This window comes from Tachyglossus aculeatus, chromosome Y3 (assembly GCF_015852505.1).
Source record: "Tachyglossus aculeatus isolate mTacAcu1 chromosome Y3, mTacAcu1.pri, whole genome shotgun sequence".
Taxonomy (NCBI): domain Eukaryota; kingdom Metazoa; phylum Chordata; class Mammalia; order Monotremata; family Tachyglossidae; genus Tachyglossus; species Tachyglossus aculeatus.
The window spans coordinates 2,629,373-2,701,461 of NC_052095.1; the positions used below are offsets into that span (position 1 = coordinate 2,629,373).

General features: G+C 44.6%; 1 protein-coding gene across 1 annotated transcript; it reads left to right on the top strand.

Annotated features, from left to right (window-relative positions):
- Positions 1-13,391: 13,391 nt before the first annotated feature.
- Positions 13,392-47,739, top strand: LOC119946732 (elongation factor 2-like). Its single transcript, XM_038768151.1, has 15 exons — positions 13,392-13,464; positions 19,711-19,925; positions 20,644-20,825; positions 21,204-21,415; positions 22,404-22,582; positions 32,924-33,029; positions 33,258-33,371; positions 33,455-33,593; positions 33,850-34,045; positions 34,930-35,188; positions 35,871-35,978; positions 45,138-45,491; positions 46,032-46,214; positions 46,292-46,424; positions 47,118-47,739. Exons 1-15 carry the CDS (start codon positions 13,462-13,464, stop codon positions 47,309-47,311), a joined length of 2,577 nt encoding a protein of 858 aa, XP_038624079.1. The 5' UTR covers positions 13,392-13,461; the 3' UTR covers positions 47,312-47,739.
- Positions 47,740-72,089: the final 24,350 nt, after the last annotated feature.

A 72,089-nucleotide genomic window follows, 5' to 3' on the forward strand; every position in this document is an offset into this window, starting at 1 on the left:
AAGGTTGCAGATCCCAATGCAGGAGTGAGGGCATGAGTGCGGTACCCTGAAAGGAATGAAGAATACAAGACGGAGTGTGGTGGGAGAAGATAATAGATACATAGGAGGACAAGAAAGTCAATGATGACAAATTTCTGCTAGATGCAGAGAAGAATGGCCAACGACTCGAAGTTTTTGAGAAGAGGAGAGACAGAAGCAGCATGGCTCAGTGAAAAGAGCAACGATCTGGCCTCCTAATTCATTAACAAAATTCAATCCATCAGGTCCGACCTCCCCAAAGTCACTCCTCCCCTTTCTCCAACCTCCCGGCTCTCAACACTCTCTGCTACTCTCCCATCCTTCCCAGCAGTATCCTCAGAGGAGCTCTCCTCCCTCCTCTCCAGTGCTACTCCAGCCACCTGTGCTTCTGACCCCATTCCCTCTCATCTCATGAAATCTCTCGCTCCATCCGTTCTCCCCTCCTTAACTTCCATCTTCAACTGCTCACTCTCCACTGGTTCCTTCCCCTCTGCCTTCAAACATGCCCACGTCTCTCCCATCCTAAAAAAACCCTCTCTTGACCCCATCTCACCTTCTAGTTATCGCCCCATCTCCCTCCTACCATTCCTTTCCAAACTCCTTGAACGAGTTGTCTACATGTGCTGCCTCGAATTCCTCAACACCAACTCTCTCCTCGACCCCCTCCAGTCTGGCTTCTGTCCCCTACATTCCACGGAAACTGCCCTCTCAAAGGTCACCAATGACCTCCTGCTTGCCAAATCCAACGGCTCTTACTCGATCCTAATCCTCCTCGACCTCTCAGCTGCCTTCGACAATGTGGACCATCCCCTTCTCCTCAATACGCTATCCGACCTTGGCTTCACAGACTCTGTCCTCTCCTGGTTCTCCTCTTATCTCTCCGGTCATTCATTCTCAGTCTCTTTTGCAGGCACCTCCTCCCTCTCCCATCGCCTTACTGTGGGGGTTCCCCAAGGTTCAGTGCTTGGTCCCCTTCTGTTCTCGATCTACACTCACTCCCTTGGTGACCTCATTCACTCCCACGGCTTCAACTATCACCTCTACGCTGATGACACCCAGATCTACATATCTGCCCCTGCTCTCTCCCCCTCTCTCCAGGCTCGCATCTCCTCCTGCCTTCAGGACATTTCCATCTGGATGTCTGCCCGTCACCTAAAACTCAACATGTCCAAGACTGAACTCCTTGTCTTCCCTCCCAAACCCTGCCCTCTCCCTGACTTTCCCATCTCTGTTGACGGCACTACGATCCTTCCCATCTCACAAGCCCGCAAACTTGGTGTCATCCACGACTTCACTCTCTCATTCACCCCTCACATCCAAGCCGTCACCAAAACCTGCCGGTCTCAGCTCCGCAATATTGCCAAGATCCGCCCTTTCCTCTCCATCCAAACCGCTACCCTGCTCTTTCAAGTTCTCATCCTATCCCATCTGGACTACTGTATCAGCCTTCTCTCTGATCTCCCATCCTTATGTTTCTCCCCACTTCAATCCATACTTCATGCTGCTGCCCGGATTGTCTTTGTCCAGAAACGCTGTGGGCATGTTACTCCCCTCCTCAAAAATCTCCAGTCAGTCTGCGCATCAGGCAGAAACTCCTCACCCTTGGCTATAAGGCTCTCCATCACCATGCCCCCTCCTACCTCACCTCCCTTCTCTCCTTCTACAGCCCACCCCGCACCCTCCACTCCTCTGCCACTAATCTCCTCACTGTGCCTCGTTCTCGCCTGTCCCGCCATCGACCCCCGGCCCACGTCATCCCCCGGGCCTGGAATGCCCTCCCTCTGCCCATCCGCCAAGTTAGCTCTCTTCCTCCCTTCAAGACCCTACTGAGAGCTCACCTCCTCCAGGAGGCCTTCCAGACTGAGCCCCTTCCTTCCTCTCCCCCTCGTCCCCCTCTCCATCCCCCATCTTACCTCCTTCCCTTCCCCACTGCACCTGTATATATGTATATGTTTATACATATTTATTACTCTATTTATTTATTTATTTATTTTACTTTTACATATCTATTCTATTTATTTTATTTTGTTAGTATGTTTGGTTTTGTTCTCTGTCTCTCCCTTTTAGACTGTGAGCCCACTGTTGGGTAGGGACTGTCTCTATATGTTGCCAACTTGTACTTCCCAAGCGCTTAGTACAGTGCTCTGCACACAGTAAGCACTCAATAAATACGATTGATTGATTGATTGATTGATTGAAGAGAAAGAGGTTCACCAGGCCAGGCAGCCACTGAAATGGAAAGGGGCTTCACTTGGAGCCATTTCCAATGACAGATACAACCTTCCCCTGACATACAAAACACAGTACCACTCAATCCTAATTCAGTGTATTGGGGACCTACTAAACAGCTGCATCAATTTACTACTAATTTCTTTTTAGTCTAAATCATTTTCAAACAGCTGGAGACCACTGGGAAGAAGGGTCCAGCACAACCCATTATGAACAATACACCAAAACAATTTCTATATATTACACTCTCCAGCTTTCCATTAAATAACTGATTAGATTTACTCAAGTCTAAGCAGACTTTTTATTGGGAAGAACATGAGTCTTGATCATGTCATGTTTTTTGTAGTTCACCAAATCTGCTGACACCTTTGCACTTCCATTCTGTGTAACATTTCCATGTTTGTTTTTTTATACCTCCAGAACCCAGACACTATTACTTCTTCAATCAGGCATTTAGTCAATTATATTTACCAAATGCTTACTGTGTGCAGAGCACTGTACTAAGCAATTGCAAAGTACAATTCAGCGATATAGAGAGACAACCTCTGCCCACACCAGGCCTACAGTCTAGAAGGGAGAGACAGACATCAAAATAAGTAAACAGGTATCAATATAAATAAATAGAATTATAGATATATACACATCACAAGAAAAATATATACATATATACACATCTCGTCCCCTCCTACCTCACCTCCCTTCCCCTTCTACAGCCCAGCCCGCACCATTCGCTCCTCTGCGGCTAATCTCCTCACCGTGCCTCATTCTCTTTTAGACTGTGAGCCCAATGTTGGGTAGGGACTGTCTCTATGTGTTGCCAATTTGTACTTTCCAAGCACTTAGTACAGTGCTCTGCACATAATAAGCGTTCAATAAATACGATTGATGATGATTCTCGCTTGTCCCGCCGTCGACACCCCGGTCCATGTCATGCCCCGGCCTGGAATGCCCTCCCTCTGCACATCCACCAAGCTAGCTCTCTTCCTCCCTTCAAAGCCCTACTGAGAGCTTGCCTCCTCCAGGAGGCCTTCCCAGACTGAGCCCCTTCTTCCCTCTCCCCCTCCTCCCCCTCTGCCTTCGCCCTCCCCATCGTCCCTGCAATACCTCCTTCCCCTCCCCATAGCACCTGTATATATGTATATATGTTTGTACGTATTTATTACTCTATTTTACTTGTACATACTTATTCTATTAATTTTATTTTGTTAATGTTTTGTTTTGTTGCCTGTCTTCCCCTTCTAGAATGTGAGCCCGCTGTTGGGTAGGGACCGTCTCCATATGTTGCCAAATTGTACTTCCCAAGGACTTAGTACAGTGCTCTGCACACAGTAAGTGCTCAATAAATATGATTGAATGAATGAATGAATCAGAACAAGTAAACAGGCATCAATGTAAGTAAATAGAATCATAGATATGTACAAACATACACAAGTGCTGTGGGGTGGGGAGCGGTGGGAAGAGCAAAGGAAGTGAGTTGAGGTGATGTGGAAGGGGGAACTGAGGAAAAGGGGACTTAGTCTGGGAAGGCCTCTTGGAGGAGGTGAGCCTTCAGTAGGGCTTTGAAGAGGGGAAGAGTGACTGGTAGATTTGAGGAGGGAGGGCTTTTGGCTATGGGTATGGTTGGATATGTAGGATGAACGAGAGAGCAGAGTCAAGGATGACACCAAGTTTGCAGGCTTGTGAGATGGGAAGGATGGGTGTGTCGTCCACGGTAATGGGAAAGTTCAGGAGAGACTAGGGTTTGGGAGGGAAGATAAGGAGCTCTGTCTTGGATATGTTTAGTTTTAGGTGGCAGGACATCCATACAAAGATGTCCTGAAGGCAGTAGGAGATGTGAACTTGAAGGAGGGAGAGATCCAGCTCTTAGAACAGTGCTCTGCACATACTGAGCGCTTAACAAATGCCATCATTAGTATTCATCATCATCATACTTCACGCCGCTGCCCGGATTGTCTGTCCAGAAACGCTCTGGGCATGTTTCTCCCCTCCTCAAAAATCTCCAGTGGCTACCAATCAATCTGCGTATCAGGCAGAAACTCCTCACCCTGGGCTTCAAGGCTGTCCATCACCTCGCCCCCTCCTACCTCACCTCCCTTCTTTCCTTCTACAGCCCAGCCCGCACCCTCCGCTGCTCTGCCACTAATCTCCCCACCGAGCCTCGTCCTCACCTGTCCCGCCGTCGACCCCCGACCCACGTCATCCCCCTAGCCTGGAACGCCCTCCCTCCGTACATCCGCCAAGCTAGCTCTCGTCCTCCCTTCAAGGCCCTACTGAGAGCTCACCTCCTCCAGGAGGCCCTCCAACACTGAGTCCCCTCCTTCCTTTCCCCTTTCTCCCCCTCCCCTCTGCCTTACCTCTTTCCCTTCCCCACAGCACCTGTATATATGTATATGTTTGTACATATTTCTTACTCTATTTATTTATTCATTTTATTTGTACATATTTATTCTATTTATTTTACTTTGTTAATATGTTTTGTTTTGTTCTCTGTCTCCCCCTTCTAGACTGTGAGCCCACTGTTGGGTAGGGACCACCTCTATATGTTGCCAACTTGTACTTCCCAAGCGCTTAGTACAGTTCTCTGCACACAGTAAGCGCTCAATAAATACGATTGAATGAATGAATGAATATTATAACAGGGAAGGAGATATAGATTTAGGTCTCATCCGCATAGAGACGATGGTTGAAGCTGTGGGAAGGAATGAGTTCTCCAGGGGAGTGAGTGTAGTTGGAGACTAGAAAGGGACCAAGAACTGAACCCTGAGGGATTCATTCATTCATTCAATCAATCGTATTTATTGAGCGCTTACTGTGTGCAGAGCACTGTACTAAGCGCTTGGGAAGTACAAGTTGGCAACATATAGAGACAGTCCCTACCCAACAGTGGGCTCACAGTCTAGAAGGGGGAGACACAGAACAAAACAAAACATATTAACAAAATAAAATAAATAGAATAGATACGTACAAGTAAAATAAATAGAGTAATAAATATGTACAAACATATATACATATATACAGGTGCTTTGGGGAATCAATCAATCAATCAATCAATCAATCGTATTTATTGAGTGCTTACTGTGTGCAGAGCACTGTACTAAGCACTTGGGAAGTACAAGTTGGGAACATATAGAGACAGTCCCTACCCAACAGTGGGCTCACAGTCCAGAAGGGGGAGACAGACAACAAACCCAAACACCTTAACAAAATAAAATAAATAGAATAGATATGTACAAGTAAAATAAATAAATAAATAAACAGAGGAATAAATATGTACAAACATATATACATATATACAGGTGCAGTGGAGAAGGGAAGGAGGTATGGCTGGGGGGATAGATGGGGGAGGAGGGGGGGGAGGAAGGAGGGGGCTTAGTCTGGGAAGGCCTCCTGGAGGAGGTGAGCTCTCAGTAGGGCCTTGAAGGGAGGAAGAGAGCTAGCTTGGCGGATGTGGGGAGGGAGGGCATTCCAGGCCAGGGGGATGATGTGGGCTTTCCCAAAATCTGAAAAAATTGACCAAATCAATATAAATATGTTTTGAAAATGATAAAATCTACATGAAATGTAGTTAATAGTGTTAACATTATTAATTAAATTTCATTATGAAATATATACATATGATAAATTATAAATTTAAATTAAATGGTAGCATATTTATATCTTCAAAAAAATCTCCTTACCAATAGCTTTGTATATCAATCAATCAATCAATCATATTTATTGAGCACTTACTGTGTGCAGAGCACTGTACTAAGCGCTTGGGAAGTACAAGTTCGCAACATATAGAGACAGTCCCTACCCAACAGTGGGCTCACAGTCTAGGAGGGGGAAACAGAGAACAAAACCAAATATATATATATATATATATATATATATATATATATATATATATTTGGTTTTGTTCTCTGTATATATATATATATACACATATATATATATGCTGTTTTGCAGATCACCAGAGCCCAAGCAGGTGAACACTTGTAATTTTACTTTCAGGTTTACATATATTCTGACTACTGCAAGATCTTGTGGGATCTCTACAGTAAGGGGATGGGAGTGGGAGAAGGAGCCTGCGAAGGAGACTGAGAATGTAACAGCCAGAGAGATAGGAGGAGAAACAGGATAGGATAGAGTCAGTGAAGCCAAGGTTGGATAACGTATTGAGGAGAAGGGGATGGTCCACAGTGTCAAAGGCAGCTGAGAGGTTGAGGAGGATTAAGATGGAGTAGGAGCTGTTGGATTTGGCAAGAAGGTGGTCATTGGTGACCTTTGAGAGGGTGGTTTTGGTGGAGTGGAGGGCGTGGAAGCCAGATTGGAGGGGGTCCAGGAAAGAGTTAGAGGAGAGGAAAAACATATAACAAACACATTTTGAAGACAATCTTTGTGTTACGTTTAAATGGGTATGTCAGAGACAAATTTATTACTACTAGCACTCAACAGGGCTAGTAGGGAGAAGCAGTTGAGTAGCAGATATTCCCCAGCCTAGTCAAGGCCAGCTTGGTTTTGAGTAAACCAGAATTTCTTTTTAATCAATTTAATAAAAGAAGCATCTAATTAAATCAAAAGTACAATACAGGATAAGTACATTAGAAAGGGCAGCAACACCCCTTGGGTGGGTGTTTTGTTTTCTATCTTGTTCTCAAGGTGATTAAATCCACTCAACCCCACTAAAGGAGCAGCTTCATCTTCTTTCCAGTTTCTCCTAAAGAAACAAAGTGAAGATGTGTTGTTAACTTGATTGCCTTGGTAACCAGATGCAGGCCTGCAGCTTAAAGCGGTTAGGAAGGAGGGAACGGAGGAAATGCAAGGCCTTAATCACTATGCTTCCACACTAACCAGAAAACTTAAAGTCTAGATGAGAAGACAAAACAGAAAAATAATATAATTAAAACTAACAATAACATCAAAGCTAACTTTACCTTATACCTTCCTCAGGAGAAGCAAAATGCCTAATGTTCTAAATATTTATGAAAGACTTTTTGTGAATTAAATAGGACACATTCCTTCATTCATTCATTCAGTCATATTTATTGTGCACTCACTGGGTGCAAAGCACTGTATTAACCTCTTGGGAGAGTATAATATAACAATAAAGACATTCTCCACCCTCAACAAACTTTTAGTCTAGAGGGGAAAAACAGATATTAATATAAATGAAATAAATGAAATCAGTCAATCAAACAATAAGTAACAGATATATACATAAATGCTCGATCCTGGAACATTCTTCCTCTTCAGATGCAACAGACAAGTCAGTCAGTCAGTCAGTCAATCAATCCTATTTATTGAGCACTGTGCTAAGCACTAGGGAGAACACAATGTAACAAAAAACAGACACATTCCCGAGCTTACAGTCTGGAGGGGGACACAGACATTAATATAAATAAATCAATTACAGGTATCTACATAAGTGCTGTAGGACTGGGAAAGGGGATGAATATAGGAAGCAAGTCAGGCTAATGCAGAAGGGACTCGGAGAAGAGGAAATGAGGGTTTAGTCAGGAAAGTTCTCTTGGAGGGGATGCGCCTTTCATAAGGCTTTGAAAGAAGGGAAATTATATATCAGATATGAGGAGAGAAGACAATCCAAGCCAGAGGTAGGATGAGGAAAAGAGGTTGGTAGTGAGATAGGGGAGACCAAGGCACAGTGAGAAGGTTAGCATTAAAGGAGTGAAGTATGAGGCTTGGGTTGTAGTAGGAAAGTAGTTAGGTGAGATAGGAAGTAGGCAAGGTGAGAGCTTCAAAGCCAATGGTGAGGAATTTTTGTTCACTGAGGAAGAGAATGGGTAACTACTGGAGGTTCTTGAGGAGTGGGGAAACATGTCCTGAACGTTTCTGTAGAAAAACGACCTGGGCAGTACAATGAAGTATGAACTGGAGTAGGGAGAGAGAAGTTACAGGGAAGTCAGCAAGGAAACAGATGCAGTAATCAAGGTTGGGTAGAATAAGTGATTGGTTTAACATAGTAGCAGTTTGGATGGAGAGGAAAGGATGGATGTTTAGTGATGTTGTGACTGTTGAACTGACAGAATTTAGTGACTACCAACCTTCGAAGTCTTTTTAAGGTCACATCTCCAAGAGGCCTCCCCCAACTATGCTCTTTTTCTCCTACTCTCTCCCTCTCTTTAACACTACCTTTGATCACTAACACTAACACTTTGATCTGTATTTTTTAAATACTAGGTAATCTCCCTTACATCTCCACTTTGTTTCTTTAGGAGAAACTGAAAACAAGTCGAAGCTGCTCCTTTAATGGGGTTGAGTGGATTTGATCACCTTGAGAACAAGGTAGAAAACACCCACCCAAGGGGTGTTGCTGCCCTTTCTGATGTACTTATTCTGTATTGTACCTTTGCATCAGGTCCACAGCACTGTTGCAAGTATCTTAATCTTATTTTAATGTCTGTCTCCCCCTCTAGACTGTATGGTTGCTGTGGGAAGGGAATGTGTCTGTTTATTGCTATACTGTATTCCCCCAAGTGCTTAATACAGTGCTTTGCACACAGCATGCACTCAATAAATATGATTTAATGAATGAATGAACTCTTCTATCCTTGTTTGTGGGGAATTTGTCTACCAACTCTCTTGTATGTAATAATAATAATAATAATAATAATAATAATAATAATAATAATAATGATTGTTTTAAGTGCTTGCTATGTGCCAAGCACTGTTCTAAGCACTGGGGTAGATACAAGGTAATCAAGTTGGACACGGTCCCTGCCTCACATAATAATAATAATGGCATTTGTTAAGCACTTACTATGTGCAAAGCACTGTTCTAAGTGCTGGGGGGGATACAAGGTAATCAGGTTGTCCCACGTAGGGCTCACAGCCTTAATCCCCATTTTACAGATGAAGGAACTGAGGCACAAAAAAGTTAAGTGTCTGGCACCACATGAAGCTCACACTTTAAATCCTCATTTTACAGATGAGGTAACTGAGGCACAGAGAATGTAAGTGACTTGCCCAAGGTCACACAGCAGACAGGTGGTGGAGTTGGGATTAGAACCCATGACCTCTGACTTCCAAGCCCTTGCTCTTGCCACTAGGCCATGCTGCTTCCCAGTACTCTCCCAAGGACTTAGTACAGTACCCTACATTTAGTAAGTGCTCAATAAGTACAAATGATTGATTAATTGATTTACACCATCCTTGAATATTTGTTTCATTGACAATAATAATAGTAGTAATGGTATTTGTTAAGCATTTACTACATGCCAAGCACTGTACTAAGCACTGGGGTGGGTATCCCTTCTAACTCACCTCGCTTCTCTCCTTTACAACCCAGCCCATACACTTCATTCCTCTATTGCTGAGCTTCTTACTCTACCTTGATCTTGTCTGTCTTGCCCCAACATCTTGCCCCCAACATCTTGCCCACATCTCTGTCCTGGGATGTCCTCCCCACTCATAACAGACAGATAATTGCTCTCCCCCACTTTCAAGCCTTATTAAAGGCAGAGTTCCTCCAGGAAGCACCTGACTAAACCCTCCTCTCCTTGTCTCCAACTCCCTTCTGCACGGCTCATACTTGCTCCTTCATTCATCCTCCCTCCTTTTCCTATAGGACATATGTATATATCTGTATATGCCTGTAATTTATTTATCTACTTATTTATTTATATTAGTGTCTACACCCTACCCCACACCAGACTATGAGCTCTTTTGGACAGGAAATAGGTCTGATGTTATATTGTATTCTCCCAAGTGCTTAGTACAGTGCTTTGCACACAGTAAGTGATTAATAAATATGATGATGATTATAAGTATTATTACTCTATTTATTTATTTATTTATTTTATTTTACTTGTACATATTTACCTGTACATATTTATTCTATTTATTCTATTTATTTTATTCTGTTAATATGTTTCGTTTTGTTCTCTGTCTCCCCCTTCTAGACCATGAGCCCACTGTTGGGTAGGGACCATCTCTATATGTTGCCAGCTTGTACTTCCCAAGCGCTTAGTATAGTGTTCCGCACACAGTAAGTGCTCCATAAATACGATTGAATGAATGAATGAATGAATGAATGAATGAATAAGTAATAGTAATAATTCTACAACCCAGCCCACACACTTCGCTCCTCTGGTGCTAATCTTCTCACTGTGCCTCAATCTCCCCTACTTCACTGCCGACCCCTGGCCCACGCCTGCCTTGGTTTTGAATACCCTGCCTCCTGTAATCCAACAGACAACCACTCTTCTCCTCTTTAAAGCCTTACTGAAGACCCATCTCCTCCAAGAGACCTTCCTAGGCAAAGCCCACTTTTCCTCAGCTCCCATTCCCTTCTATATTGCCCTGACTTGCTCCCTTTGCTCTTCCCCTTTCCAGACCCAAAGAATCCAAGTTCATATCTGTAATTTTATTTACTTTTATTGATGTTTGTCTCCCCACTCTAGTCTGCAAGTTCGTTGTGGGCAGAGAATGTCAATATTTATTGTTGTATTGTACTTTCCTAAGTGCTGAGTTCAGTGCTCAATACACAGTAAAAGCTCAGCTTGGCTTTTCATTAATTCATTCACTCATTGGTATTTACTGAGTGCTTACTGTGAGCGGAGCACTGTACTAAGCACTTGGAAAGTGCAATTCAACATTAAGAGCAACAATCCCTGCCTACACTGGGCTTAGAGTCTAGAAGGGGGGAGACAGACATCACAACAGGCATAAATATAAATAAATATAATTATAGATATATACACATCAACACAACTAAACAGGCATCAGTATAAATACATAGAATAGGCAGACATAAGAGCTGTGGGGTGGGGAGGAGGGGTAGAGCAAAGGGAGAGAGTCAGGGCGATGGGGAGGAGAGGGGGAGCTGAGGAAAAGGAGGACTTATGAGCCCGTTGTTGGGTAGGGACCTATATGTTGCCAACCTGTACTTCCCAAGCGCTTAGTACGGTGCTCTGCACACAGCAAGCTCTCAATAAATACGATTGAATGAATGAATGAGAAGGCCTCATGGAGGAGGTAAGCCTTCAGTAGGGCTTTGAAGGGGAAAAGTGTGCTAATTTGGCAGATGTTTGGAGGGAAGGCATTCCAGGCCAGGGGAAGGATGTGGGTCGCGGGTGGGCGGCGGGACAGGGTGGAACGAGGCCCAGTGAGGAGGTTAGTGGCGGCAGAGGAGCAGAGGTTGCGGGGCTGGGCTGGAGAAGGAGAGAAGGGGGGTGAGGTAGGAAGGGGCGAGGGGATGGAGAGCCTTGAAGCCGAGAGAGAAGGATTTTTGCTTGATTCGTGGGTTGATAGGCAACCACTAGAGATTTTTGAGCAGCGGAGTGACATGATAACACGATGTGATGGCAGGCAGGCCTCTCGGGAACGGAGTCCCGGGCGTCTATGGCGGCGCTCTGAGGAGAGGATCCTTTCGGGAGCAGCAAGGCCGCTCCACATGCCCAGAATGTTTCTGTACAAAGATAATCTGGGCAGTAGAGTTTAGTGTAGACTGAAGTGGCCTTGGGAGGTCAGAAAGGATCTCCAATAATGAAAATATTGCATTCAGTTTTTGGCATTAAAATTACTTTTAATTTTAATTTTGGTTCTCCTTATCTCTCCGTTCGTTCATTCTCAGTCTCTTTTGCAGGTTCCTCCTCCCCCTCCCATCCCCTTACTGTGGGGGTTCCCCAAGGTTCAGTGCTTGGCCCCCTTCTGTTCTCGATCTACACTCACTCCCTTGGTGACCTCATTCGCTCCTACGGCTTCAACTATCACCTCTACGTTGATGACACCCAGATCTACATCTCTGCCCCTGCTCTCTTCCCCTCTCTCCAGGCCCGCATCTCCTCCTTCCTTCAGGACATTTCCATCTGGATGTCTGCCTGCCACCTAAAACTCAACATGTCTAAGACTGAACTCCTTGTCTTCCCTCCCAAACCCTGCCCTCTCCCTGACTTTCCCATCTCTGTTGACGGCACTACCATCCTTCCCGTCTCACAAGTCCGTAACCTTGATGTCATCCTTGACATTGCTTTCTCATTCACCCCTCACATCCAAGCCATCACCAAAACCTGCCGGTCGCAGCTCCACAATATTGCCAAGATCCGCCCTTTCCTCTCCATCCAAACTGCTACCCTGCTCGTTCAAGCTCTCATCCTATCCCGTCTGGACTACTGCACCAGCCTTCTCTCTGATCTCCCATCCTCGTGTCTCTCCCCACTTCAATCCATACCTCATGCTGCTGCCTGGATCGTCTTTGTCCAGAAACGCTCTGGGCATGTTACTCCCTTCCTCAAAAATCTCCAGTGGCTACCAATCAATCTGTGCATCAGGCAGAAACTCCTCACCCTGGGCTTCAAGGCTCTCCATCACCTCGCCCCTCCTACCCCACCTCCCTCTCTCCTTCTACAGCCCAGCCCGCACCCTCCACTTCTCCGCTGCTAATCTCCTCCCTGTGCCTCGTTCTCACCTGTCCCGCCATCGACCCCCGGCCCACGTCATCCCCCTGGCCTGGAATGCCCTCCCTCTGCCCATCCGCCAAGCTCGCTCTCTTCCTCTCTTCAAGGCCCTACTGAGAGCTCACCTCCTACAGGAGGCCTTTCCAGACTGAGTCCCTTTCTTCCTCTCCCCCTCGTCCCTGTCTCCATCCCCATCTTACCTCCTTCCCTTCCCCACAGCACCTGTATATATGTATATATATGTTTGTACATATTTATTACTCTATTTATTTATTTATTTATTTATTTATCTCACTTGTCCATATCTATTCTATTTATTTTATTTTGTTAGTATGTTTGGTTTTGTTCTCTGTCTCCCCCTTCTAGACTGTGAGCCCACTGTTGGGTAGGGACTGTCTCTATGTGTTGCCGACTTGTACTTCCCAAGCGCTTAGTATAGTGCTCTGCACACAGTAAGCGCTCAATAAATACGACTGATTGATTGATTGATTTAGACAGCACCAGGGGCTCATGGAGATCCTCTGCAGAACCGCTTTCATAGGTATTTGCTACTTCCTCTTACCTCAAGAGTTACAGAACACATGACCTCGTATGTTCAGAGGAGAGATTTTTTTAAGCTAGGGGAGAAGTACAAATGCGCATGTGCATTTCCTGATGTTATTTCATCTCCGGTTTAGTCACCTGACTCATAGCTACGAGAGCGTATAAAAGAGAAGAACGCTGACGTCACTGTCTTTTCTCGTTGTCGGCGCCGCCATTGCTGCTGAAGTTAGGTTTTCTAGGATTCACTGTCAAGATATCCATTGACATCGCCATCATGGTGAGAGCTGTCCCATTCTATTGGGGTCATTTTTTTGTGTGGGACACTTTCTCGAAATGGAGGAGAGGAAAACTGGACTGGCTAGTTAGGGAGGCCCCCGTGGTAGCCTTGCTTAAATGAAGACGCCACTGCGGGAGAGAGAAGTAGCAGTAGATGTTTATGGAAACTCTCATCGCCCTTCCTTTGGACGGGAACACAGAGAGATGAAGAAACATGTAGTTGCATCCGGACCCCGATCTCCAAAGGGGTGTTCGGGAGCCCTTTTACCGACTGAAATTGGAGGCAATGCCCACGGGAGCATGCTGGTTTAGGAAATGTTGAAAGAAGAGCCAGGCCGTGTTTGGTTTTAATCTAACAAGATTATGCAGCGTGGCGCAGTGAACAAAGTCCGGGCCTGGGATCAGAAGGACATGGGTTCTAATGCCGGCTCTGCCACTTGCGTGCTGCGTGACCCTGAGCAAGTATAGCATGGCCCCCGGCTGACCCATAAGCAAATACCAGGATATCATAGGCATAAAAATATATGGAAAATCAATAACTTGAAACAGCTTTCCATAAATTCATACCAGGGGGAAAAAGGGAAATAGCCCGAAGTAGTTAACAGCACAAGCCAAAAGTCAGGATGTTGATGTGTCTGATGTGTTTTTTTAATGGTATTTGTTAAGTGATTACTGTGGGCCAGACATTGTTACTTAGTAATAGGAAAGATAAAATCAAGTTGGATACAGGCCGTTTTCCACATAACCCTCACACGTAGCCCCCATTTTACAGATGAGGTAGGTGAGGCATAGAGAAGATGTGACATATTTCTGTTGCACTCTGTCAAAGTCTTAGCAGACAAATGATGGAGCTGAGATTGAAACCTTGCTCTTCTGACTCTCAGGCCCGAGCACTGTATACTAGGCAATGCTTTTTCTTTTGTGTGACCTTGGGCAAGTCAGTAAAACTTCTGCCACAGTTGCCTTATCCACAAAATGGGGATTGAATCTTCCTCTCTGTGACTTAAACTCTGAGCCCCATGTGGGGAACTACTGTCATTTGTATTTTATTGGCTGCTTACTGTGTGCAGAGTAATAATAATAATGATGATGGCATTTGTTAAGCGCTTACTATGTGCCAAGCACTATTCTAAGCGCTAGCGTGGATACAAGGTAATCAGGTTGCCCCACGGGCTCACAGTCTTAATTCCCATTTTACAAATGAGGTAACTGAGGCCCAGCGAAGTTAAGTGACTTGCCCAGTGTCACACAGCTGCCAAGTGGTGGAGGTCGGATTAGAACCCGTGACCTCTGATTCAAGCCCAGGTTCTATCCAGTGAGCCATGCTGCTTCTAGTATAGAGTACTGTATTAAGCGCCTGGGAAAGCACAGTACAACAGGAAACAGTGATATTTCCTGCCTGCTACGAGCGTACAGTCTAGAGGGGGGAAACAGACTATACACAAATAAATAAAATTACAGATATGTATATAATCATCCTGGGGCTGGAAGAGCGTAAGAGCAAAGGGAAAAAGGTGGTGCAGAAGGAAGTAGGAGATAGGAAAAGGGGGGTTTACTCTGAAGGCCTCTTGGAGATGTGCCTTTCAATAAGGCTTTTGAAGGTGGGGAGTACTTGTGTGTTGGATTTGAGGAGGGAGGGCGTTTCAGGCCAGAGGCAGGAAAGATCAGTGCTGACGGTTAGCATTAGGGGAGCAAGGACTGGGTTGTAGGAGAGAAGTGAGGGTAAGGTGATGGAGTGCTTAAAGCCAGTGGTGAGTTTTTCTTTGCCATGGTGGTGGATGGGCAACATGGACTTTTGAAGAGGGGAGTGACATTTTCTGAATATTCATTCATTTATTCAATCGTATTTATTGAGCGCTTACTGTGTGCAGAGCACTGTACTTAGCGCTTGGGAAGTACAAGTTGGCAACATAAAGAAACGGTCCCTACTCAACAGTGGGCTCACAGTCTAGAAGGGGGAGAATATGTCCTTTCCAGCCTAACAGTACAGGTAGAGAACATGTAACAGGCATGGAGAAGTTGTGACTTGCCCAAGGTCACAAAGTTGGTAAATCTTGGTGTTGGAATTATAAACCAGATCTGTCTCCTAGGCAGTGTTGCTTCCCAATAAAATATCTCAGATCTAACAAAATTTTTGTTCAGAACAGAATTTCAAAGAAGGTATTTTACTGACTAAACCAGTCAGCCAGTGGGGTTTATTGAGCATAAACTCAGTGCACTGTAATTAGTGCTGTGTGACTTAGGGTAAGTCAACTAACTTCTCTGTGCCTCAGTTATCTCATCTGTAAAATGGGGATTAAGACTGAGCCCCACGTGGGACAACCTGATTATCTTGTATCTACCCCAGTGCTTAGGACAGAGCTTGGCACATAGTAAGCACTTAACAGTACCGTAATTGTTCATATTGTAAAAGTACAGCAGAATTAAGTAGTCGGTGATATTTTGAGTACTGTGTAGATAATATTCCTTCTCAAGGAGTTAACACTCCAGCAAGAAGGCAAATTAGTTTAGAAATAGTATTACAGTTCTTAGAAGCTTAATTTAGAAGTAATTACTTAGCGTAAATTGCAAGCATGGACCCATTTCCAGGAGAGTAACAAAAATGCTTACAATATGACAAGCACTCCATTAAATTGTGGTGTAGATTCATGGCAACTCGACTTATTAATCCATTAAATCGTTTTGTGTGCTTACTGTGTGCAGAGTACTGTACTTGGGAGAGTACATTGAAACGATTCGTGAATGAACAATAAACACATTCCCTGACCACAATAAACCTAGTCTAGAGGGGGAGACGGACAGTAATATAAATAAACAAATTACAGATAAGGACAAAAGGGCTGTGGGTTTGAGAGTGGGGAGGGGAAATTTGAAACAGGCTCTATCAATTAAAGGATTCACAGTTCACGGAGGAAGAACAGGCTTTCCTTGTAGAAGAGAATGACTCTGGAAGTCTCAACCTGGATTCTAATCATGGCTATGATGTACAAGCACCGTCAACAGACCTTGACACATAATAAATGCTTTAATAATAATTACGATAGTAAAGACAGCTTATGGGGCAGACATGTCTGCTTATAAGTGCTCAGTAATTCCATTTTTTGATTGAATGACTTGTGGATACCTAAGTAAATTCTCAAAATGCCAAACAATTTTAGAAGATTTCTTTAAGCACTTCAACCATTCTCAGCCCCGTGACCCTTATATATTCATTCATTCATTCATTCAATCGTATTTATTGAGCGCTTACTGTGTGCAGAGCACTGTACTAAGCGCTTGGGAAGTACAAGTTGGCAACATATAGAGACGGTCCCTACCCAACAGTGGGCTCACAGTCTAGAAGGGGGAGACGGAGAACAAAACAAAACATATTAACCAAATAAAATAAATAGAATAAATGTGTACAAGTAAAATGAATAAATAAATAGAGTAATAAATATGTACAAACATATATACATATATACAGGTGCTGTGGGGAAGGGAAGGAGGTAAGCGGGGGATGGGGAGGGGGAGGAAGGAGGGAGCTCAGTCTGGGAAAGCCTCCTGGAGGAGGTGAGCTTTCAGTAGGGCCTTGAAGGAGGAAGAGAGCTAGCTTGGCGGATGTGGGGGGGGAGGGCATTCCAGGCCAGGGGGATGATCATCATCATCATCAATCATATTTATTGAGTGCTTACTGTGTGCAGAGCACTGTACTAAGCACTTGGGCAGTACAAGTTGGCAACGTATAGAGACAGTAGTCCCTACCCAGCAGTGGGCTCACAGTCTAAAAGGGGGAGACAGAACAAAACCAAACATACTAACAAAATAAAATAAATAGAATAGATATGTACAAGTAAAATCAATCAATAAATAGAGTAAAAAATATGTACAAACATATATACATATATACAGGTGCTGTGGGGGAGGGAAGGAGGTAAGATGGGATAGAGGGGGGACGAGGGGTAGAGGAAGGAAGGGGCTCAGTCTAGGAAGGCATCCTGGAGGAGGTGAGCTCTCAGTAGGGCCTTGAAGGGAGGAAGAGAGCTAACTTGGCGGATGGGCAGAGGGAGGGCATTCCAGGCCCGGGAGATGAAGTGGGCCGGGGGTCGATGGCGGGACAGGCGAGAATGAGGTACGGTGAGGAGATTAGCAGCAGAGGAGCGGAGGGTGCGGGGTGGGCTGCAGAAGGAGAGAAGGGAGGTGAGGTAGGAGGGGGCGAGGTGATGGACAGCCTTGAAGCCCAGGGTGAGGAGTTTCTGCCTGATGCACCGATCGATTGGTAGCCACTGGAGATTTTTGAGGAGGGGAGTAATATGCCCAGAGCGTTTCTGGACAAAGATAATCCGGGCAGCAGCATGAAGTATGGATTGAAGTGGGGAGAGACACGAGGATGGGAGATCAGAGAGAAGGCTGATGCAGTAGTCCAGACGGGATAGGATGAGAGCTTGAATGAATAGGGTAGCGGTATGGATGGAGAGGAAAGGGCGGATCTTGGCAATGTTGCAGAGCTGAGACCGGCAGGTTTTGGTGACAGCTTGGATGTAAGGGGTGAATGAGAGAGTGGAGTCGAGGATGACCCCAAGGTTGCGGGCTTGTGAGACGGGAAGGATGGTAGTGCCGTCAACAGAGATGGGAAAGTCAGGGAGAGGGCCAGGTTTGGGAGGGAAGACAAGGAGTTCAGTCTTCGACATGTTGAGCTTTAGATGGCGGGCAGACATCCAGATGGAGATGTCCATGGGTGATGTGGGCCGGGGATCGACGGTGGGACAGGTGACAATGAGGCATGGTGAGGAGATTAGCAGCAGAGGAGTGGAGGGTACAGGCTGGGCTGTAGAAGTAGAGAAGGGAGGTGAGGTAGGAGGGGGCGAGGTGATGGAGAGCCCTGAAGCCGAGGGTGAGGAGTTTCTGCCTGATGCGTAGGTTGATTGGTAGCCACTGGAGATTTTTGAGGAGGGGAGTAACATGCCCAGAGCGTTTCTGGACAAAGAACCTGGGTAGCGGCGTGAAGTATGGATTGAAGTGCTTGTACCAAGCGCTTAGTACAGTGCTCTGCACACAGTAAGCGCTCAATAAATACGATTGATTGATTGATTGAAGTGGGGAGAGACAGGAGGATGGGAGATTGGAGAGGAGGCTGATACAGTAATCCAGACGGGATAGGATGAGACCTTGAACGAGCAGGGTAGCAGTTTGGATGGAGAGGAAAGGGCGGATCTTGGAAATGCTGTGGAGGTGAGACCGGCAGGTTTTGGTGATGGCTTGGATGTGAGGGGTGAACGAGAGAGCGGAGTCGAGGATGACACCAAGGTTGCGGGCTTGTGAGATGGGAGGGATGGAAGTGCCTTCAACAGTTGCGTCTTAAAGTTAAGAGATTCTGGGCCTGGGAATCAGAACCTGGACTCTGATAACAGCTCTGCAACATGTCTGTTGTGTGACCTTATTTGTACAGTGCTCTGCACACAGTAAGCACTCAATAAATACGATTGAATGAATGAGTGAATAACCTCGGGCAAGTTCTCTGTGCATCAGTTAACTCATCTAAAATGGGAAGTAAGACCTCAGTCTTACTTGGGACAGGGACTCTGTCCAACAAAATGACCTTCTATCTGCCCCAGTGCTTAGAACAACACTGAATGATTAGTATAGTGTGTGACACAAAGTATGCATTTAGAAATGCTATAAAAGCCTATTTTATAGCATTCTCTATCTCCCCTTCTAGACTAAACTCTTTTTAGATAGGGAATAGATACACTAGATGCTGTATTGGAATCTCCCAAGTGCTTAGTACACTGCTGTGTACATAGTAATGCATACAGTAATACCATAGATAATAACTCCCTTATACCCTGTGTATTTTCATTTCTGGGTTCCAGAGAACAAGTCTGTACTCTACATTTTGAAAATGGACAGTTCAGAGTGAATTTAGAAAATAAACTTGTTGTGAGCAGGAAATGTGTGTGTAATGTTGCTGCTATATGGTACTCTCACAAGTGCTTATTACAGGGTTGTGCACAAATAAGTGCTCAATCAATGTGACCTGAGTAAGCCAACCCCACTCTAAGAAATATGGCTAGTGAAACTGAGGAGTATATATATAAACTCTGGAGGGTAGAGCTGTTAATAGGACGTTGAACTGAGTCTAGTGGATACAACTCCAGGTGTAGAGTGCCATCCAGTACTGAAGTCAAACAAAATTTGTGAATTTCTAGGAAGAGCACAAGGGCAAAAATTCTAATGCTTGTTTTTTCTGGGGGCGTTTTGATGCAAGGTGAACTTCACAGTGGATCAAATTCGGGCAATTATGGACAAAAAAGCCAATATCCGAAATATGTCTGTAATTGCCCATGTGGATCACGGGAAATCCACTTTGACTGACTCACTGGTTTGTAAAGCTGGGATTATTGCCTCTGCCCGGGCTGGTGAGACTCGTTTCACCGACACGAGAAAAGATGAACAGGAAAGATGTATTACCATCAAATCCACGTAAGTTTCTTTGATCTCAGTGTTTTGATTAAATATCCTTGAAATTATTCTAATTGAAATATAAAACCTGGGTCAGATAAAGTAGATTCTATAACAGCAATACTATTTAATTATTTACTATACTATTATACTATTTAATATTAAGTGCCGGCTGTGTGCAGAACTGCTGGGAATAAATTTCAGGATAAGAAATAAACACAATCCTTGCCTCAAGAGACTCATACTCCAAGAATAAGATTAGGTATGGAATAGGTGATAGACACAAGGGGGAAACAAAATGAATGTTCTTAAATGTTTAATGTCATTAATTTTCTTCATAGAGTAAAGAATTACCTTCGACATTGAAAACTAAAATTGTGTGGTTCTGTGTGGTTTGGGTATTCTTTCTATTTCTTCTTGCTCTTGGATTTTTGCATTTGCACCGTTTTTCACCCATCCCTCAGCACCACAGTACTTATGTACATGTTCATAATTTATTTGTTAATATTGCTGTCTGTCTTCCCCTTAGACTGTAAGCTTGTTGCAGGCAGGGAACAGACATCGACACTGTTAGATAGTTCTCTCTCAATGAGTCAATCAGCTGTATTTACTGTGTACAGTATAAGAGACACCTTCTCTGCCTATAACAAGCTTATAGTCTGGAGATGGAAAAGCACTTAGAGCAGTGCTATGCCCACAGTAAATGCTCAATAAATATGGTTTGATCAATTGGTTCTAGTGCCATCTCTCTCTTCTATGAGCTATCTGAGAACGACTTAAACTTCATCAAGCAAACTAAAGATGGTTCTGGTTTTCTTATCAACCTCATCGACTCTCCTGGGCATGTGGACTTTTCATCCGAAGTGACAGCTGCTCTCCGGGTCACTGATGGTGCCTTGGTAGTTGTGGATTGCGTATCTGGTGAGCACTAATGTCCTTTTTCTACTATCTGGAGGACGATTTCCCAACGAAATAGCAGACCACAGTTGGTTTCCACAGAAACAGCAAGGCCTAGTGAAAAGAGCTTGGAAGACGTGGATTCTAATCCAAGCTGCCACTTGCTGCTGGGTGACCTCGGGCCTTGACACTTAACTTGCCTAGGGCTCATCTGTAGAATTGCGGATAGGATGCAATTCTCCCTCTCCTTTACATTATGTGCCCTGGATGGGATGGGAAGTTTATCTTATCTGATTGCAGCATATCTGTTCCATTGTTTAGAACAGGGCTTGACACAAGAGAAAGGGCTTAACAAGTACCACATTATTATGGCTTATTATTATTATTATTATTACTCCTTAGGAGTGTGTGTACAGACAGAGACAGTACTACGCCAGGCAATTGCTGAGAGAATTAAGCCTGTTTTGATGATGAATAAAATGGACCGGGCACTCCTTGAGCTGCAGCTGGAACCTGAAGAACTGTACCAGACATTTCAAAGGATTGTGGAGAATGTGAATGTCATCATTTCCACATATGGGGAAGGGGAAAGTGGTCCAATGGGTAATATTATGGTAAGCAAAGAGAAAGACGGTCAGATTTGAAGGTGGGATGAAATGTCTCAATTGGTCAGCAGATTTGAGATGAAAATGACTTTCAACATGGGAATGCAATCAAAAACATTATCACAATTTCTCTGAAGAAATCTGGATCTCCATCATTTGTTGTCACTGCTCCCTCCCCTTAGACTGTATGCCTTATGTAATTCAGGGACTATATCTTATATAAGCCTGGCACAGTGAATGCTTAACATGCCAGTATGATTAATGTAACTAAATAAAAATCTACCCTCAACTTAAGGTTCTCCATTAGCTGGTCTGTCTCAAGGAAATCTCAGAATATTTTAGCGTGGCTTTCTCTTTCTACCAAGCAAGTTTTCTAACCGTTCTAAATTCTTGAATTTCAAGCATGTGACTTGTAGCTCATGACATGAGTACTGAGAATTTCCTTTCCTCTTGTCTTGGCCAAGCAATCATGCCGTCAAGTTCCTGAGAGCAAGATTAATTCTCTCACTTTTCAAATGGTAGTTTTATTTTTTTACTTACAATTATTAATTATATCTATTTTCTTTCTACTTTTTGTCTATTTACATATACCGACTCCCCTGTTAGACTGATGACTTGTTCCCTTGTATCTGCCAATAATTCACTATGATCATAAACCTTTGTTATATTTTCTCCAAACTTATTCTCATAGCTTTTAAGCTGATGTTATGAAAACTTTCTACAGCAATGTTTCTACAGTGCAGAAAGGATTGTCAAAATGAGTGGGTTGCGTATATGAAAAGAACAGCTTATGGTACTTTAAATCCTATACATGATGCCCGGTATAGGATTATATCTATTGGTTTACATCTATATGATACTGGTTTATATCAAGCAATCTGAAGGCAGTTTTTTGTTTTAACTGGAAGTCTTTGGAATTTGGCCACTTGTTAATCTGCCTTTGGAACCATTTAGATAACTGGCATTTCTGGTAACTCATTTTTAATTCAACTTTCAGATTGATCCAGTCCTTGGTACTGTTGGGTTTGGTTCTGGACTGCACGGCTGGGCCTTTACTTTGAAGCAATTTGCTGAGATGTACGTTGCAAAGTTCGCTGCCAAGGGTGAAGGTCAGCTGGGACCAGCTGAAAGGGCCAAAAAAGTGGAGGACATGATGAAGAAGTTGTGGGGTGACAGGTGAGAAATCCTAGGAAAGATAGTCCAATTTCCTTGTAAGTACTGCTAATAGTTGTAATAATGATATTTAAAGTACTTGATATTTAAAGGGCGTGCAAAATACCTCACTGGAGAATTGGAGAAACAATTAAATAGGATATTTAGCAGGGTCTCTGGCCCTCACAGGACCCACAGTCCAAGATGAAAGGTAAAAGACAACAGATAATCGATCAGCGGTATTGGACAGATAGTAAACACAAACAAACAAGGAGAAGATAAAACTGTAAAAACAAATCAAGATCCAGGTTCCCGTATTTCATTCATTCATTCAATCGTATTTATTGAGTGCGTACTGTGTGCAGAGCACTGTACTAAGCGCTTGGGAGGTACAAGTTGGCAACATATAGAGATGGTCCCTACCCAACAGTGTATTTAACCTCTAATGTGCAATAAGAATTTTTCAGAGTAAAAGAAATCCTCCACCTATGAAGTCTGTTCATAATTTTGTATGGGTGCATTACAAATTCTTGTATTCGTACATCTTCAGCTGTCTCTTCAACCCTGACATCTGCAGTCTTGCATTTCCTCCTGCCTTCAGGACATCTACTGGATATCAGCCAATGTTTCAAAATTAACATGATCAAAACAGAACTCCTTGGTTTCTCACCTAAGCCCTGTACTCCCTCTGACTCTTATCAGTGCAGAAAACAATACTATCCTCACAAGCTCATAACCTTAGCATTATTTTCAACTCATCTGTCATTCAACCTATCTATTCAACTATTCAACCTGTAACGAAATCCTGTTGATTCTGCCTTCACAATATTTCAAGAATCTGCCCTTTCCTCTCCATCGCCTCCAACTTAGCTGTCTTTGACCCTAACAATCACCCCTGTCCCTTGGAAACATCCAAATGGGGCTTCACTGCCACTGTCCTCTCCTGGTGATTCTGCTACCCCTCTGGCCATTCATTCTCAAGTCTCTTTCATGAGCCTCCTCTGTCTCCCACCCCCTAACTGTGGGAGTCCCTCAAAGTTCAGTTCTGGCTCCCTTTTCTATACTCCATCTACAGCCACACCCCTTGGAAAACTCATTCATTCCTATGGTTTCAACTAGCATCTATGCAAATGATTCCCAAATCTGCATCTCCAGCCTTATCTCCTTCTCTCCGCAGTCTCACATTTCATCCAGCCTTCAAGACATCTACATCTCTACTTGGATGTTCTGTTGTCACCTCCAAAACAAAACTCTCATCTTCCCACCCAAACCCTGTCCTTACTTTACCATCAATGTAGGCAGCACTACCAACCTTCCTGTTTCACAAGCCCAAAACCTTGATGTAATCCTCGACTCATATCTCTCATTCAAGTCACATAACCAACCTGTCACTAAATCCTGTCAGTTCCCCTAACACAACACTGCTAAAGCCCACCCTTTCCATCCAAACGGCTACCATGTGAATCCAAACACTTAGGTTATCCCACCTTGATTAGTGTATCAGCTTCCTTCCTGCCCTGCCTGTCACTTGTCCAGTCCATACTTCACTCTGCTGCCTGGATCATTTTCCTACAAAAACATTCAGTCCATGTATCCCCACTCTGAAGAACCTCCAGCTGTTGCCCATGAACCTCCACATCAAACAGAAACTTGCTACTGTAGGCTTTGAAGCTCTCAATCTTGCCCACCTGCATCTCCTCACTGCTTTCCTACAACAACCCAGCAAGGCCACTAGTGCCAACATATCTACTCAGTGTATCTCGATTTCTTCTATCTCACCACCAACCTCGCCCACCTCCGTCTCTGGCCTGAACTGCCCTCCCTCTTCATATCAGACAATCACTCTCTCCACCTTCAAAGACTTATTGAGGCAAACTCCAACAGGCCTTCCCTGACACTAAGCCCTCATTTCCTCTTTTCCCACTCACTCCTTAATACACAGCCCTAATTTACTCCCTTTATTCACCCCCCCCCAGCCCCAAATTACTTATGTACATAACTGTAATTTGTTCATATTAATGGCTATCTCCCCCTCTAGAGTAAGCTTGCTGTGGGCACAGAATGTGCCTACCAATTCTGTTGCATTGTTCTCTCCCAAGCACTTAGTACAGTGCTCTGCACACAGTAAGTGCTTAATGAATACGATTGATTGATTCCATCTAAACTGCTACTACACTATTTCAAACACTTCCTTTCCCCCTCTAGACTGACATTATTATGAGCAGGGAATGTGCCTGTTTGTTGTAGTATTGTATGTTCTCCCAAACTGCTTAGTCGAATGCTCTGCACACAGTAATTGATCAACACATACGATTGAACGCATTGTTATTATGATTATTATTATTATGGTATTTGCTAAGTGCTTACTATGTGCCAAGCGCTGTTCTAAGCGTTGGGGTAGTTACAAGGTAATCAGGTTGTCCCAAGTGGGACTCACAGTCTTAATCCCATTTTACAGATGAGGTAACTGAGGCACAGAGAAGTTAAGTGGCTTTCCCAAGGTCACCCAGCAGACAAGTGGCAGAGCTGAGATTAGAACCCACAACCTCTGACTCCCAAGCCCGTGCTCTTTCCACTGACATGCAGCTTCTATGATTGAACGAACACACACACACACACGCGCACACACGCACACATCCCCCCACCACCTCCCACCCCCCCACCCCCTACTACTACAGACTTCTCACTCCTTAAACCTCGATTGGCTCTTCCTCTCCCCTGGTGACAAAACTGAAACCATCGGGCACATACCCTATAAAATTTCAACTTCACCCTCCTCAACTCCTTCTTGCCCTCCTATTCCACTCCTCCTTCCTTTTGGACTATCTTTCATGAGGAGATTTCTCGCCTGCTTTAAATATCTCCACCCATCTGCACCTCTGACCCCACTGCCTCAGTTTTCACCTCGCCCCCCCGCCCCCACTCCCACCTCACCTCCCTTCTGTCCTTCTACAGCCCAGCCCGCACCCCCCCCCCCCCCCCCCCCCCCCCGGCCGCTAATCTCTTCACCATGCCTCGTCCTCACCTGTCCCGCTGTCGACTCCCGGCCCACGTCATCCCCCTGGCCTGGAACGCCCTCCCTCCGCACATCCGCCAAGCTAGCTCTTTTCCTCCCTTCAAGGCCCTACTGAGAGCTCACCTCCTCCAGGAGGCCTTCCCAGACTGAGCCCCCTCCCCACCCCCCCGCCTTACCTCCTTCCCCTCCCCACAGCACCTATATATATGTATACATGTTTGTGCATATTTATTACTCTATTTATTTATTTACTTTATTTGTACATATTTATTCTATTTATTTTATTTTGTCAATATGTTTTGTTTTGTTCTCTGTCTCCCCCTTCTAGACTGTGAGCCCACTGTTGGGTAGGGACCGTCTCTATATGTTGCCAACTTGTACTTCCCAAGCGCTTAGTACAGTGCTCTGCACACAGTAAGCGCTCAATAAATACAACTCAATGAATGAATGAATTAAAAGAAAAAACCACAAACACTATAAAAAAACCCACTTTCATCCATTGTTTCCCTCTATGACTGCAGTCTTCAACCACTCACTTCTGATAGACCTTTTCCCTGTGCTTCCAAAACCCACCCAAGTCTTCTCTATCCTAAAAAACCCACTCTTCATTCCATTGCCCAATCCAGTGACTCTCTCCTTTCATTCATTCATTCAATCGTATTTATTGAGCGCTTACTGTGTGCAGAGCACTGTACTAAGCGCTTGGGAAGTACAAGTTGGCAACATATAGAGACGGTCCCTACCCAACAGTGGGCTCACAGTCTCTTATTATTCTTGCCCTACCTCCTCAAACAGATTGTTTACACACATTGTCTCCATTCATTTTCCTCCGCCTGTCTACTAAACTTACATAGTCTGGCTTTGTACCCATCATTACAATGAAAACACTCTTTTCCATGTCACCAATAACTTCCTCTGCCCTAACTCCAGTTAGGCTCTTACTCTAATCCTTTGTGACCTCTCAACAGTACCTGTCACTGTGGACTATGCCTTTCTATAAACACCATCAAATCTCAATTCTTCTGACACTGTCCTCTCCTGGTTCTCCTTCTGTATCTCTGGTGGCTTCTTCTCATGTTTGCTGGCTCTTCTGTTTCCCACTCTCCAACTCCTTAAAGTGCAGTTCTGAGCCTCCTTCCATTTTCAACCTACACTCAATTTTTTAAAAAGGTATTTCTTAAGCACTTACTATTTGCCAGACACTAATAATAATAATTACAGCATTTGTTAAGCACTTACTATGTGCCAGGCCCTATACTAAGCACTGGGATGACACATGTAAATGGGTTTGGACCCAGACCCTGACCCACACAGGGCTCACAGTCTTCACCCACATTTTACAGATGAGGTAACTGAGGCACGCAGAGGTTAGGTGGCTTTCCCAAGTCCACACAGCAGACAAGTGGCTTAGTACAGTGCTCTGCACAGTAAGTGCTCAATAAATACGACTGACTGACTGAATGAATGAATGAATGAATGAAGTGGCGGAGATGGGACTAAAACCCATCACCTTCTGATTCCCAGGCCCGTGCTCTAACCACAACACCAAGCTGCTTTTCTAAGCACTATACTAAGCACTAAGAGGTAGATACATGCTAATCAGGTTGGACACAGTCCATGCCCTACATGGGGCTCATAGTCTTCATCCCTACTTTACAGATGAGGTAACTGAGGTACAGAGAATTTACATGACTTGACCAAAGTCACACAATGGAAAAGTGGCAGAACTGGGATTAGAACCCAGTTCTTTCTGACTCCCAGGCCCGCACTCTATTTACATTTTCCTCATCCGTAAAAGAGGGATTAACTCCTACCCGCTCCTAAATAAACTGTGAGTGCCATGTGGGACCTGGTTGTGCCCAAATTGACAATCTTTTACTTACCCCAGCGCTTAGAACACAGTTTGTGCTTAACAAATACTAATTCCTCCTCTTCTGCATTCCAGCACTTCCCTCTTCTCAAGCCAACCTATTTACAGTGACTCATCCTTAACTCTCTCATGCTCAACCTCTTGCTCATGTCCTCTTCTGCCTGGAACTGTCCCTCTTTCACAACTGGCAGACCACTGATCTCCTCATCTTCAAGGCCCTGCTAAACTTACATCTGTGTGTCAGAAAGCCTTTCATGATTAAAGGCTCATTTTCCTGCCCTATTCCTCCCCTGTAAAGCCACTTAAGCACTTCTGCATCACCTAAGCACTTGGGAACTTATGTGCACTTACTGCACTTACGTACATAGCTTTCATCTCTATTACTTCCTCCTGCCTGGAATTCTTATACAGGTTGCCTTCCCGGTAAGTTGGTAAATTTCTGGAGGACAGAGATCATGTCTATTAACTCCTCTGTACTCTGCCAAGTGCTTAATACAATCCTCAATTCAGAGCAAGTGCTCAGTAAACGGCTGGTTGTTAAATAAGTAATACTTCTCTCCCATATTCCCCTTCCCCATAAATCTGCCTTGTTCCCATCCAATTTTCTAAAGTCATCATGCTCCATCTGGACTCCATACCCAACCTGCCTTCTCTGAACACAAATCGACACCCTCAATACTGCCCCTCAACTAAACTCAACTCCTATGCCCCTTTCTCCCTCTGCTGAACTCATAGCACAGAACTGAAGCCGTGGATAATAATAATAATAATAGTAACGATGTTGTTTGTTGAGCGCTTGCTGTGTGCCAAGCACTGTTCTAAGTACTGGGACAGATACAAGGTAATCAGGTTGTCCCATGTGGGGCTCACAGTCTTTAATCCCGATTTGACAGATGAGGGAACTGAGGCACAGAGAAGTTAAGTGACTTGCCCAAGGTCATACAGCAGACAAGTGGGGGAGCCGAGATTAGAACCCATGACCTCTGACTCCCAAGCCTGGGCTCTTTCCACTAAGCCACACTGCTTCTACGATCCTCCTCAGTGATCCACCTATTTACATCCAACTTATTTATGTGCTTACTGATTTATCAATCAATTATTGGTAAACACTGTGTGCAGAGCACAACACTAAGAAGTAGGAAGAGTTGGCAGATGTGTTCCCTGGGCACGGAAGTTTATGGTCTACACAGGGAAATAGCAGAGTAGCGCTAGGATAAATACTAGAGTGTAAGAATATTTACACAAACGTTATAGGGGATGGGACGAATATCCGAATGCTTAAAGGGTACACTGCTAGAATTCACAGTCAACACAGGAGAGAGCAAATAGGACAAATAGAAGCTTAGTCTGGGAAGGACTTTTAGAGAAGATGTCATCTTAGGAAGTTTTGAAATTGGGAACTATAGCGGACTGTTGGATATGAAGGAGGAGGGAATGTTTCGGAGTTTTTTTAGTCGTATTTGTTAAGGCTTACGATGTGCCAGACACTGTACTAAATGCTGGGATAAATACCAGATAATCAAACAAAATCAATCAATTGTATTTATTCAGTGCGTACTATCTGCAGAGCACTGTACTAAGCACTTGGGAGAGTTCGATACAACAGAATTATCAGACACGTTCACTGCCCATCACAAGCTTACAGTCTAGAGGGAGTTTATGGCTGAGAGGGGTCTAATCAGCCCATGCCAGATGTGGGGCTCACAGCACATTTTTTTTTTTTTTTTTTGTCAAGTGGTTATTATGTGCCAGGCACTTTATTTACTGAGCCCTGGGTTAGATACAAGTTAATCAGGTTGGACAAAGTCCCTGTCTCAGATAGGGCTCACACTCTTAATCCCCATATAGGCAAAGAGGAGCTAAGTAACTGGCCCAAGGCCACACATCAGACAGATGGCCTGGCCCCCAGGCCCACGCTCTTTTGATTAAGTCAGTCGGTTGTATTTACTATACTAAGAATTTGGGAGCATACAATGTACCAGCCACGTTCCCTGCCCATAACAACTTTACAAGCCTTGAGAGGGAGACAGATGTCAGTATAAATAAATAAAATTACAGATCTGTACATCAGTGCTATGGGGCTGGGAGGGGGATGCATAAAGGGAGCAAGGCAGGATGATGCAGAAGGAAGTAGGAGAAGAGGAAAGGAGGACTTGGTAAGAAAAAGCCTCTTGGGAGAGATGGGCCTTCAATAAGGCTCTGAAAGGGGGAGAGTACTGTAACTGTCTGACAGACATGATCACTCCTCAGCTCCACTGACCTCCAGAGTGCTCCATCCCACCTCACCCACTCACCAATTTGGTCACACACTCAATCTCATCACCTCTAGCCACTGCACAGTCACTACCCTCTCCAACTCTGAAATCCCTCTGAAATCTGATCACGGCCCCCTCATGGGGAGACTAACTGTCTGACAGACATGATCATTCCTCAGCTCCACTGACCTCCAGAGTGCTCCATCCCACCTCACCCACTCACCAGTTTGGTCACAAACTCAATCTCATCATCTCTAGCCACTGCACAGTCTCTACCCTCACCAACTCTGAAATTCCTCTGAAATCTGACCATGACCTCCTCACCTGCCTTCTCTCCCACACACTTCGTCCCCACAATTCTGTACTGTCCCGCCACAGAGATCTCCAAATTTTTGACTCCATACAATTTTCTCAACTCATCATGCCCCATTTAGTCTCCATACCCAAACTACCTTCCTTTGATCACCAAATTGATCACCCTCTCCACCGAACTCAGCTCACTTGCTCCCCTATCCTTTTGTTGATCTCAAACCACTAACCCACAGCTCTGGATCACCTCTACAGTCCAACTCCTTCAATCCTGTGCATGAGGCACAGAGTGCTGCTAGAAGAAATCTAGATATCGGACCAATGTCATCCAAGTTTATCCTTGCGCGCTTTAACTCTGCCCTCTCCTTTACCCGGCAAAATTACTTCTCCATTCTTATTGACAACCATGCCCATCACAGGTTGTTCCACATCTTTAACTCCCTCCTTAAACCCCCACCTCCCCCATCCCTTGCCCCTAGTGTCCTGGACACCAATTTTCATCAAGAAAATTTACTCTATCAGGCGTGACCGCCCTAAAACCTCCCTGCCCCTCTCCAGTCCCTTCCCTTTTTTGCCCCTTCTTCAACTCCCCCATCCTTCCCAGCAGTATCTCTAGAGTAAATCTCCTGCTTTACTCAATCCACCTCCTCCATGTGTGCATCTGGACCCCATTCCTTTCTCTCCTTATCAAAACAGTTGCCTTCTTCCATCTTCCCTCCTTAATTGCTATTTTCAACTGTTCACTCTCCAACAGCTTCTTCCCTACTGCATTCAAACATGCCCATATCTCCCTTATCTTAAAAAACCCTCCCTAGACCCCACTGCTCCCTCCAGTTATTGCTCCACCTCCCTCCTACCATTCCCCTCCAACCTTCTTGAGCGAGCTGCCTACACCCACTGTCTCAAGTTTCTCACCTTCAGTTTTCTCTTACTGTCCCACACAGGCCGCACAGTCTTCATCCTCATTTTACAGATGAGGTAACTGAGGCACAGAGAATTTAAGTGGCTTTCCCATGGCCACACAGCAGGCAAGTGGTGGAGCTGGGATTAGAACCCATGACCTTCTGACTCCGAGGCCTGTGCTCTATCCACTACACCAAGCTAATACAGTCTCCCTCCTACCCTGCCTCAGTTCTGCTACACCAAGTCTGCAAATTCTGCAGTAACACCAAGCCACTCAGTAACTGTCTCATCCCACTGCTAATGCCTTGCCCACATCTTGGCTCCTCCTTCCCCTCCCCAAAGCACCTGTATGTATGTCTGTACAGATTTATCACTCTTTTTGTTTGACTTGTACATATTTACTCTTCTATTTATTGTGTTAATGATAATAATTCATTCATTCATTCAATCGCATTTATTGAGCGCTTACTGTGTGCAGAGCACTCTGCTAAGCGCTTGGGAAGTACAGGTTGGCAACATATAGAGATGGTCCATACCCAACAGTGGGCTCATCATTATGTTGCCAACTTGTACTTCCCAAGCGCTTAGTACAGTGCTCTGCACACAGTAAACGCTCAATAAATACGATTGAATGAATGAATGATTATACAAGGTAATCAGGTTGTCCCACGTGGGGCTCACAGTCTTCATCCCCATTTTACAGACGAGGGAACTGAAGCACAGAGAGGTTAAGTGACTTGCCCAGAGTCACACGGCTGACAAGTGGCAGAGAAGGGATTAGAACCCACGACCTCTGACTCCCAAGCCCGGGCTCTTTCCACTAAGCAACGCTGCTTCCATAATAACTCACAGTCTAGAAATAATGATGGCATTTATTGAGGGCAAAGCACTGTTCCAAGCACTGGGGAGGTTGCGGGGTGGTCAGGTTGTCCCACGGGGGGCTCACAGTCTTCATCCCCAGTTTCCAGATGAGGGAGCTGAGGCCCAGAGGAGTGATGTGACTTGCCCAGGGTCGCACAGCTGACAAGTGGCGGAGGCGACATTTGAACCCATGACCTCTGACTCCAAAGCCCGGGCTCTTTCCACTGAGCCACGCTGCTTCTCTAATGATGTGCATCCAGCTTTATTTCTATTTATTCTGACAACTTGACACCCGCCCACATGTTTTGTTTTGTTGTCCGTCTCCCCCTTCTAGACTGTGAGCCCGTTGTCGGGTAGGGGCCGTCCCTATATGTCGCCAACTTGTACTTCCCAAGCGCTTAGTACAGTGCCCTGCACACAGTAAACGCTCAAGAAATACCATGAGTGAATGAATCTTCCCTTGGTCCTGGAATTTCTGCCCTCTTCATATCAGGTAATAATAATAATTTTAATACTTGTAAAGCACTTACTAAGTGCCAAGCACTGTTCTAAGCACTAGGGGAGATACAGGGTAATCAGGTTGTCCCACACAGGGCTCATAGTCTTAATCCCCATTTTCCAGGTGGGGTCACTGAGGCACAGAGAAGTTAAGTGACCTGCCCAAAGTCACACAGCTGACAAGTGGCGGAGCCGGGATTAGAACCCATGACCTCTGACTCCCAAGCCCACACTGTTTCCACTGAGCCAAGCTGCTTCTCAGGCTCATGATAGCTTACCATTCTCCCCTCCTTTAAAACAAAAAGTCTTATAAAATCACATCTTCAACTTGCCTTCCTTTACTAAGCCCACATTTTCCCTATTTGTCCTCACCTATGCATCCACTGTGTCTTTATCTGTGCAGTCCTTAAGCACTTTGGTACGTCAAGTCCATGGCACTGAAGGAGTAATCCTATACTCTATTTCCCCTATATGGAATTTATTTTAACGCTTGTCTCTGAAGATTTTAGGCTCCCTGTGGACAAGACTTCATCTGCCAAGTGCTCAGTAAATACTGTTAATGTGATTGGATGTACCGTGGAAATGAAACCCCCAGTTATTTAGCTCAGAATTGTGCCTCTGATGGTCTTTAAGTTGGCTGAATTTCTTTTTAGGTTTTTTGATTCTGCCAATGGCAAGTTTAGCAAATCTGCCACCAGCCCTGATGGAAAAAAATTGCCCAGAACTTTTTGTCAACTCATTTTGGACCCCATCTTCAAAGTAGGTAATTAGTCCAAACTCAATTCACTGTATTTATCCTAAAGTCATGTCACTGAATTATGTTTGGTGTGCATATCGTGTGTAAAGGTTTTGACTTAATGTCTACAGGTAAAGTCCTAAAATCTGACTGACAATTATTTTGGATACTGAATTAATTGTGAGACCAGTTGGCTTGATTTCAGAAGAGTTCTGCAAGTTGGTTCTTAGTTTTGGCATTTTGTGTTAAAGGTTTTTGATGCAATTATGAACTTCAAGAAAGAGGATACCACTAAACTGATTGAGAAGTTAGATATCAAGTTGGACAGTGAAGACAAGGACAAGGAGGGCAAACCTCTTCTGAAGGTAAAAAGTGTCATTTGTGTGTTCTTATGTAAAACTGCAGGACCCGAAAATTGTTTCTTGCTGAATTTAGATTTTATGTTTAGGCTGTGATGAGACGCTGGTTACCTGCTGGAGATGCTCTGCTTCAGATGATCACCATTCATCTGCCTTCCCCTGTGACAGCTCAGAAATACCGCTGTGAACTTCTGTATGAAGGCCCTCCTGATGATGAGGCTGCTATAGGTTTGTGCTGAGGTTTTTCTAAGGTATTTGTTACCACTGTTGCAAATACTGGTACCCTAAGCACTGAGGGTAGGTACAAATGAATTAGATCAGACACAGTCCCTATCCTGGGGCTCACGATGTGAGGATCTGAGAGATTTACTAAATCCGTTTCATGTTGGTTACTGTGATTTTTTTTTTTCCTATTTCCCAGTATGAACATCAGAGTTGCCTCTACAGAGGAAGCTTCCCGTCAATTACTCACTTTATTTTTCAGGTATTAAGAGTTGTGATCCTAAAGGTCCCTTAATGATGTACATCTCTAAAATGGTTCCAACCTCAGACAAGGGTCGCTTCTATGCCTTTGGACGGGTCTTTTCTGGTGTTGTTTCCACTGGCCTGAAAGTCAGAATTATGGGACCAAATTATACTCCTGGCCGGAAAGAAGATCTGTACTTGAAGCCAATCCAAAGGTTGGTAAACAGGCTATGCATATATCCTCAATTTCTAAAATAATTAAATTTCTTTATGATCTGAGTTTGGATTATTACATTCAAAATTTTATGGTTATAATAACCAGTAGCTAATGTTTTATTGGACTCTTCTGGTTTATATTCACATAATGTATTTGTTGTTTTGTGCGAAGTTCTTTACAGCCAGATTGCCAAATTTGTAGCAGTTTAGTGAAAAGTCAAGTGTTGTTTTTCATAACCAAACTCCTTGCTTCATTTGCTTCTGTTACTATGTAATCGTGAGCTCTAATTCTCTTACTAATTGAGGAAAGGAACCTCACTTCCTCTTACTGTGTGTAAAAGTGGCAGTTATCCCATTCATTCATTCAGTTGTATTTATTGAGCGCTTACTTTGTGCAGAGCACTGTACTACGCACTTGGAAAGTACAGTTTAGCAGTGTTCATAGTAACAGTGGGTAGTTTTCCAGGAAGACTACACCGAGGAATTGAATGTTTGCTACAGTTAATGTGAAAAAATTTCAAGCTCTTGGAGTAACGAATAATTTTTCCAGTAAAGATGGACAAGGACTGGATTGTGGTGCTTACTAACTGCTGGAGTAGATACAAGATAATCAGATAGGACACAGTCCCTGTCCCTCATGGGACTCACAGCATAAGGGGGAGTGGAAGGAGATATTTCAATCCCCATTTTACAGATGAGGAAACTGGAACATAGAAGTTAAGTGTCTTGCTCAAGATCGCACAGCGGCCAAGAGTCTGCTGTGTCCTCCCAGCCCTGAGCTTTTTCTACTAGGCCATGCTGTTCCAAGCAACTTTACTTTTTTGTATCTATGGAAATGCACTCCTTCCTTGCCATGTAACTAATCTGTAATTTTCCTCTTCAGAACAATTTTGATGATGGGCCGTTATGTTGAGCCTATTGAAGATGTGCCTTGTGGTAACATTGTTGGTCTGGTTGGGGTGGATCAATTCCTTGTGAAGACTGGTACCATCACCACTTTTGAGCATGCTCATAACATGAGGGTAATGAAGTTCAGTGTCAGTCCTGTGGTGAGAGTAGCTGTTGAAGCAAAGAACCCAGCTGATTTGCCTAAACTGGTGGAAGGCCTCAAGCGTTTGGCCAAATCTGATCCTATGGTTCAGGTAAGTTCCATTCAGTCATATGAATCAATCAGTGGTGTGTAGCACTTACTGGTACAGACCACTGTCTTAAAGGCATGGATAATGCAATACAATAAAGTACTAATATGAGTACATGAATTACGGTTCTGTAATGTACATTAATGTGTAAGGGGTTGAAGATAGGGTGAGTGTCGAGTTCCTAAAGGATACAGTTCCAAGTGTGTGAAGTAAGAAGTCTGAAGACTTCTCAGTATAATGAATAGATTACAGGAAAATGTAGTATTTCTTAATAAGCACATATTTTGTGACCTGCCAGGAGATAGCCTGGATAACACGAATTGACTGAATACAACAATGATTAAAATAATGCTCCTAAGCACTGAAATAAAGATTTGACTCCATGACAACCTCAGATCTCAGGGCAAGGTCTGCTTATGCCAAATCTATTGTAATGTGGTTTCCCAAGTGCTTAGTACAGTTCTCTGCACAAAGTAAGCATTTAATAAATATTTGTTGATTTACTACAGTGTCTCTGTTTTCTAAACAGAACCTAAGTGTCTAGATGAGCTAAAGGTGCTATTGAAAATACTAGTTTAGACTGTTGAGTTTTTTTGAATTATTAAAATTATTTAATTATTATTTGTATTACATATTATTATTATATTCCATATTATTATATTATTTACCCTGATTTGTTTTTCAGTGTATCATTGAAGAGTCTGGAGAACATATTATTGCTGGTGCTGGAGAGTTGCACCTGGAAATCTGCCTAAAGGATCTTGAAGAGGATCATGCATGTATTCCCATTAAGGTAAACCCTTCCCTGAGTTACTGCACAGTAGTAGGGAAAATGAATTTTTCTCCCAAAAGTGTGCCACTGGCCAACAGTTTGGACTTGGGTGGCTACTTGCTCTATTGTTCTTTGAGAACCAGGCAGATTGCTTCTTGGATGATTGTGTGTTTGTGAAATAATGAACCCAGTTTTGCAATTCCCACCCTAGATCAAGTATCAGCATTTCCAACCTCCATAGGTTTTATAAGGAATCCACTCTGTATGTCACTAGCTTGGAGTTCATGGGGCAACTGGCCCTGAAACACTGGACCCCTACAAACAGACAGTGTATTCCTTCATTGTAGCAGCTCAGCAGAGCAACAACAAAAGGACGTGCCCTGTGAGGATGAAACCCTTTCAGCCCATTCTGTGACTAATTTGATGTAAATTTTGAGACATCCAAACTCTTTGGTGCGTCCTTGCCTATACTCACCCTACAAACAGCACTGCATTTAAAGACTGAAATGTGGAGGGGTTTCCTTAGAGAAGCAGCGTGGCTCAGTGGAAAGAGCACAGGCTTTGGAGTCAGAGGTCATGGGTTAAAATGCCGGCTCCGCCAGTTGTCAGCTGTGTGACTTTGGGCAAGTCACTTAACTTCTCCCCCTTTTAGACTGTGAGCCCACTGTTGGGTAGGGACTGTCTCTGTATGTTGCCAACTTGTACTTCCCAAGTGCTTAGTACAGTGCTCTGCACACAGTAAGCGCTCAATAAATCCTATTAATTGAATTGGTATTCCTGACAAGGGACATTCCCAGGTCTTGGTATGCCCCCATACCAAGGGGTAAATTCCCAGCTGTACATGTTGCATCCCAGCCTCATGGGAAAGCCTTATGGGACTGAGTTGTGCACATCCAAAAGAACCCTGTGGGTTCTCCTACAGATGTATTGTCAATACCTGTCAAAGTTTTTAACATCCAGTGAAGGGGGGAATTCACATTCAATCTCCAAGGATTCTATATTAGATACCTCCACTTCATACAGAAGTCAATGACTTTAGGACATTCAGTCAGCTCCCTCCTGTTACCTTGCTGATCTTTGAAACCCAACCTACACACTTTACACCACTAACACCAACCTACCTGATCATTCAGTTATTTTTTGAGTGCTTACTGTGTGCAGAGCACTGAACTTAGGAGAGTTCAGTGTAACAGAGTAGAAAGACAAGTTCCCAACCCATAACAAGCTTTTAGTGTAGAGAAAGAGGCAGGTATTAAAATAAATTGTGGATATGTATGTAAGTACTCTGGGACTGAGGGCAGGGTGAATAAAGGGGACCGATATAAGTGCAAGAGCAGTGTAGAAGAGAGAGAGAGTAGGGTAAGTGAGTTTACTGGGGGAAGGCCTCTTGGAGATGTGCTTTTAATAAGACTTTGAAGGCAGGGAAGAGAGATCATCTGTCAGGTATTTTAAGGGAGGGAGTTTCTGGCCAGAAGTAGGATATGGGCAAGGGGTTCGCAGAGAGATAGATGAGGTTGGGGTACAGTGAGTAGACTGGTGTTATATGAGTAAATTGAGCAAGCTGGGTTATAATAGGAAGTAGGAACTTCCCACTTTCCCATCCAAACTTAGTTCTCCTCCTTTCTATTTTCGTATCATGGACAACACCATTACACTCCCTGTCTCACAAATGGGCATTATCCTTGACTTATCTCTTATTTCATTCATTCATTCATTCATTCATTCAATTCAGTTGTATTTATTGAGCGCTAACTGTGTGCACAGCACTGTACTAAGCGCTTGGGAAGTACAAGTTGGCAACATATAGAGACGGTCCTTACCCAACAGTGGGCTCACAGTAAACACAAACAGTGGGGATAGATTTTTTAGAACACGGGGCCTGCTACAATAGTGAACCTGCCTGAGCCCATAGATAACAGGATTTGCTAGAATAAGAAAAAACAAATAGAATCCCTTTAGTGGACCAGCTGTCTACTTAACAGTTCTGTGAATTATCTGGGTAAAGACATGATTAGCTGCAGCTGACTAACTTTACAAATTAAAAAGTGTCGATACAGATATGATTTATAGCTGCTAGACTTGTATAAAAGAGGCAGATTGTAGACCGACATTGCTGCAAATTTCCTTATGTTAATTTTTTTTAGAAAGACAATGCAGTAGAACCTGATATTTCCCCCCCTCTAATCAACACAGAAGTTATTCATTATGTGCTTAGTGCTGGGGTAGATAAAAGATAACCGGACTGTACCTCACCAAAACAGAAATAGAATTTCAAATTTATTTTTTAGAGCAGGGTAGCTGGCCTGCTGCCAAGCATATATTTTCAAAGAAAATATGCAAAGACTGGAGTCAAAGAAGAAGCTGTATATATTTTGCTCAGGCAGTTTATCACCACTTTGCCGGAGGAGAACTAGAGTGGAGTTAAATCCCTTCATAATCTCTTATTTATTTATTATTTATTTATTTCCTTATTCTGCACATTTAATCTGTCAGTGAAATTCTACTGGTTGTACCTTCACACCTTCACACCTTCCCTAGAATCTGCCCTTTCCCCTCCTACCAAACTGCTTCCATATTGTTCCAAGTACCTATCTTTTTGCTCCTTAACTAATAATAATGGTGGTATTTGTTAAGCCCTTACTATGTGCCAAACAATGTTCTAAGCTCTAGATACAAGGTAGTCAGGTTGTCCCACATGGGGCTTACAGTCTTAATCCCCATTTTACAGATGAGATAACTGAAGCCCAGATAACAGTAATAATGATGGTATTTGTTAAGTGAAGTGACTTGCTCAAAGTCACACAGTAGTCAAGTGTCAGAGTCGGGATTAGAACTCATGACCTTTTGACTCCCGGGCCCATGCTCTATCCACTACATCATGCTCCTCTAGCTTCCTTCCTGATCTCACCATTGACCTTAGAGTATTCAGTCACCTTGCCCCCTCCTACCTCACCTAGCTACTATCCTACTACAACCCTGGCTGGAAGCTTGGTTCCTCTAATGCTAGTCTTCTTATTTTAACTCGATTTTGGCTTTTTCTGTGACAACTTCTTGCCCACATCCTGACTGTGACCTGGAACTCCCTTCCTCCTAATATCAAACAGATAATTGCTCTCCCCAACTTCAAAGCCTTATTGAAGGCCCATTTCCTCCAAGAAGCCTTCTTTGATGAAGCCCTCCTCTCCCATTCACTTCTGCATCACCTTGACTTGCTTCTTCATTCATCTTCTCAGTCCCACAGCACATACGTATATAGCTCCATCCCCCCATCTTACCTCCTTCCCTTCCCCACAGCACCTGTATATATGTTTGTGCATATTTATTACTCTATTTATTTATTTATTTATTTTACTTGTGCTTATCTAGTCTATTTATTTTATTTTGTTAATATGTTTGGTTTTGTTCTCTGTCTCCCCCTTTTAGACTGTGAGCCCACTGTTGGGTAGGGACTGTCTCTATGTTGCCAACTTGTACTTCCCAAGCGCTTAGTACAGTGCTCCGCACACAGTAAGCGCTCAATAAATACAATTGATGATGATGATGATACCTCATTTCTTAGCTAAGACTCCTTGTTGGTGCATGTCCAGATTTTTGTTGGCCCATCCTTGTGACTCTAGATCTGAACGTAACGGATCAAGTAGAAGTTTCTAATTTCACCAAGGGTAACACTCCAAAGAAATCTCTCTGTCCTTTGTCTCTCCCCGTTAAAGATAATAATAATAATAATAATATTTTTGGGCATTTACCATGTGCCATGCATTGTTTTAAACACTGGTAAGCTCTGTAGTAGAAACAAGTCAAATAGGTTGTCCCTATTTTACAGAAAAGGTAAGTGGCTTGCCCGAGGTCACACAGCAGACAAATGGCAGAGGCAGGACTAAAACTCTTGTTCTCTGACTCCCAAGCCCGTGCTCTTTACGTAGGCCACACTGCTTCATCTGGGTCCTATTGCTTGAGAAAGAAAAGGGGGATTGTAGCCTAACTGGGACTAGTTGGCAGTCACTAAGTAGGAGGAGAAGATGTATTAACCCAGGTTCTTACTGACATGGGTACCACTACCAGATGTGTATACTTTGTTTAAAATGGTCAGGCAAATATGTATAGGTGCAACAATTACATTTCCCACTGTAACCACTTCCTAAGGTAAGTGTAGGTTCTGGACCCAGAGTCCAGGTGCAGGGTTGAGAAACAATGTAAATTAACAAACAGCTTTTTACCATCTTCCAGTTTTACACTTCACATATCTTCATCAATGCTGATAATGCCAACAACAAATAATAACAATCCTGGGGAGTTTCCAGTTTCATAGTTCAATTCTGTCCATGTACTGGTGATGTTAAGTAGTAGGGCCTTAAGTGGTATCTTGACTTTCATTCATTCATTCATTCAATCGTGTGTATTGAGCGCTTACTGTGTGCAGAGCACTTTACTAAGCGCTTGGGAAGTACAAGTTGACAACATATAGAGACAGTCCCTAACCAACGGCGGGCTCACAGTCTAGAAGGGGGAGACAGACAGCAAAACAAGACATATTAATAAAATAAATAGACTAAATATGTACAAATAGAATAAATGAATAGAGTAATAAATATGTGCAAACATATATACATACATACAGGTGTTGGGAGGGGAAGGAGCTAGGGCGGGGAGGAGAGGGAGAGGAAGGAGGGTGCTCAGTCTGGGAAGGCCTCCTGGAGGAGGTGAGCTCTCAGTAGGGCTTTGAAGGGAGGAAGAGACAGCTAGCTAGGTGGATGTGCGGAGGGATGGCATTCCAGGCCAGAAGGATGACGTGGGCTGGGGGTCGCGGGTGGACAGGTGAGAGCGAGGTACAGTGAGGAGATTAGCGGCAGAGGAGCGGAGGGTAGGGCTGGGCTGTAGAAGGAGAGAAGGGAGGTGAGGGAGGAGGGGGGTGAGGTGATGGAGAGCCTTGAAGCTGAGGGTGAGGAGTTTCTGCCTGATGTGTAGGTTGATTGGTAGCCACTGGAGATTTTTGAAGAGGGGAGTAACATGCCCAAAGAGTTTCTTCACAAAGATGGTCCGGGCAGCGGCGTGAAGTATGGATTGAAGTGGGGAGAGACAGGAGGATGGGAGATTGGAGAGGAGGCTGATGCAGTATTCCAGTAGGGATAGGATGAGAGATTGAACGAACAGGGTAGCGGTTTGGATGGAGAGGAAAGGGCGGATCTTGGCGATGTTGCAGAGGTGAGACTGGCAGGTTTTGGTGATGGATTGGGTATGAGGGATGAAAGAAAGACCAGAGTCGAGGATGACAATGAGGTTGCGGGCTTATAAAACGGGAAGGATGGTAGTGCCGTCGACAGTGATGGGAAAGTCAGGGCGAGGGCAGGGTTTGGGAGGAAAGATAAGTTGTTCAGTCTTGGACATGTTGAGTTTTAGATGGCATGCACACATCCAGATGGAGATGTCGTGAAGGCAGGAGGAGATGCGAGCCTGGAGGGAGGGAGAGAAAGCAGGGGCAGTGATGTAGATTCGGGTGTCATCGGCTTAGAGATGATAGTTGAATACATGGGAGCAAATGAGTTCACCAAGGGAGTGAGTGTAGATAGAGAACAGAAGGGGACCAAGAACTGACACTTGAGCAACCCCTACAGTAAGGGGATAGGAGGGGGAGGAGGAGCCTGCAAAAGACACTGAAAATGAACGGCCGGAGAGATAAGAGGAGAACCAGGAGAGGACGGAATTTGTGAAGCCAAGGTCGGATAGCGTGTTGAGGAGAAGGGGGAGGTCCACAGTGTCGAAGGCAGCTGAGAGGTCCAGGAGAATTAGGATAGAGTATGACCCGTTGGATTTGGCAAGCAGGAGGTCATTGGTGACCTTTGAGAGGACAGTTTCCATGGAATGTAGGGGACGGAAGCCAGACTGGAGGGGGTCGAAGAGAGAGTTGGCGTTGGAATTCGAGGCAGCGCGTGTAGACGACTTGTTCAAGTAGTTTGGAAAGGAATGGTAGGAGGGATATAGGGCGATAACCAGAAGGTGAGATGGGGTGAAGAGAGGGTTTTTTTAGCATGGGAGAGATGTGGGCATGTTTGAAGACGGAGGGGAAAGAACCAGTGGAGAGTGAGCGGTTGAAGATGGAAGTTAAGGAGGGGAGAAAGGACGGAGCTAGAGATTTCATAAGGTGAGAGGGAATGGGGTTAGAAGCACAGAGTAGCACTTGAGAGGCCAGAGTAGCACTTGAGAGGAGGGAGGAGATCTCCTCTGAGGATACTGCAGGGAAGGATGGGAGAGTAGCGGAGAGCGTTGAGAGCCGGGGGGTTGGAGGAGGGGAAGTGACTTCGGGGAGTTCAGACCTGATGGGTTTAATTTTATTAATGAAGTAGGAGGCCAGATCATTGTGGGTGAGGGAAGGAAGAGCAGGAGGAACCAGGGGACTGAGAAGGGAGTTAAATGCACGGAAGAGCTGACGGAAATGATGGGCATGGGTGTCAATAAGGGAGGAGAAATAGTTTTGTCTGGCAGAGGAGAGGGCAGGGTTAAGGCAGGAAAGGATAAACTTGAAGTGAACGAGGTTGGCATGGTGTTTAGACTTTCGCCAGCACCGTTCAGCAGCTCGAGCATAAGAGCAAAGGAGGCGGACAGTGGCAGTGATCCAGGGCTGTGGGTTAGTGGTACGAGAGCGGCGAAGGGAAAGGGGAGCGAATGAGTCGAGCTGAGTAGAGAGGGTAGAGTTGAGAGCAGTAATCTGATCATCAAGATGGGGTAGAGAGGAAAGGGAGGCGAGATGGGGTGTGAGGCGCTCAGAAAGATGGATGGGGTCAAATAGTGGAGGTCTCTGTGAGGAAGTAATATAGATTTACAGGGGAAAGGAGTGTGAATGAGGCAGGTGAGAAGGCTATGGTCAAAGAGGGATTTCAGAGGTGGTGAGGGTGGAGACAGTGGAGTGGTAGGAGATGATGAGGTCGAGGGTGTGACCAAGTTGGTGAGTGGGCAAGGTGGTCTTATTTGAAGATTCAGCTAGGATATCCATCTCACACAGTACTCCATCTTCTAGCTCAGTTTGTTGGTTTGGAAGGGGGTGGACTTTTGCTCTGGCTGCAAGATGTCTTTCCCCTGGAAAAACTTCAGATCCAGGTACCCATGGCTGGTTTTGGTAAGATTTCCACATCTAGTTTGTGGGCAGACTTTAAAGAAGTGTCTTAAAAAGTGCTTTATCAGCCAACTGCAGATTAACTTGGGTGATAGCTTAGGGTGCTGAATGAGGATGTCACATCAGCCTCCCTGTTACAATTTTATGTGTGACTGGGGAGCCCAATCTTTCGGGTGGCTATAGACATAGACGTAAGGGCCAAGTGCAGGGCATCTGGCCACTGAAGTTAGTTTCTTTGTAAATTTTTGCAGTTCTGAGTTTCCACTGCCCTGCTTGACTGGGGTGGTAGAAGCAGGGAAATTTTTGTTTCCCAAGAAATGATACGTAAAGCAGCAAATTTCTTTGCATGACCTTCCCAGTGAAATGAGTTCCTTCGTCATTATCTAGGATGAGGAATGCCAAAATGTATTAATTCTGAGTAATATCTTGGCAACTGTAGTTGTCGGCTTGTTTGCAAGGATAGGCTTCTACCCATTCTGAGAACATTTGACCACTAACACAAACTCATAGTTAGAACATTTTGGCATAAAGACAATTTGGAGGAGGATGGTTGGCCCAAGGTTCAGGTGCAGCCTCTGTACGTATTTTCTCCTGTCCTAAATTTTGCGGTAAGCAGATGGTGTTAAGAGTTGCAGTACTGATGGGACATTGACACAAAATTGGGCGAACGAATCATTTTGTACTACAGCAGTAATCCCCCTTTCTAACTCTGGCTAGTCAGGCCAAAGGTGAGAACCCAAATGGATCCAAAGCACTTTTGCTATCTGGTGCCAAATCCTGCACAGCTGCCAAATGAGGCAAGTAGGGCAGGATCTGGAGTGGGGCGGAAAGGCGAAGGAAGGCTGTAGGAGCCTGAGATCCAGAAAGGGCTGCTTGTCTGCCTGTGGTATCTGCTGGGGAATTTCCTTTGAAAGGTAAGACTGACACTCAACAATAGTGAGGGCATAGGGGAGAAGAAAAGCATCTCATAAGGTGGAAACAAAGCTACCATTTTTAATAGGAGTGCATGCACCACCAAAGTCTGTAGATGGTGGCAGACTAACCAACTCTCATGGCTTCAATTACCATCCCTAGCAGATGATTCCCAAATTTCTTTGTTTTATCTCGTTTCCTTTTGCAGTCTTGTAGTGGGCAAGCTTACAATTCTCTGCGTATAGTAATTGCTAAAAAAAATAGCATTGATTGTTTGAGTCAGGGTAGCTAAAATCTCGTACCCAGTCTTTTCCATTCTACATTTATCCAGGTATTTATATCAAGCCATTACTAGTGCATCAGCATCCTCGCTAACCTTTCTGCCTTCTTTGCCTACTTAAATCCTTTCCAGTGTCCTTATCCTTTCATGTGTGACTATCAATCACTTCCAGTACTTTGAGTCTTACTAAAATGGCATCTCTTTCCAAAGGCCTTGCTTCACTCATTTCCCTGTCATTCATTCATTCATTCACTCAAACTTGTTTATGGAGTGCTTACTGTGTGCAAAGCTTGCAAAGTACAGTTTGGCAACAGAGACAATCCCTACCCAACAGTGGGCTCATAGTCCTTATTTCTGTCAGCTATTCCCTTATATTTGTACCCTTTTAAGTATGTGGTATTCACCTCTTCCCTCAGACCTACAGCACTTGTGCACACATTTGTGAACTCCTTGAGGGACAGGCATGGTATCCAACCTGATTATCTGTATTTACCACGGCCCTTAGCTATTATCCAAAAATCATTGAAAGTTTCTGTAAGCAGGGAACTTATGTGCCAAATCACTTTTGGTGTTTTCCTGGTGTTCTCCTAAGTCCTTAGTACAGTGTTCTGCACACAGAACATTGTCTGTCGACTGATTTGAAAGGGCAATACTGGTAGGCTAGCTAGTAGACCTAGCTAGTTTTATTTGTAAGGTATGCCTTTCTGAGTGGTATTATTTAAATTCAAAAGTCCTTTCATAAAAATGGACACCATGTTGTTTTGGGGATATATTCAGCCATTAAGAAAATTATAAATTTAGACTATTATCAATTCTGTATTTACTTCTGTTCAGGATTTCTTGGACTGCCTAACCCTTACTTGCATTCACTTTCTTTCAGAAATCAGATCCTGTGGTATCATATCGAGAGACAGTCAGTGAAGAATCAAATGTGCTTTGTCTTTCCAAGTCACCCAATAAGCACAATCGACTGTATATGAAAGCTCAACCCTTCCCAGATGGTTTGGCTGAAGATATTGATAAAGGCGAAGTGTCAGCTCGCCAGGAGCTCAAGACCCGGGCTCGTTACTTGGCTGAGAAGTATGAGTGGGATGTGACAGAGGCCCGTAAAATCTGGTGTTTTGGGCCTGATGGCAGTGGACCTAATGTTCTAACAGACATCACCAAAGGAGTGCAGTACCTAAATGAAATCAAGGACAGTGTGGTGGCTGGATTCCAGTGGGCCACTAAAGAGGTATGTTGGTATTCCTCCATGTAGGTTGACCAATCTCTTGGTCAGTATGTTTTGTAGATAAGTGACCCTAATTGTCAAAGGCATTACCAGTTCTTAATGCCCTTTAACATTTGTACATCATTAATCCGCCCCTTCCTTTCCATCCAAACTACTGTTATTCAAAGCAGAGATCTTATTTTGCCTTGGTTACTCTAGCAGCCTCCTTGCTAACCTCCCTCACTCCAGTCCATACTCTACTCTGCTGCCTAGATCATTTTCCTTCAAAACCATTCAGACCATTTCCCCGCTTCTCAAGAAACACCAGTGGATGGCCATCCACCTCCGCATCAGACAAAAATTCCTCACCATTGACTTTAAAGTACTAAATCACCTGGCTCCCTCCTACCCCACCTCGCTAAAGAAATTGAAGAGTCAGACAGAACAACTTTTTAACTTATAAGGTTGTGTGAAGAGATATAAAGGTCAATTTAGTCATAGCCATAAGTGTAGCAGAGCTCTCAGGGAAGATGTTTTACATATGTTTTGCATATGTTATGACAGGGAGCATTATGTGAAGAGAATATGCGTGCTGTTCGTTTTGATGTGCATGATGTAACCCTGCATGCTGATGCCATTCATCGTGGTGGTGGCCAGATCATTCCCACTGCAAGACGCTGCCTATATGCCTGTGTATTGACTGCACAACCCAGACTCATGGAGCCCATCTACCTTGTGGAGATTCAGGTAAAATATTTTGGATTTCAGGATCACTACTTTTTAATTTTGTAACCCATCCCTGCTATTAAAGATTACATTTTCAGTGTCCAGAACAAGTGGTTGGTGGCATCTATGGCGTCCTGAACAGGAAACGAGGGCATGTTTTTGAGGAATCACAGGTTGCTGGCACTCCTATGTTTGTTGTGAAAGCTTATCTGCCAGTCAACGAATCTTTTGGTGAGTCCTAGCTCCATTCAAATTTCCTTGCTGTTACTACTTTACATAAAATGCCAAGTATTCCAGTCAGATTTTAGCAACAGATCTGAATAGATCTAACAGTGAAGCAGCATGGCTTAATGGAAAGAACACGGGCTTTGGAGTTGGAGGTCATGGGTTTAAATCCTGGCTCTCCCAATTGTCAATTGTGTGACTTTGGGCAAGTCACTTAACTTCTCTGGGCCTCAGCTACCTCATCTGTAAAATGGGGATTAAGACTGTGAGCCCCCCATGGGACAACCTGATCACCTTGAATTTCCCCAGTGCTTAGAACAATGCTTTGCACATAGTAAGTGCTAAATAAGTGCCATCATTATTATTATTATTAATACTGTTTATTTTTAAGAATACTTTTAAAGCGCTTAGTAATGTATAAAGCGGTAGATTCACTTTGGACATTCTTTGTCTCAGAGGTTAAATGGGAGGATGAGCAGGTATTTTTCAGATGAGGAGATTGAATGACTTGCCCAGGGTCACATGATAGGCAATTTACAGAATCCAGGGTCTCCCAGGCCCTTGTTCTTTGCACTAAGCCACAGTACCTCTTTATTTAAAAATAGTGTGCTTTATTCACACATTTCTTGGTAAAAATTAAGGGGAAAGCAGGAGACACTTAGGGAATTTGGGTTTTAAAGCTAAGATTTTTCGCCTTAGGTTTTACAGCTGACTTGAGGTCCAACACAGGCGGCCAAGCCTTTCCCCAGTGTGTATTTGACCACTGGCAAATTCTTCCTGGAGATCCTTTTGACAACACTAGCCGCCCGTGTCAAGTTGTAGCCGAAACTCGAAAACGCAAAGGACTGAAAGAAGGAATCCCAGCATTGGACAACTTTTTGGATAAATTGTAAAGTTTCTTTCAACACTAGATTAATTTTTGTTGAATTCCAACATGGAGGAGGAAGCAAATCACTAAACTGGAGTGACATTTCTTTGGTACTTGTTATAAATTTTAGAGCTAGTTGGGGAATTCAGAAATTGTTTATTTTCAGCCTTTTAAGTTTCTAGATTCTGCATGGTATTTGGAACACTCTTAATACACAACATTTCCATTAAATATATACTAAATTCCATTTTATAAATTCAAAATTTTGGAGAGGTTGATATAATTTAGGATGTATTTTAGAAGTTTAACTGTAGTGAGAACTTTCTATTTAGTGAAATTAGAAGGCATTAAAATGCTGGGTTGTCAGCACAGAATTTCTGTAGTTGTATATCAGATTGGAGTAATGAATATCAAATGCTAATTAACATAAATAAACTTGTCATACATTCACAATTTGAGTTATTTTCTTGAAATACATTTTAGAAAACTTGATCCTTCCCCTTTGTCAAAAATGATTATTTATTTTGCCATTATATATGTACTTAAAGCACTTCTAATTCTTCAGAAGTAATCCACCATTAGCATACAAGGAAACCCCGGAATTTCAACATATGGTGAAAATAAACTATGGTTGGTGAAAGCGTCTGCCAAATCTTTATCAAAAAATCTTAAGGATCGAGGGCCTGCTGAGAAATTCATTGTAATGCAACTGGTTTATGCAGTTTCTGAGAGGAAAGGGTGGATTTTAGTGATGTGAAGGTGGGACCCACAGGATTTAGTAATGGATTGACTACATGAGTTGGATGAGCGGAGTCAAGGATAACCCCAAGGTTACACAGTTGTGAAAGGAAGGATAGTAGTGCCATTTACTGTGATGGGAAAGTTGGGGTGATCAGGGTTTGGGTGGGAAGCAGAGTAATGAATGATTACATACTAGTAACAGAAATAGCAGCAGCAGCAGTAGCACACTATGAGTACGAATATGACTACAACTACAACTTATTCATTCAATCGTACTACTTCCACTACAGCTACTACTAGTGATGACTGCAGAGTGGAGAGAGGGCTGTAAGGGGCACTAATGATGTGCCAGAGGTCTGAGAGGTGCAACTCTTTCCCCCAGATTTTCTTCTCACCCCCAGCCTTTGGGGATGTTCTAGGACCACCCTAAAAGGAATGTAAGATGAACCCTCTGGCACCTCCGGAGAACAGACACCTCTGAAAGAAAGGCAGCCCAGGGGCCAAAAAATGGAGACAAGGGGAGGCTCTCCTCCCCTATATCCACCATGAGGCACTTGGGATCACTGCAAGAGAAGGCACACCTCTAGCCATTTCATCTCACACCGGAGACATGGGATCACTCTGGAGGGAAAGGTTGCCCTGTGTATATGGGTGTTCGAGGACTGAGCCAAAATGGAGGGTCTGCTCAGAGGGAAGAGACCCTGGACCCCACCCCAATGTACAGGGGCCTAGGACTTCCCTGCAGAGGGGACATGGGCACCCTCATTCATTCTCCCACAATCCGTGTACTAGGGATTGGGAGTGCAGGAAGAGGAATTGCTATTCCCCCTAATAAAAGTAATGGCATTTGTTAAGTGCTTACTATATGTGATGTGTTCTAAGCACCGGGGGGGATACAAGGTGATCAGGTTATCACGTGGGGCGCACAGATTTTACAGATAATAATGATGGCGTTTATTAAGCGCTTACCGTGTGCAAAGCACTGTTCTAAGCACTGGGGAAATTACAAGGTGATCAGGTTGTCCCACGGGGGGCTCAAATCCCCATTTGACAGATGAGGGAACTGAGGCACAGAGAAGTTAAGTCACTTGCCCAAAGTCACAGCTCACAATTGGCAGAGCCAGGATTTGAACCCATGACCTCTGACTCCAAAGCCCATGCTCTTTCCACTGAGCCATGCTGCTTCTCTAAGGAAACCCCTCCACATTTCAGTCTTTAAATGCAAGTTTATTTGTTAGGTACCTGAGTATAGGCAAGGTCACCAAAGAGTTTGGATGTCTCAAAATTTACATCAAATTAAATTAGTCACAGAATGGGCTGAAAAGGTTTCATCCTCTCAGGGCACATCTTTTTGTTGCTCTGCTGAGCTGCTACAATGAAAGAATACACTATCTGTAGGGGTCCAGTGTTTTAGGGCCAGTTGCTCCATGAACTCTAAGCTAGTGATATACAGAGTGGATTCTTTATAAATAAAACACATGGAGGTTGGGAATGCTAATACTTGATCTAGGGTGGGAATTGCAAAACTGGGTTCATAATTTCACAAACACAATCATCCAAGAAGGAATGCAATAGAGCAGGTAGCTGCCCAAGTCCAAATTATTGGCCAGTGGCACCCACAAGTGCCAGCAGTGTAAGACATGGCTGACTCACTTCTGGGAGACAAATTCACTTTCCCTACTACTGTGCCGTAACTCAGGGAAGAGTTTACTTTAATGGGAATACATGCATGATCCTCTTCAAGATCCTTTATGCAGATTTCCAGGTGCAACTCTCCAGCACCGGCAATAATATGTTCTCCAGACTCTTCAATGATACAGATGAGGTAACAGGCACAGAGAAGTTAAGTGACTTGCCCCAAGTCACACAGCTGACAAGTGGCAGAGCTGGGATTAGAACCCATGACCTGACTCCCAAGCCCACCGAGACACACTGTTGCTCCCTACTGCCTCCACCCTCTGCACACTGCAATCCAGACGCCTCCCAAAAGAAGCAGGACAGTAATTTACAGAGGAGATAACAGTGCCATCAACCGTCGATTTGGGCATTCACTCTGGACACCTGCTGTAACAACCTGCTACTTAGCAGCCTTATGGATTTTCCCACCCTAGCTGGGAGCTGCTGATTTGCCCCCTGCTAGAGGACCTGCTTTGACCACTGCGGACTTCCTTTCCTTTCCAGACTTTCTTTCTGTATTTTTTACATAATCATATTTGTTCATCTCCTATTCAATCTCTGGTTCAATCTGGTTCAAATCTGGTTCAATCTTTCATCCTATCCCGACTGGTTTACTGCATCAGCTTCCTCTCTGATCTCCCATCCTCCTGTCTCACCCCACTTCAGTCTATACTTCACGCTGCTGTCAGGATCATCTTTGTGCAGAAACGCTCTAGGCATGTTACTCCCCTCCTCAAAAATCTCCAGTGGCTACCAGTCAACCTAGGCATCAGGCGAAAACTCCTCACTCTCAGCTTCAAGGCTCTCCATCACCTCGCCCCCTCCTACCTCACCTCCCTTCTTTCCTTCTACAGCCCAGCTCGCACCCTCCGCTCCTCTGCCGCTAACCTCATTGTGCCTCATTCTCTCCTGTCCCGCCATCGACCCACGGCCCATGTCCTCCCCCTGGCCTGGAATGCCCTCCCTCCGCACATCTGCCAAGCTAGCTAGCTTCCTTCAAAGCCCTACTGACAGCTCACCTCCTCCAGGAGGCCTTCCCAGACTGAGCCCCCTCCTTCCTTTCCCCCTCCCCATCCCTCCTGCCCTACCTCCTTCCCCTCCCCACAGCAATTGTATATTTGTACAGATTTATTACTCTATATTTATTTTACTTGTACATATTTACTATTCTATTTATTTTATTTGGTTAATATGTTTTGTTGTGTGTCTCCCCTTTCTAGACTGTGAGCCCATTGTTGGGTAGAGACCGTCTCTGTATGTTGCCAACTTGTACTTCCCAAGCGCTTAGTACAGTGCTCTGCACACAGTAAGCGCTCAATAAATATGATTGAATGAAAGAATGAATGAAAAGCACCTACTCAGTGCCAGGTGGAGTACATACAAGCTAATCAGGTTGACACAGTATAATTAATACTGGCTTGGGCTTATTCATTCATTTATTCATTCATTCATTCAATTGTATTTATTGAGTGCTTACTGTATGCAAAGCACCATACTAAGTGCTTGGGATAGTACAATATAACAACAGATACATTCCCCCACCCAAAACAAACTCAGTCTATAGGGAAAGACAGGCATTAATGTAAATAACAGATACATACAAATATATGCATATGTGCCGTGGGAATGGGAGGGAGGATGAATGAAGAGAGCAAGTCAGGGTGACACAGAAGGGAGTGGGATAAAAGGAGAAGAGCACTTAGAGAAGGCTTCTTAGAGATGTGCTTAAAGTAAGGCTCTAAAATGAAGGAGAGCCATTATCTGTCTGGTACGAAGGAGGGCATTCCAGTACAGTTAGTGAGAGGTCATTCCAGGACAAGTTTCCCTAAGGGATGCAAGGTCCCTCATGCTGAAAGACTTATTACCTAGATGGCAGTGTTGAAGAAGAGGCAGTTTGGAGAATGGAGGGGACCGCGAGATTATTATAGTGTCATTTCCAGTAAGGTAGGTGGCCTGGTCATTTGGGGCAACGGATGGGGAGGCAGGGAGACAATGGGTTTGAGGAGAGAGTTAACAATCTGTAGCAACTGGTGAGGGCAATCAATAAGGATGGAGAAATAATTTTGCCAGGCAAAGGAAAGGGCGGAGTTAAAAGCTCGCTAGGATAAACCTGTAGTGGACAATATTGCCTGATATCTAGATTTCCACTAGCAGTGCTCTGTGGTTTGTGCACAGGAGTGAAGGAGTTGGACTGTGGAGGTGGTCCAAGGCTGTGGGTTAGTGATGGGAGATTGACAGAGATAGGGGAACCAGTGAGTTGAGTTCAGTAGGGAGGATGGTGTTGAGAGCATCAATTTGGTCATCAAGGGAAGGTAGTTTGGGTATGGAGGCTAAATGGGGCGTGATGAGTTGAGAAATTTGGATAGGGTCAAAAAATTGAAGATCTCTGTGGGGAACAGGACAGATTTGCAGCAAGAGGTGTGTGGGAGAGAGGCAGGTGAGGAGGTTGTGTTCAGAAAGGGACTTCAGAGTTCATTCATTCATTCAATCGTATTTAGTAAGTGCTTACTGTGTGCACAGCACTGTATGATATGCTTGGGAAACTATGATACAGCAATAAACAGTGACAATCCCTGCCCACAATGAGCTCACAGTCTAGGGGGTGGAGACAGACATTGACACAAATAAACAGACATCGATATACATAAATAAAATTACAGATACACACACATATATATATATATATACACACACACACACACACACACACACACACACACATACATACATATATAGCACAGTGCTCCCAGCCCCTCAGCACTTATGAATACATATATATATGCTGTGTGGCTGGGAGGCGGGTGGGAAGAACAAAGGGATCAAGTCAGGATGAAGCAGAAGGGATGTGGGAGATGGGGAAAAGTAGGGCTTAGTCTGGGAAGGCCTCTTGGAGAAGATGTGTCTTCAATAAGGCTTTGAAGGGGGAGAGTAATTGGCATATTTGAGGGAGGATATTCCAGGCTAGGGGCAGGACATGGGTCAGGGTCAGCAGCAAGACAGGTGAGATGGGGGCATGGTGAGAGCGTTAGCACCAGAGGAGTGAAATATGAGAATTGGGTTGTAAGAGAGAGGCAAGCTGAGTGAGGTAAGGGGCCAATATGATGGAGAGTTTTAAAGCTAATGGTGAGGAGTTTTTGTGTGATACAGAGGGGGATAGGTAACTACTAGAGATTTTTGAGGAGGGGGGTAATATTTCCTGAATGTTTCTGTAGAAAGATGATCCTAGCAGACAAGTATGGACTGGATGGGGTAGAGCCAGGAGGCTGGGAGGTCCAGGAGGCTGGATCTAGGCAGGATAGAATGAGTGATGGTATTAATGTGGTAATAGTTTGGATGGAGAGGAAAGGGTAGATTTTAGCAATGTTGTAAAGGTGAGACTGACAGGATTCAGTGAAGGATTTAATTTATGGGTTGTACAAGAGAGAGGAGCTAAGGGATAATGCTAAGGTTACAGGCTTGTTTGTGAGATGGAAAGGATAGTGATGGGAAAGTCAGGGAGAGGACAGAGTTTGGGTGGGAAGATGGTGAGGGTAGAGATTGGGCAGTGGCTAGAGATGATAAGATCAAGTGTTTGTCCAAATTGGTGAGTGGATGAGGTGGGGTGGAGCAGGATATCAGTAGCGTTGAGAAGTGATAGCAGGCAGTGGAAGGGTAGTCAGGCACAACTATGTGGATATTGAAGTTCCTAGGATAGATGTAGGGATGGAGAAAAAGTGATGGAATGTGAGAAATGAATCAAAATGGTTCAAAAATTTGTAGGTGGGGCCTAGGGAGTGCTAGGTGACTAGTACTGGAATCTGGAGTGGGTGGTAGAGGAGGATAGTATGAGCTTTGAAGGAAGGGAAAGAAAGGTTTGGAGGTGGTGGAATGTGGTGAAAGGAGTACAGGGATGTGAGAAGGAAGTCAACATCTCATTTCCCAGTGAGTCTGGGGAGTAGGTGAAGATGAGGCCTCCTCTCGAGAGAGCAGCTGGGGAGACTGTTTCAGTGACAGACAGCAGGAGTAGTGACTGGATCAAGAACTTGTCAAGGATGAAGGGAAGCTTCCCCATGATGGAGCAGGGGTTCCACAGGCCTCAACTTGTTGAAGATATGTGGGTATTTCTTGGGGAGGGAAAGGTGTAAGGGTGGGGAGTGGTTGGTTGGGAGTGAGTTGATGGGGCTGGAGCAGGGGGAGGGGATCGAGGGGTGGTGCTTGGACAAGATTATGGGGATGGAGTCAGGGAGATGGGTGGAGTAGGGGCTATGCTGAAGCGTTAAAAAACTCAGAAAAATCCCAAGTAATAGTAGATTGTGTTAAAAATAAATAGTACTATGCCATAAAGTAGACATCCCCAGGAGTCATGAAGGGATCAGTGAAGTTTAAGTGTTGAAGGTGCGATAAACAACAGCAATAATTATTTAATCAGGTAATATCCTGAAGAGATAACTGAAGTGTATTTAGGTGCTTGGATTCTGGAAGAGGCCAATATTTAGGAGAAAGCAGGGGCTAGGATCTGTCTGCCCCTCTAGAATGTACGCTTGTTATGGGCAGGGAATATGTGTGCCTGTTCTGTTGTATTGTAATCTTCCAAGCTTTAATACAGTGCTAGGCAAATAGTGCACCTAGTAAGAGCTCAATAAATATGATTGATTGATTGGTATCATTGCCAAACAGAGTGACCAAGATGAATTGACCTGTTAATCCTTTTTTTCCATTAAGAGGAACAACTATTATGTTCCTAAATTACAGCCCATTTTGGCTTCACAACACATGTGTTTTGTAAAATTGTGAGCTCCCCCAGGGGCAGAGTCTGTTTTTAATTCACACCTATGTAGTCTCCCCCAGTGCTTAGAACAATGCAGTAAATACTTAATACTATTGCTACTACTAGTAGCAGCCTGGCCTACCTGACAGACAATTACTCTCTCCCCTTCAAAGCCTTATTAAAGGCACATCTGCTCCAAGAGGCCTTCTCAGACTAAGCCCCACTTTTCCTCATTTCCCACTCCCTTCTGTGTCACCCTGACTGTTCCCTTTGCTATCCCCCACCACCTGCCCTAGCCCCACAGCACTTAAAATATATCTGTAATTTTATTTATTTTTATTGATGTTTGTTTATTTGTATCCATGCCTGTCTCCCCACCTCTAGATTGTGAGCTTGCTCGGTGTGGGCAATGATTGTAACTCTTTATTGTTGTATTCTCAATCAATCAATCAATCAATCAATCGTATTTATTGAGCGTTTACTGTGTGCAGAGCACTGTACTAAGCGCTTGGGAAGTACAAGTTGGCAACATATAGAGACAGTCCCTACCCAACAGGGGGCTCACAGTCTAAAAGGGGGAGACAGAGAACAAAACCAAACATGCTAACAAAATAAAATAAATAGAATAGATATGCAGAAATAAAATAAATAAATAAATAAATAGAGTAATAAATATGTACAAACATATGTACATATATACAGGTGCTGTGGGGAAGAGAAGGAGGTAAGATGGGGAGGATAGAGGGGTGACGAGGGGGAGAGGAAGGAAGGGGCTCGGTCTGGGAAGGCCTCCTGGAGGAGGTGAGTTCTCAGTAGGGCCTTGAAGGGAGGAAGAGAGCTAGCTTGGCGGATGGGTAGAGGGAGGGCATTCCAGGCCCGGGGGATGACGTGGGCCGGGGGTCGATGGCGGGACAGGCAAGAACGAGGCACGGTGAGGAAATTAGTGGCAGAGCAGCGGAGGATGCGGGCTCGGCTGTAGAAGGAGAGAAGGGAGGTGAGGTAGGAGGGGGCGAGGTGATGCAGAGCCTTGAAGCCGACGGTGAGGAGTTCTGCCTGATGCGCAGATTGATTGGTAGCCACTGGAGATTTTTGAGTAGGGGAGTAACATGCCCAGAGCATTTCTGGACAAAGACAATCCAGGCAGCAGCATGAAGTATGGATTGAGGTGGGGAGAGACACGAGGATGGGAGATCAGAGAGAAGGCTGATGCAGTAGTCCAGACAGGATAGGATGAGAGCTTGAACGATGGCAATTCTCCTTCCCCAAGTGCTTAATATAGTGCTCTGCACACAGTCAGCACTTAATAAATACAATTGAATGAATAAATGAATTAATGGAAAGGACGTGGGCCTTGAAGGCGGAGGGCTTGGATTTTAATCTCAGTTTCTCCACTTGCCTGCTGTGTGACCTTGGGCAAGTGTCAGACTAGGAAGGTAGGCACTAGCTTCAGGCAAGAAACAGGACAAATGGATCTTAGGATGATTGACTCCCTTTTAGGGAGACTCGCCATTTCGTGATTACTGGTAATTGTGAAATGTGTGGTTTAGTGGAAACAGCACAGACTTGGGAGTCAAAGGACTTGGGTTCTAATCCCGGCTCCACCACCTTTTTGCTGGATGACCTTGGGCAAGTCACTTTACTTCTCTGTGCCTCAATTTCCTTATCTATAAAATGGAATTAAAAGTGTGTCCCACATGGGACAAACTGATTACCTACCCTGTATCTATTCCAGTGCTTAGAATAATGCTTGGCACATAGGTATGCTTAACAAATACCACAATTATTATTATTATGGGGAAATTTTTCGTACAAAAATTGCAGTTTGTGGAAAGAAGGCTATGGTTTGTAGATATGGCCCAGGAATATTACTCCGTATTACTCCCGCACAGAGATCTACGCTCTCTGGACCCCACCCATCTTTCGGAGCGCCTCACACCCCACCTCGCCGCCCTCTCCTCTCTACCCTGTCTTGATGATCAGATTACTGCTCTCAACTCTACCCTTTCTACTCAGCTAGACTCACTCGCTCCCCTTTCCCTTCGCCGCTCTCGTACGACTAACCCACAGCCCTGGATCACTGCCACTGTCCGCCTCCTTCGCTCTTATGCTCATGCTGCCGAATGCTGCTGGCGAAAGTCTAAACACAATGCCAACCTCGTTCACTTCAAGTTTGTCCTTTCCTGCCTTAACTCAGCCCTCTCTTCTGTCAGACAAAACTATTTCTCCTCCCTTATTGACACCCATGCCCATCACCCCCGCCAGCTCTTCCGTGCATTCAGCTCCCTTCTCAGGCCCCCGGTTCCTCCCCCTCCTCCTTCCCTCACCCCCAACGATCTGGCCTCCTACTTCATTAACAAAATTAAATCCATCAGGTCCGACCCCCCCAAAGTCACTTCCCCCCCTTCTCCAACCCCCCGGCTCTCAACACTCTCTGCTACTCTCCCATCCTTCCCAGCAGTATCCTCAGAGGAGCTCTCCTCCCTCCTCTCAAGTGCTACTCCGGCCACCTGTGAACCCATTCCCTCTCATCTCATGAAATCTCTCGCTCCATCCCTTCTCCCCTCCTTACCTTCCATCTTCAACCACTCACTCTCCACTGGTTCCTTCCCTTCTGCCTTCAAACATGCCCATGTCTCTCCCATCCTAAAAAAACCCTCTCTTGACCCCACCTCACCTTCTAGTTATCACCGCATATCCCTCCTAAACATTCCTTTCCAAACTCCTTGAACGAGTTGTCTACACGCGCTGCCTAGAATTCCTCAACAACAACTCTCTCCTCAACCCCCTCCAGTCTGGCTTCCATCCCCTACATTCCACGGAAACTGCCCTCTCAAAGGTCACCAATGACCTCCTGCTTGCCAAATGCAATGGCTCATACCCTGTCCTAATCCTCCTCAACCTCTCAGCTGCCTTCGACACTGAGGACCACCCTCTTCTCCTCAACACACTATCTGACCTTGGCTTCACAGACTCCGCCCTCTCCTGGTTCTCCTCGTACCTCTCCGGTCGTTCTTTCTCAGTCTCTTTTGCAGGCTCCTCCTCCCCCTCCCACCCTCTTACTGTGGGGTTTCCCCAAGGTTCAGTGCTTGGTCCCCTTCTGTTCTCGATCTACACGCACTCCCTTGGTGATCTCATTCGCTCCCATGGCTTCAACTATCATCTCTACGCTGATGACACCCAGATCTACATCTTTGCCCCTGCTCTCTCCCCCTCTCTCCAGGCTCGCATCTCCTCCTGCCTTTAGGACATCTCCATCTGGATGTCTGCCCGCCACCTAAAGCTCAACATGTCCAAGACTGAACTCCTTGTCTTCCCTCCCAAACCTTGCCCTCTCCCTGACTTTCCCATCTCTGTTGACGGCACTACCATCCTACCCGTCTCACAAGCCCGCAACCTTGGTGTCATCCTCGACTCCGCTCTCTCATTCACCCCTCACATCCAAGCTGTCACCAAAACCTGCTGGTCTCAGCTCCACAACATTGCCAAGATCCGCCTTTTCCTCTCCATCCATACCGCTACCCTGCTCGTTCAAGCTCTCATCCTGTCCCGTCTGGACTACTGCATCAGCCTTCTCTCTGATCTCCCATCCTCGTGTCTCTCCCCACTTCAATCCATACTTCATGCTGCTGCCCGGATTATCTTTGTCCAGAAACGCTCTGGGCATATTACTCCCCTCCTCAAAAATCTCCAGTGGCTACCAATCGATCTGTGCATCAGGCAGAAACTCCTCACCCTGGTCTTCAAGGCTGTCCATCACCTCGCCCCCTCCTACCTCACCTCCCTTCTCTCCTTCTACAGCCCACCCTGCACTCTCCGCTCCTCTGCTGCTAATCTCCTCACCGTACCGCGTTCTCGCCTGTCCTGCCATCGACACCCGGCCCACGTCATCTCCCGGGCCTGGAATGCCCTCCCTCTGCCCATCCGCCAAGCTAGCTCTCTTCCTCCCTTCAAGGCCCTACTGAGAGTTCACCTCCTCCAGGAGGCCTTCCCAGACTGAGCCCCTTCCTTCCTCTCCCCCTTGTCCCCCTGTCCATCACCCGCATCTTACCTCCTTCCCTTCCCCACAGCACCTATATATATGTATATGTTTGTACATATTTATTACTCTATTTATTTTACTTGTACATATCTATTCTATTTATTTTATTTTGTTAGTATGTTTGGTTTTGTTCTCTGTCTCCCCCTTTTAGACTGTGAGCCCACTGTTGGGTAGGGATGGTCTCTATGTGTTGCCAAATTGTACTTCCCAAGCGCTTAGTACAGTGCTCTGCACACAGTAAGAGCTCAATAAATACGATTGATGATGATGATTGATGATGAATACAGTGGATGGTATAGATGAAGGGGACTAAACTTTTTACCAACCCTCAACCTCTCTACCTCCACCCCATGAGCTGTACAAAATAAATACAGGAAAGGAGTTTCCACAGGGCAGATGTTTACACCAAAGCTCTTCTGAACTGACGGACTCTGCCAGACAATGCCTCGGCTATCCAGGCTTTATAGTGAGCGTCCTGAGAGTGACTTGGCTTGATGGGGGAGTCTAGTAGAATCTACACCTAAGCACCTGAAGCACAGGACAGCCCAGGACTGCATCAAGCCCAGCCCCAGTAGCCTCCGGAGCTGCTAGTGAAGGTCTGATATGTAATGTTTCAGCTAATTCGTGAATAGTCACTCCTAGCCCCGTACCCCATGGCATTGCTAGAGAAGTGTGAAAGTGAGGTTGGGTTCACTTGCAGAGATTGCTTACTGTTTGCTTTAAGGTTTTGCTTGCTAGTGGGATATTGTTGTAATTCCACATGGATCTGTCCCAGTGTCGATTGGATTCCCAGGTGGATTGGGGCGTTCTGGGAGAGATGTATCCATGGAGTTGTTATGAGTTGGAGACGACTCAACAGCATAAGACAAGACTACTCGGAGAGTTGTGCACGATAGCTTGCTTTGCTTTATTTTCTGCATGAAAATAAAGAAATCACTTGCTTAAGCATTATTCTCTGGTCACGACCTTAATCTCTGTGTCTTACTGGCACATCTCAAACCTGGGTTCCATACCCAATTTTTCAGGGTTTGACAGCAAGTCACTTCACTTCCCTGAGTCTCGGTTTCCTCATCCGTAGAATGGGGATTCAATATCTATTCTCCCTTCCCCTTAAACTGTGAATCCCATGTGGTTCAGAATGTTGCAGAAGGGCTTAGAGGGTGGTAGGTATGGTAATAGTACACCCTTCTATATCATGTTAACGCTGTTGCACTCATAATTTATCATCACATTTTTGTTCATATATATTTTCATGATCTTTTGAATATTTTGTTTATAAATTTCACACTGTCTTCCCTTTTAGATTCTAAGCTGTTTGAAGGTAGAGATCTTGTCTAGCAATTCTGTTGTACTGTGCCCAGCCCATAGTAGGTGCTCAATAAATACTACTGCTTAAAGATACAGATCATTTGTCTTACTTCTGGGGAAGTGTTCCTGAACTCCAGTTCGGTTTGCTGCAGAGGTGTGTCTCTTTCTTGGGTGGTAGGTGGGGAAAATACTCCCTTAACCTTTCCTAAGGATTGCAAGAATGACACCAGAAGTTCTATGTCATTCTAAACAAAGCTCAGATTTCAAATTACCAAACCATCAGTGCATATCAAAGCATACTACACTACTTGTGTAGTGCAAGTCAATTATGCTCAGTTTTCATAATCAGTCATTCATAGTTATTGAGCGCTTACTGTGTGCACAGCACTTTACTAAGTGCTTGAGCGAGTACAGTGCAACAGAGATGGTAGCCAAGGAGGTTAGTCTTGAGGGGACTGTTTAGATAAGGAGAAAGATATGGTCTATAATAATATGTTCACCTTACGTTGGAAACCAAGATTTTTAGGGTACTACTCACAGATTCACAGCAAGTCAGGTTGAATGTTGCCTTAAATCTTTCTACTCATCATCATCATCATCATCATCAATCGTATTTATTGAGCGCTTACTATGTGCAGAGCACTGTACTAAGCGCTTGGGAAGTACAAATTGGCAACATATAAAGACAGTCCCTACCCAACAGTGGACTCACAGTCTAAAAGGGGGAGACAGAGAACAAAACCAAACATACCAACAAAATAAAATAAATAGAATAGATATGTACAAATAAAATAAATAAATAAATAAATAAATAGAGTAAAAATATGTACAAACATATGTACATATATACAGGTGCTGTGGGGAAGGGAAGGAGGTAAGATGGGGGGGATGGAGAGGGGGACGAGGGGGAGAGGAAGGAAGGGGCTCAGTCTGGGAAGGCTTCCTGGAGGAGGTGAGCTCTCAGCAGGGCCTTGAAGGGAGGAAGAGAGCTAGCTTGGCAGATGGGCAGAGGGAGGGCATTCCAGGCCTGGGGGATGACGTGGGCCGGGGGTCGATGGCGGGACAGGCAAGAGCAAGGTGCGGTGACGAGATAAGTGGTGGAAGAGCGGAGGGTGCGGGCTGGGCTGTAGAAGGAGAGAAGGGAGGTGAGGTAGGAGGGGGCGAGGTGATGGACAGCCTTGAAGCCCAGGGTGAGGTGTTTCTTCCTGATAATGGTCCTCCCACTCCTGCGGCCCTGCTTGCCGGTACGTATTTTCCGGGTGCAGTTCACGGTGGATGGATGCTCGATTCGGCTTTGCGCCTCATCTCCTCTTCCCCCGTCGCTGTGGTATTCGCTCTGAAGCTGCTGCTCCTTAGCGCTCATGGCCTGGCTGCCCGAAGTGGATCCGCTCTCTGGAGAGCAATAGATAGTCCACCGAGAGCCCGGGCTCTTCAGTGCAATGCTGATCAATTCTAGGACGTCTTCGAGCTGCGATCTGGAAAGTCCTTAAATGTTCCCTCTCGGTGTCTTCAGCCTTGGCCGGAACCAGAAATGGCTGGAATGGAGCTAGGGTCAGGATTATATCTGTGAGGATCTCCCGCCGTCCCCCTCCCCATGATGTGTGAACTCACTTCCCCATGCCTTCATCGGTCGGTTATCGACTCCGTCGGTAATACAGATTCCCAGAGGTAAACAACATGCTCTTTCATCCAATGCGCTAAAGGAACACCCTATGGCCTCAAATCTGACTTGTGAAAGAGCTGCCAAGCTGATCTGGGGGCATTAATCAATGACAATGTTCAGGTCACTCAGTCACCTCTTTGATAAGACCCGAGTCAGGGAAATTTTGTGATGCTAGGAAAGTCATCTGGATGACGAAACCTCCAACAGAACTCTCAATCCAGGCATGCTCCCCATCCACGATATCGAATACACAGTCATTCTTGGGCCCTGAATATGTGTGGAAACCTGTGGTCAAACACATACTATATCCTCTTTCTAACATCCGCATTATTTTGTTTCCTCCTATTATACTATTACTCCTATTTATAAAGAGCCTCCTTGCTGACCTCCCTGCCTTAGGTCTCTTTCCACTTCAGTTCATACTCCATTCTGCTGCCCGGATCATTTTCCTTCAAAATCGTTCAGACCATGCTTTCCCACTCCTCAAGAACTCCAGTAGTTGCCCATCTATTTCCACATCTAATCAATCAATCAATCAATCAATCAATCAATCAATCGTATTTATTGAGCACTTACTGTGTGCAGAGCACTGTACTAAGCGCTTGGGAAGTCCAAGTTGGCAACATATAGAGACGGTCCCTACCCAACAGTGGGCTCACAGTCTAGAAGGGGGAGACAGAGAACAACACAAAACATATTAACAAAATAAAATAAATAGAATAGATATGTACAAGTAAAATAAATAAATAAATAGAGTAATAAATAACTCTAAATAGCTAATAACAGCTTCTAATAACAGAAGCCATTCCTAGATTAGCCCTTCACTTTCCGGTCAGGCATCAGCCTCCCGCCCCCATCAGCCGCTTTAAGTGCTGTTCAAATTTTTTAATTCTTTAGTTTTTTGCTTTCACTTAAGGAAGCACTGTGGCTTAGTGGATAGAGCACAGGCCTGGAAGTCAAAAGCTCTGCTACTTGTCTGCTGTGTGACCTTGGGCAAAGCACTTCACCTCTCTGTGCCTCAGTTACCTCATCTATAAAATGGAGATCAAGACTAAGCCCCACGTGGGACATGTACCTCATATCTACCCCACCGCTTAGAAGAAACAGAAACCACTGGTGTTAAGCAGTCCACCTCCTCAACCCCTCCTACCTCACCTCGCTTCTCTGCTTCTCCAGCCCAGCCTGCACCCTTCGCCCCTCTAATGCCGCTAACCTCCTCACTGGGCCTCGTTCTTGCCTGTCCCGCTGTCGACCACTCGTTCAGCCCTGCTTCTGGCCAGGAACTGTCTCCCCCCAGCCCCACCCCCCCGCCATATAATAATGATGGTATTTGTTAAGCACTTACTATGTGCAAAGCATTGTTCTAAGCGCTGGGGGGAATACAAGGGGATCAGGTTGTCCCACATGGGGCTCACAGTCTTAATCCCCATTTTACAGATGAAGGAACTGAGGCACAGAGAGGTTAAGTGACTTGCCCAAAGTCACACAGCTGACAAGTGGTGGAGCTGGGATTTGAACCCATGACTTCTGACTCCAAAGCCCGTGTTCTTTCCACTGAGCCTCGCTGCTTCTCTAGTCACGCTGCTTTATATAGGTAATTATTCTCTCTCCAAAGTCGTATTGAAGACACATCTCCTCCAAGAAGCCTTCCCTGACTAAGCCCTCTTCTTCTCTCATTACCTTTTGCGTTGCTCTTACTTGTTCCTTCATTCATCTTCCCCCTCACCCCCACAGCACATATGTGTATACCTGCAATTTATTTATTTATGCATCATCTATTTCTATTAATGTCCGTCTCCCCCTCTAGATTTTAATCTCGTTGTGGGCAAGAATGTGTCTGTTATATTGTACTCTCCCAAGTTCTTAGTAGTGTTTTGCACACAGTAAGCGCTCGATTAATATGACTGAATGAATAAAGGAATGAATGAATACTCGTTGTTTCTTACGTAACTCCTTCCCCCAATTTCCTCCGTCCTCCATGGCGGGTGCCAGGGAGGTGCAGTGCGCATGCTCCAAATAAAGCTTCCCAAATGCGCAGCTTCGGTTTCGTTCATTTCCGTCTCTTTGTTTTAAACTCCGAGTAGATTTTCTGTGTTTCTTTTGCCGGGGACTCAGAGAACGGGATTTTCTTTCCCTTTTCCCCGACAGGACACTGTTTCCCGGCCCTCACTGGTCGGCCGCCTGGAGGCTGCAGCAGGTCAGCTTATTCTTCCCTGTTTTCAATCTGCCTCTTCAGCTCCCTTTTCCTTTACTACTGCCTCCTCCCAATTCCGGAACTTCTTTCCCTGACCTTTTCCCTACCTTCTCCGTTCCACTGCCCGTAGGGCCCATCTTTAGAGTAGGACTAATGAGACTGACGATGGGTTGGGGGACTCCCGGAAGTGGAAGTAAAAGGAAGAACTGGAATCGGGGAGGCCTGTCAGCGCCTATGTTACTATGAGCTGGAGACCCCAAGTGAAGCAGCAAAGGGAATCTGCTCAAACACCATTCCGACACTTTGGGAACAAGAATACTCCCGTTCTTTCATCCTATCCAGCCTGCTATTCTCGATCTGTCCCCTGTCCTTTTTCGGGTTCTGAAGAGGGCAGAGTGAATGTAAATTTCACTTAAGGAAGCACATTTTAAAAGCTCCAAGATGCAAGGTCTCTAATCAGTGACTAGTGTTGGAGAGGTTTTAGGTACGTTCAGAATATCCTCAACCTCATTCCTAATTTAGAGGGGAAACAGCTTCCCAACTTTAGGAATATAAATATTTAGTACTCCAATTTTCAGAACAAAATGTGGAAACAATATACCACTATATGCCGAGCTGTAATAGTGGTGGGTTTGCTTCGTGGATTTATTTTAGGTAATAAATCGGGAAGAAATAAAACTAATAAGGAGGATTAATTTTGGGCTGCGTGTTTTGGGTTTTGTTTTTTCCTCTTTCTCTTTTAATTGCATTTGGGGAAGCTACTAGAATGCTAGTGTTAGCAAAATATTTTTCTTTGGAATCGATAACTTAGGGTGCTAGGTTGAAATAACCCCAATTGTGTTAATTTTTATTATATATTTATTCTTTTTGAAATCTTAATGCTTTAAATCGTATTTGACTGTACGGATTGCAGTTGTGAATTGGTAAACGAATAGTTTGAAAGAGCTACAGAAATTCCTCGAAAACGAGAGGTTATATGCTTGATAAACTTTATTGCTTCTTAAAATTGCAAAACTGTTGCATTAGTTGTTCCTGAGTTGACATTTCTCTTTAAAAGTCTCACATTATGTTTCTTTATTTTAAAATTTGCATTTTCAAACTATTCTTGCAATGAGAAAAATTATTTTTCAGATATGATAATTTCTTATTAAGGTAGCCTGCAGCTGAACTATTTTGTAGCGGTACCTAGTGCCCTTTAAAATATTCATTTTCATGACAGTGAGTTTAATAATTACGATATTTTTAAGCACTTACTATGTGCCAAGCACTGTATTTGTTCTAGAGTGGATAAAAGTGAATTAGGTTGGACCCAATCCCTGTCCTACTTGTAGTTCACAGTCACCATCCCCATTTTACAGATGAAGTAAATTGAGGTTCAGAGAAGTGAAGTGACTTGCCATAGATCACACAGCAGATATATGGCAGAGTTGGGATTAGAACCCATGACATTCTGATTCTCATTCTTGTGCTCTATCCACTAGGCCACACTGCTTCATTTAGTTTATAATTTTTGCCTTCACAACAACTTTTGAGGCATGTAGAAAGATACTTATTATCCCCATTTCCCAGTTAACCAACTGGAGAGTCTTAGAGATTCTGGGATTTTCATTTTAACTGTCAGTGGAAGAGTTTCCACACTGATTTTAATAATAATAATAATCATGGTATTTGTTAAATGCTTACTATGTGCTAAGCGCTGTTCTAAGTACCAGGGTAGGTATAAGGTAATCAGGTTGTCCCATTTGCGGCCTATAGTCTTAATCTCCATTTTATGGATGAGGTAGCTGAGGCACAGAGAAGTTGTGGCGCTTGCCCAAGGTCATAGACCAGACATGTGATGGAGCTGGTATTAGAACCCATGTCCTCTGACTCCCAAGCCTGTGCTCTTTCCACTAAGCCACACTGCTTCTATACTACATTGCTTCACTGGATTTACTGATATTTTTGAATCATCATTTCAATTTATTTTGCTTTAAACTTTGTTAAAAACCTGTGAGTATTCTGACTACTACTGGAATTCAGTAGTACACTGTAAACTCATTGTGGGCAGGGATGTGACTACCAACTCCGTGAGAAGCAGCGTGGCTTAATGGAAAGAGCATGGGCTTGGTAGTCATAGGTCATGGGTTCTAATGCCACTCTGCCACTTGTCAGGTGTGTGACTTGGGCCAAGTTACTTAACTTTCCTGTGCCTCAGTGGCCTCATCTGTAAAATGGGGATGTGAGCCCCATGTGAGACAACCTAATTACCTTGTATTTACCATGATACAGTAAGTGCTTAACAAATACCAACATTAATAATATTATTATTGTCTCCTTCTAGTCCCCCTTCTAGACTGTTAGCTTTTTGTTGGGTAGGGACCATCTTTATATGTTGCAGTTTTTTACTTTCCAAGTGCTTAGTTCAGTGCTCCGCACACAGTAAACGCTCAATAAATGACTAAATGAGTGAATGAATGAATCTCCTCTTAAGAGGCCTTCCCTGACTTAGCCCCCATTTTCCCTTCTCCCACTTCCTTCTGCATGGTCCTGACTTGCTCCTTGCATTCACCCCTGCCCTCAGCTCCATGACATTTATGTACATATTGTCATTTATTTATTTATATTAATGTCTGTTTTCACCTTAGACTTTAAGCATGTTGTGGGTAGGAAATGTATTTGTTTATTTTTATACTGTACCCTCCCAAGTAATTAGTATAGTGCTCTTTACAAAGTAAGCACTCAATAAATACAGTTTGAATGAATGAATGAATATTAAGCACTTAGTACAGTGGTCTGCACACGGTAACTGCTCAATGAATTCCATTGATTAACAGATTGATTCAAATTGTGCTTTTGACTCTGACTGAACTATTTCAATCTTTCAATCCTATTTGTTGAGCACGTATTGCATGCCAAATACTATACTAAGTGGTTTGGAAAGAAACAGAAACAGAACACATATTGACTGCACTCTCTAACTCAGATCAACCATCTTGCACTGCTTGCTGGTGCTGATAGGACACTAGGTGTTTAGCTTAGATGGCTCTGCACAAGCCTACACTGTTATGGCAAAGTTACCTGTAGCGAAAATCCTTTTCATCCCCCTTATCCCTAGGCAGACATTCTTTGCAGAGAGGCAGTTCAAGATACTTATCATTAGATATAAACTCTTCATTTCCCTCCTAAACCCTCTGTCTTCCTCACTTTTCTATCACTGTTTCTCACAAACCTGGGAATTATCCATCACTCACCCTAGTCTTCTCCAACTGAAAAATCATTCGGTTGCTAAAATCCTGTCTGTTCTAGCTTCATAATGCATCCATATTCTACCCCGCCCTTGTTACCCAAACTGCTACCACGCTTTCCAAGCACTTAGTGCAGTGCTCTACACACTGTAAGCGCTCAGTAAATACCATTGATTGGTTGATTGATTAATTGATTGGAAGTCAGAGGACCTAGTTTTAATGCCGGCTCTACCAGATATTTGCCTTGTGACCCTGGTTAAGACACTTAACTTCTCCACGCCTCAGTTTCTTGAACTGTAAAATGGGGACTAACTCCTCCTTCCTATAGACTGTTTGGGACAGGGACTCTGTCTTGATTGATTTATTTCTACCCCTGCTCTTAGAACAGTGCTTGGCACATAGTAAGCCCTTAACAAATACCACAACAATAATAATGATAATTATGATAATAATAACAAGAATAATAATCATCATCATAAAAATGATAATAAAAATACCTGTATTCCAACTCAACTACTTTCTGAACTCCCTGCTTCCAGCCTCACCCCTCTCCAATCCATATCTCACTTGGCAGCCAATCAGTGAACCAGTAATATTTATATTGAATACTTTATTTGTGCAGAGCACTATAGTGTGAGAGTTCAGTGCAACAGAGCTGCTGGGCCTTTTCCCTGCCCATAATGACATTCTGTCAGTCTCACCTAAACAACATTGCTAAAATCTGCCCTTTCCTTTCCATCCAAACTGATACCATGTTAGTACAAACACTCATCCTAACCCGCCTAGATTACTGCATTAGCCTCCTTTCTGACCTCCCAACCTCCTGCCTCTCCCCACTCCAGGCCGTACTTCACTCCAGTGCCCAGATTACCTTTCTACAGAAACATTCAGGGCATGTCAGCCCCCTCCTAAAAAATATCCAGTGGTTGCGTATCCGCCTCCGTATCAAACAAAAACTCCTCACCATTGGCTTTACTCAATCACCATGCCCCTCTTACTTCACCTCGTTTCTCTTCTTCTTCAACGCAGCCCACACATTCCAATCCTCTGGTGCTAACTTTCTCACTGTGCTTCTATCTCGCCTGTTTTGCCGCCGACCCGTGGCCCACATCCTACCTCTGGCCTGGAATGCCCTCCCTCCACAAATCTGCCAGAAAACTGCTCTCCCCGCTTTCAAAGCCTTTCTGAAGGCTCATCTCCTCCAAGAGGCCTTCCCGGACTAAGCCCCCCTTTTCTTCATCTCCCACTTCCTATTGCATCACCCTGACCCCTCCCTTTCATCTCCCACCTCCCCACCCCAAACAATTTATGTACATATCTCTAATTTTATTTATTTACCCTGATGTCTGTTTACTTGTATTGATGTCTGTCTCCCCCCTCTAGAACTGTAAGCCCAGTGTGGGCAGGGGTTGTCTCTCTTTATTGCTGTACTTTCCCAAGCACTTAGTAGTAATAATCATAATAATAGTGATGGTATTTGTTAAGCGCTTACTATGTTCCAAGCACTGTTCTAAGCACAGGGGTAGTAATAATAATGATAATGTTGGTATTTGTTAAGTGCTTACTATGTGCAAGGCACTGTTCTAAGCGCTGGGGAGGATACACGGTGATCAGGTTGGCCCACGTGGGGCTGACAGTCTTAATCCCCATTTTACAGATGAGGTAACTGAGGCACAGAGAAGTTCAGTGGCGTGCCCAAGGTCACACAGCTGACACGTGGCTGAGCGGGGATTCAAACCCATGACCTCTGACTCCCAAGTCCACGCTCTTTACACTGAGCCACGCTGCTTCTCATAATAATGACATTTGTTAAGTGCTTACTATTTGCGAAGCACTGTTCTGAGCACTGGGGGGGGGGGGCGGCGGGGAGGGGGAGGCGTACAAGGTGATCAGGCTGTCCCACGTGGGGCTCACAGTCTTAATCCCCTGTGAGGCACAGCGAAGTTAAGTGACTTGCTCAAAGTCACACAGCTGACAAGTGGCAGAGTAGGGATTAGAACCCATGACCCCTGGCTCCCAAGCCCGTGCTCTTTCCATTGAGCCACGTTGTCTCACGTGGGGCTCACAGACTTAATCCCCATTTAACATTTAACGGAGGCACAGAGAAGTGAAATGCCTTGCCCAAAGTCACACAGTTGATAAGTGGCAGAGCTGGGATTAGAATCCATGTCATCTGGCTGGAGACGCTAGGCTGTGCTAGTACAGTCCTCTGCACACAGTAAGCACTCAATAAATACGATTGAATGAGTACGACTGAGTGAATGAATTAAGGGGCAGACCAACATTAATATAAATAACTAATTTACAGATAAGTACATAAATGCTGTGGGGGAGGGAGGCCCAAAGGGGAATGTGGGCTAGTGGTTGACGGTGGGATAGACGAAACTTGAGGTACAGAGAGTAGGTTGGTTGTATAGGAGCAAAATGAGCAGGCTGGGTTGTATGTAATAGAAAATCAGTGAGCAAGGGAGAAAGCTGATTAAAGCTTAAAGCCGAAGTTAAGGGAGTTTGATACAGTTTGTTGCAAGGAGAATGGGCAACCACTGGAGATTTCTGAGGAGTGGAGCATTCATTCATTCATTCATTCATTCATTCATTCATTCATTCATACATACATACAGTCAATCAATGAATAGATCATATTTATTGAGCGCTTACTGTGTGCAGAGCACTGTACTAAGCGCTTGGGAAGTACAAGTTGGCAACATAGAGAAAGTCCCTACCCAGCAGTGGGCTCACAGCCTAAAAGGGGGAGACAGAGAACAAAATCAAACATGCCTACAAAATAAAATAAATAGAATAGATATGCAGAAATAAAATAAATAAATAAATAAATAGAGTAATAAATATGTACAAACATATATACATATATACAGGTGCTGTGGGGAAGGGAAGGAGGTAAGATGGGGAGATGGAGAGGGGAAGAGGAAGGAAGGGGCTCAGTCTGGGAAGGCCTGGAGGAGGTGAGCTCTCAGTAGGGCCTTGAAGGGGGGAAGAGAGTTGGCTTGGTGGATGGGCAGAGGGAGGGCATTCCAGGCCCGGGGGATGATGTGGGCCGGGGGTCGATGGCGGGACAGGCGAGAACGAGGCACGGTGAGGAGATTAGTGGCAGAGGAGCGGAGGGTGCGGGCTGGGCTGTAGAAGGAGAGAAGGGAGTTGAGGTAGGACGGGGCGAGGTGATGGACAGCCTTGAAGCCCAGGGTGAGGAGTTTCTGCCTGATGCGCAGATTGACTGGTAGCCACTGGAGATTTTTGAGGAGGGGAGTAACATGCCCACAGCGTTTCTGGACAAAGACAATCCGGGCAGCAGCATGAAGTATGGATTGAAGTGGGGAGAGACATGAGGATGGGAGATCAGAGAGAAGGCTGATACAGTAGTCCAGACGGGATAGGATGAGAGCTTGAAAGAACAGGGTAGCGGTTTGGATGGAGAGGAAAGGGCGGATCTTGGCAATGTTGTGGAGCTGAGACCGGCCGGTTTTGGTGACGGCTTGGATGTGAGGGGTGAATGAGAGCGGAGTCGAGGATGACGCCAAAGTTGCGGGCTTGTGAGATGGGAAGGATGGTAGTGCCGTCAACAGAGATGGGAAAGTCAGGGAGAGGGCAGGGTTTGGGAGGGAAGACAATGAGTTCAGTCTTGGACATGTTGAGTTTTAGGTGGCGGGCAGACATCCAGATGGAGATGTCCTAAAGGCAGGAGAAGATGCGAGCCTGGAGAGAGGGGGAGAGAGCAGGGGCAGAGATGTAGATCTGGGTGTCATCAGCGCAGAGATGATAGTTGAAGCCATGGGAGCGAATGAGGTCACCAAGGGAGTGAGTGTAGATCAAGAACAGAAGGGGACCAAGCACTGAACCTTGGGGAACCCCCACAGTAAGGGGATGGGTGGGGGAGGAGGAGCCTGCAAAAGAGACTGAGAATGAACAACCGGAGAGATAAGAGGAGAACCAGGAGGGGACAGAGTCTGTGAAGCCAAGGTCGGGTAGCGTGTTGAGGAGAAGGGGGTGGTCCACAGTGTCGAAGGCAGCTGAGAGGTCGAGGAGGATTAGGTTAGAGTATGAGCCGTTGGATTTGGCAAGCAGGAGGTCATTGGTGACCTTTGAGAGGGCAGTTTCCGTGGAATGTAGGGGATGGAAGCCAGACTGGAGGGGGTTGAGGAGAGAGTTGGTGTTGAGGAATTCAAGGCAGCGCGTGTAGACAACTCGCTCAAGGAGTTTGGAAAGGAATGGTAGGAGGGATATGGGGTGATAACTAGAAGGTGAGATGGAGTCAAGAGAGGGTTTTTATTGAGTGCTTACTGTGTGCAGAGCACTTTACTAAGCGCTTGGGAAGTACAAGTTGGCACTCTGAATTGAACTATTTTCCAGAAAAAAATGATTCAGGCAGCAGAATCAAATATGGATAGGAAAAGGAAAGGCAAAAAGCAGGAATGTCAGCAAATAGTCAAGCAGGGAAATGATGAGTGCATAGATCCTCTTGGAAGCAGTTCGGAAAAGAGAAAAGAGTGATTCTAGAGGTGTTGTGAAAATAGAACCAACAGGATTTCGTGACAGATTGAATATATGGATGGCCCTTTTAGACTGTGAGCCCACTGTTGGGTAGGGACTGTCTCTATATGTTGCCAATTTGTACTTCCCAAGCGCTTAGTACAGTGCTCTGCACACAGTAAGTGCTCAATAAATACGATTGATGATGATAAGAGAGATGAGTCAAGTATAATGCCAAGTCTTCTGTCTTGGGTGACTGGAAGGATAGTGGTCCTGTCTGCATAAAGTCCCCTCCAGCTGAATGGTAATGAAGATATTACATGTATAACATGAATCAAGACAAGAAACATTTTAACAAGTTTTGAATCTCTCAACTGCCATTTCAGCACTTCATCATCATCTGTAGTATTTATTGAGTGCTTTCTGTGTGCAGAGCACTGTGGATTAGTGACTTTTTTTTTTTTTTTACTATGATTTGGGTCTTGGAATTCAATGACATGGTAATTGTTTTCGTGTATAATTTTTTTTTTAATTTGTTTTTTCCGAAGCAAGTTTACCACTCAACATTTATAGTATGCTTGGGAGCCAAAGTTCATTTTTACCAGTGAGAAAAGTGAGGCACAGAGAAATTTACGTGATTTGCCCAAGGCCACACAACAGTCAAATTGTGGGACTGGAGTTAGAATTCAGGTCTCCTGGCTCCAAGGCCTGTGCTATTTCCA

Excerpts from the sequence above, each read along its gene's own strand:
- LOC119946732 (XM_038768151.1), top strand. Across the intron at positions 45,492-46,031 it reads TCCAGTGGGCCACTAAAGAG|GGAGCATTATGTGAAGAGAA; the intron begins GTATGTTGGTAT and ends ATGTTATGACAG. Across the intron at positions 46,425-47,117 it reads GCCAGTCAACGAATCTTTTG|GTTTTACAGCTGACTTGAGG; the intron begins GTGAGTCCTAGC and ends TTTTCGCCTTAG.